The 72,089-nt window shown below is 37.6% G+C and overlaps 2 protein-coding genes and 3 long non-coding RNA genes across 9 annotated transcripts; 3 read left to right on the top strand and 2 right to left on the bottom strand.

The window, feature by feature from the left end:
- Positions 1–24,944: 24,944 nt before the first annotated feature.
- LOC143883789 (putative LRR receptor-like serine/threonine-protein kinase At1g14390) lies at positions 24,945–30,986 on the bottom strand. The gene is made up of 7 exons (XM_077387097.1): positions 28,937–30,986; positions 28,515–28,648; positions 26,543–26,786; positions 26,246–26,454; positions 26,043–26,092; positions 25,729–25,840; positions 24,945–25,345 (listed from the first exon to the last, which is right to left on the bottom strand). The coding sequence occupies exons 1-7, from the start codon at positions 30,159–30,161 to the stop codon at positions 25,112–25,114; spliced, it is 2,208 nt and encodes a 735-aa protein (XP_077243212.1). The 5' UTR covers positions 30,162–30,986; the 3' UTR covers positions 24,945–25,111.
- A 16,346-nt stretch (positions 30,987–47,332) lies between these two features.
- On the top strand, positions 47,333–52,714 carry LOC143883788 (uncharacterized). 5 transcript variants are annotated; one of them, XR_013252536.1, is made up of 8 exons: positions 47,333–47,501; positions 47,616–47,681; positions 47,798–47,938; positions 48,911–48,990; positions 49,196–50,222; positions 50,287–50,352; positions 50,544–50,689; positions 52,358–52,714. It is a non-coding gene; the product is annotated as an uncharacterized LOC143883788 (long non-coding RNA). The 5 variants fall into 5 exon arrangements; XR_013252535.1 differs by lacking the exon at positions 52,358–52,714 and adding an exon at positions 50,995–51,387 and having other exon boundaries at positions 50,544–50,862; XR_013252538.1 differs by lacking the exon at positions 50,544–50,689 and having other exon boundaries at positions 49,196–49,286; positions 52,358–52,713.
- Positions 52,715–54,520: 1,806 nt separating this feature from the next.
- LOC143885532 (uncharacterized) lies at positions 54,521–64,280 on the top strand. The gene is made up of 5 exons (XR_013253396.1): positions 54,521–54,962; positions 55,057–55,160; positions 60,299–60,419; positions 60,728–60,771; positions 63,802–64,280. It is a non-coding gene; the product is annotated as an uncharacterized LOC143885532 (long non-coding RNA).
- Positions 63,328–64,045, bottom strand: LOC143885531 (uncharacterized). Its single transcript, XR_013253395.1, has 2 exons — positions 63,889–64,045; positions 63,328–63,709 (listed from the first exon to the last, which is right to left on the bottom strand). It is a non-coding gene; the product is annotated as an uncharacterized LOC143885531 (long non-coding RNA).
- Positions 64,281–65,657: 1,377 nt separating the features above from the next.
- Positions 65,658–66,218, top strand: LOC143883266 (uncharacterized). Its single transcript, XM_077386612.1, has one exon. It carries the CDS (start codon positions 65,658–65,660, stop codon positions 66,216–66,218), a length of 561 nt encoding a protein of 186 aa, XP_077242727.1.
- The last annotated feature ends 5,871 nt before the right edge of the window (positions 66,219–72,089 follow it).

Here is a 72,089-nt window from a genome sequence, read left to right as displayed (position 1 = left end):
CCCAGTCCCCCAATTCCTCTTCTTCTTTTTCTTCTGCTATTCTTCCTCCACCGGCCTTTTCTTCATTTCTGCCCATTTCTCTCACCTCCAAGCCGGCCGATCATTGCTGGATTCTCAGATCTGAGATCTGAAATCTCAGATCTGAGATCTGAAATCTCAGATCTGAGATCGCAGATGAGAAGGGAGATGAGACAGAGAGAGAGGTCTAAAAAGACAGAAGCAGAGAGAGAGAAAGAAAGAGAGAGAGGGAGATCTGAGGAGAAAAATCTCAAGTCCTTCAAATCTTCGTTCATTTCATCATCTTCTCCGGCAAGCTTGCCGGATCTCCGGCCGAGAATTTCCCTCATTTTAAACCCCCTTCTCCATTATTTTCCCTACCTCCAAGCTCCGGCTTGCGTTGTCTTTCCATTTGCTTCTTTGTTTTCTTGTTTAAACCTCGTTCAAAACCCTCAGCCATTTTCTTTTCCGATCAGAATCCGATTGTTTCTCCGATCGCCGACAATACTCCGGCCACCTCTCCAATCAGTTTGTTTGTCTAGATCTTGATCTTCACAGTCCAGTTAGAGATCAGATTTAGCTATTTTAAATCCTCAAATCTCAGATCCATCCACTTTTTGTGTTTAAAACCCCATATCCATTTTCCCTAGCCTTGAAACCCTAGATTCAAGACCTCAAAGCTAAGATCTCTAGTTTTCTGATTTCCGATCTTCAATTTTCTTTACTCAAGCATTGGATTTGAGTGCACATAGTTCAGATCTGAGCATGTAAAAAAGCTTTGCCGTGGTGGTCATCGAATACAAGATTCTGCAGCTCAAGGGGAAGGAGATCGAAGCATTCATCATCTGCTGGTGTATTTGCTCATAAATTTTCATTCTCTATTAAGGAAAAGAGGTATTATGTCTTTTAAATTACTTTTAATTTGTTCTCTTCATTTGCTGTTCATCGTAATATATAGATCTGTTAGATTTTGAGCATTTGGATGGTTCTCATAACTTGATTGAAATATGATTGTATTTTCTGTGTGGAGCTTATAGCTATCATTTCAAGATCTGCAATAATTTTCCATTTATAACTTGCTCATGAAGTGAGAACCTGTTAGAAATTTTGGAAGCCCTGTTTAAGTGTATCAATAATTGTCCCTTTTAGGCTAGATGAGATATCATAAGATTGCATCTCCCTTGGACTTCAAGATAAATTTGTATTGCTAATGACAATCCAAGTTCTGAATTCATGTGGTAGTTACTCACTGTTAGATATGTGGATGGAATTTTGTGAGCTGCGAGATTCACTTAATATTAGTAGGCTGTAGCTCTATTTGAAAAGCTGTGAAAAGTCACTTGTAATTTGGTGAGTCCATCACTTTAAAGCACAAGTTAATGATATTATTTATTGTTGAACATGTTTGTAGTTGACTCTGAAGTGTTTAATATCATTTTTTTATTTCATTAGGCTACCCAGCGGCTGGTCTGGGCTAATTAATTTTATTTTAAATAAATTGTTTAATTGAAGAAGGAAATCAGATGATTTGCACTGTTCGATGTCCTTGACACGAATATCGTCTGATTTCAAGGCGGTTTGTAGAAATATTATACGTGTAGGAAATCGGATGATTACTTTGGCATCATCTGATTTCATTGGAGTCCCCGTATTGGGGTTTGTGGTTGGCTTTGAAGTGTTTAGTATTGTTTTACTTCATTAGGCTACCCAGCGGCTGGTCTGGGCCAATTAATGTTGTTTATCATGCTATGATTGCTATTATTATTGTTTATCTTTTTTAGCTTAACCTCAAGGAGGTTGCTTTGATTTTGATAAATGGTGTACCCATAGGAGGTATGCTTTGCCTCATTTAGAGAGCCTTTGAATCTTTCGTTTGTGTGGTGATGTTATCGGGGGAGTCTTTGACTCATTTGATCTTTATTGATGTTATTAGGGAGTCATCCGTCTTGGCTTTGTAAGTAATTAGCCTTTAGAAGGCCTGCTTGGCCTCATTTGTAGAATCCTCTCTGAGGTTGCACCTCAATTTGTACCTCTGTTAATTAGAGACCAATTTGGTCAATTAGTTATCTTAGCCTTGCTTACCCCTTGAGGGCAATGATAAGGTTGCTTAGAGCCCATCTTTGTGTGTGTTTGGAAGACCCGCCCGGTCTCATTCTCTTGCTAAACCTCCTCTTTGTGCGTCGTTTGGTTTTGGGAGAACACCCTACTCGGCTTGGCTTCATACCCCTACCCTTATGGGTATTGGGTTGCACATTTGTTGCACCCTAGGGCTAGGTAACTGTCCGGCCCGGCTAGGTGTTTTACCTTTGCCAAATATGCACAAGGTCTCTTATTCCTTTTGCTTGTAAGCTTCTCTTTATTCGATAGTCCATTCGCATAGGAGTCAACCTTGATTAGAGAATCTTTGACTCATTCGCCTTTTAGGTGGTGTTTTAGGGAGTCTCTGACTCATTTATCCTTTAGTTGGTGTTAGTAGAGTCTTTGACTCGTGTTTCCTTTTCTTTTAGAGAGTTTTTGACTCATCGATCCTTTAGTTAGTATTAGTGGAGTCTTTGACTCATGTTTCTTTTTCTTTTAAAGAGTCTTTGACTCATCTATCCTTTAGTTGGTATTAGTGGAGTTTTTGACTCGTATTTTCATTTCTTTTAGAGAGTCTTTGACTCATTTATCCTTTAGTTGGAGTCTTTGACTCGTGTTTCCATTTCTTTTAGAGAGTCCTTGACTCATTTATCTTTTTTTTCTATAGTTGTTTTTAGGAGCTTCTCCTTAGTGTTGTCGTTACTCTTGTTTGTTGGAGACTTGCCCAGTCTCATTAGAGCTTTACCTTCTGGGTCTTAGATCCTTTTGTCATCTTTGATAGTTAGCTTGCCTGGTTTAGGGGTTTCCCCTGTTTGCCCTAGGGTTTAGCCCTAGGGTTTTGCTTTGTGTGTTCCCTTAGGTCTTTGACCAAAAGGGTAAAATCAGAAATTAAAAATCTAAAAACATCATAAATTCGAAATCCAAAAACATTTGAAAAGCTTTAAAACCCAAAAACATTAGAAATTTGAAACTCAAAAACATTTGAAAAACTTTAAAAAACATCAAAAACATTAAAAAATATCAAAAATCTAAAGTGTTGAATGTTTTAGAGGTAGCAATTAGGAGAGTTCGTTTCGAACTACGTTGGCTTGATCCTCTTCCGAGGTACGTAGTGCAGCTTGGGATCCACATCCCAAGTCCAGCCAAACTTTTTGTAAATAATATTTAAACTTTCTTCAAAAACCTTTAAAATCTTATTTTTCAAAAGATCTCCCTCTAGAGTTAGGAGTTTCTCCTAGATAGAGAGTTTTAGAGTTAGGTGTTTCTTTTGATAGGTTGTTTGTTTGTTTGTTTGTTGTGTGCTTGTTTTAGAGTTAGGGGTCTGTCTTAGAGTTATAGGAGCGCCTCCGTCCGGTCAGTCGGCAATCCACATCGCCGAGTGATGACTAGAATAGGATACGCTAGTCCACCCTTTGTTTTCCTTAGGAAACACAGCCTATTTACACATAGGTTGTAGGAACCACCTACATTAGCCTAGGGCTAATCTGCATTTAGTTAGGGCATATAGGGTGTCCTAAAATCCACAATTCACTGGAATTTAAATAATCGTATAATACACTTTAATAATTGGTCCGGTCTTTTAGATTGAGTCTAGGATAGAGGGCTAGGTGTCTTAGGCATCCTAGCTTAGAATAGGAGCGAAGAACTACGTTGCCTTGATTCTCGTGGAGACGGGGATACGTAGGCTTCTTTGGATGAATACCAGACCATCCGAGGACTCGGGCTAATCATTTAGAGTCTTATGATTTGTTGTGTAGTCATCGTATGTTTTGATGTGTTTTCTTACTTTCTTGTACTGATCCTATACCTTTAGCTATAGCTTGCATGTGTTTGCACATCAGAATTTAGACACCCATTAGGCATGTCACTCATAACCTAACTATGCTTAGGTGACACATCTTTCATTTTATTTTATGTGTGCTTATTATTTTATCTTCAGGAAATGCATGCTTAGGTAGACGACTCCCGAGGATTGTTCCCATTTCACATGATTTTTACCCAAACTTCTTTGGAGTTAATAATAAATGGCATAAGAGACCAAGTGCTTGCACTCGGACGAATTGGGGGTGCTCTCAGACCTTCCCCATTCGTAACCAGGCACGAACCCATATATATTTCTGGTTATCCATTGCACAGAGGATTTGATTTTAGGGTTCCATGGCATATCCATGGATGGCGACTCTGAGTTTATTTCAGGTATGTCTTGGTTTCGAGCCTTGGCTCCGGATCGAGACATATCTCTTTCTTTTTATATCGCCACTCGTGCTATGCTATGAGGGTGGCATCCGTTTTGAGAGTTCCTTGGTAGAGCTCTCCTTCACACGTGGATGATCCAGAGGGTGTTGGGACCCGTTCCCTCGCCGCCTATCTCGGATCGGGGTCCACAACTAGTATATGGATCTTGCCCAAGGAATTGAAATTAGAAGGAAACTCAGTTTCCTAATGTAATAATGGAAATATACTATGAAAACACGACAAATATACTTAGAGATATAACTAAATATGAGCTTATTGTTGTAGTGACTACTCCTGAGATTTTTTTTTCTACAATTCACAATCCAAAAATGGGGAAACATTTCTAAAGATCGAGTGTTATTTAACTCCGTTCCAGAAGAACGCAGGCACTTTCTATCCTAGAAGGATGAAGGAATGCTCTTATACATTGAATTCTCTTGTACAACGTTCTGAATTTTATTGTACATGGAATTTTCTTATATATCTAATTGTATTGATTTGAGTGCAATATATAGGCCTCAAATTATGGCATATGGATGGTTTTAGTCTATGTGGGACTAAACATCATATAATATATATGTAAAACAGAATCCTGGACGACATGGGGGCACCACATGGCACCCCTTCTATACCCACTTTCCTTTCTCCATAGAATTCACGATTAGAAAAAAGTAGCTATTTTTTTGCCTAAATATTCTACGGGAATAAAATACATGCAAATTGGTAGGGTTTAAGAAAATAGAAACAAAAGAGTCCTCCAGCTGTGGGATTTTAGGAAATAGAAAGAAAAAAAAAATTGATGATAGTATCCAGTTTCCATAGGGGTGAACCAACCTTTTGGGTATGTGTATTGTGTAACACTCAAATTAAGGCCCCCCAATTACAAACACGTTAGTGGAGGATATTTCTTAAGATTTTCTTTAAGATTTATCTCTAAGTTGCCATCTTAGTTGGTTTAGTATAAAAGGCCCGTGCATAGCACGGGTCCGCAACTAGTTCTACCTTAATTTCGAAATTGCATAATTTTGGAAAGTTCTGCTAGAGTTTCAACCAACTTTTGAAATTTGCAGTAATTAGAGTTTCTCACATGTAAAACCAGGTGGGTTGTCCTCATTATCAAAACACTGTCGTGGAGATATCAGTCCCACCAGTTTTAAATATGTAGTTTATAAGAAGGCTATTGATTTTGTCACTACTGTGTTTTGATATTTGCACTAAGTTACCTTGTCTTTTATTTCATAATTTGCTTCTATAGCATTTTTTGAAATTCTGATAGCCATTGACAGCTGGTTGAATAGTACAAGACAATGTGAGTTAGTGAAATTATCAAAACATTTTCCCAACATAAATCTTTCTTGTATGCATGCATTACAATATGTATATGCCATCTATCTTGTTCAATCTGGACCAAATCATCATGGCCCGGTTTGGATTGCAGGAATTTTAGGAAAAATGAAAGGAAACACTTATCCAATTTTTCCTTCTTTTCCATTGTTTGATTTTATATGAAAAAAATAACTTGGACCTGTTCAATTTTTGGTGAAAAACAAACTTTCAATTTATGATGTATTTTTCTAAATAAGCCGTAACCATATCATTTTCCTCTATTTTCCTGAAAGGAAAGAATTCCTGCAATCCGAACAGAGCCTATATTCAAACAAATCCTCACGGTCACTTTTGTGGATAATCCATTGGTAGGGTTTGACGGGATTAGTATCAAACAAATCCTAACAGCTCTGTAGTTTTTCTAGCAATTTTCATATAAGTAATATAAAACTTCGAGATTTTTCCCTTGCAGCGAGAGCAATTTATTGTTTAGTAATAAATGAAATGGGTTTTGGGTTTTTATGTCTTGTTCATTTTTCTTGTAGGTTTATGTGGCTTGAAGAGACTCACGCAACTAGATCTCAGCGATAACAATCTTCACGATCAAAGTCTTCCATCATGTCTAGGCAACCTCTCCTCCCTTCAAACCCTGTTTCTATCAGAGAATAATCTGACATGCACATTTGGCATCTCAACAGGTACGGGGCAGTAGCATTTCCTCACCCAAAATGATGATGTGTGAAGTATTTTTTGGCAGGATTTTATTATTTTTCTGACATAATACTACCCGCTTTATGAAAAGTAAACTATACATTTAATAAAAAAAATGGGAAATGATATTTCCACCCCCTCTTTTAAGATCTTTGGATCTCACAAGTCAAGTCACAACACAGAGACAGTCAATACAATGTATATCATCTCCACATGTTTACAGGACTAATTATGTTATTACTTTGACTGGTCATGGTTGGGCCCAGACCGGTCTGGAGAAACTTCCTCCAGCTCCTCTAATAGCAAGGGGTGTGGAAATATCAAATCCATGTCTGAAAAAAATAAACATGGCATTGATATTTACACACCCCTTGCTATTAGAGGGGCTGAAGGAAGTTCCTCCAGACCGGTCTGGAGCCAAGTTTTGTTCCATGGTTAGGATCAAGCTTAGGGTCAACATTAAGTTCCACATGTGGTCAGGGGTGTAATCAAGACCGTTGATCAAGTGGACCATCATGAGGCAACCCATATTGTCCAAGTCTTATTCCTAACTGAGATCCCATTTTTCAGATTAAGGCCTCTAAATATCAAAGCTTTAGCTTCTTTTAGTAGGATCCTTAAAGCAAGGCTTGATTGGTTAGCATCTCCATATTTTTTTAGCATATTCCTTCACGATTGTCTCAAACATAACAGAATGTTATTTCATTTTCCTAAGAATAGGGATATTTTTGTCTTAAAAAATAATTATGACTGTAACCATACACACAAAACAGAGCATAACAAACTCCCTAAATATTTTTGTTATGTTATTCTATGTTTTCCAAGGGCGAATGCCGTTTTGTGTGGGCTACCCCATGAGGAAGTACAAGGTCAATGGTTGTATTCACATTCATGGTCATGGCCCTTTTGGATTGCAGGAATTTTCTTAAAAGGTTTGGAAAAGAAATTTTTTATAAAATTTGTTCCTTTTCCATTGATTGATTACAAAGTCTTATTTATCAGGACTTTCATATTACAATGGTACCCCTCTAAATAAACAATAACCATATGATTGCAGTCTACATTGTGAAATAAACAAAATCAAAGAAAATATTTTCTGCGAGAAATGTTTTTCTACAATGGGACCCCTAAACAAATCTCACAGGATGAATACTTGGCCAAGATCAGATACATCGCACATAGGCACAAGGTTGTGCATAACCAAGGCCCTTGTGCCTTGGTTAATTATTGACCAAGGCCCTTGTGCCTTGTTTAATTATTGAATACAAATATGAAAGCGCGCTTTAGCGGCTTTTGGTGTGAGACCTCCTAAATCAAGGCTCATGATCATCTGATCAAGATTGGGAAAATGATAAAGAGCCACTTTTGTCTAGGCAAGACAAAAGTGATCAATAGGAAAAAGTCTTGCATCATGTCTAGGCAACCTCTCGTCCCTTCAAACCCTAGATTTATCAGGGAATAATCTGACATTCACATTTGGCGCCATCTCAACAGGTACGGGGCAATAGCTTTTCCTCGCCCAAAATGATGATGTGTGGAGTATTTTTTGACAAGATTTTGTTATTTTTCTGACATAGTAGCCGCTTTAAGAAAAGTAAACTATACATTTAATAAAGAAAATGGGAAATGATATTCCCACCCCCTCTTTTAAGAACTTTAGATCTCACAAGTCACGAGACAACAAATACAATGTCTAGGCCATATCTTAAGGTGGGGTCCATTGTTTGGCTATCCAATCCATTCAACTAGATATATAAAAAATATTTTTTATGAAGATAAGCAAAAAAATGAAAAAGAGAAGAAATAGCGAATGGGACCCCACGATGGAGATTTGATGTATGAGGGCGTCATCCAGAGGAAGTTGGTGGTCTTGAGGGTCCCACCTTTGATTGATCTTATCCTTACATTTGATAGGCCTTACATTGAGTCAAGGTGTGAGAATATTATTTCCCAAAATATGACTATTTACATTTACACTAATAAATTGGAAAGAAAAGAAAAATAAAATTTTATTAGAAACTTGTTTTTTAGCGAAGAATTTTATCTTGCCTCATAATCATACAATGGCTTCCTCGTTATCATTTTGCAACATCAATCTAATTTTGTCACAATTTTCTCTCTGTCTTATTCATATTGGGATTTGCAAACTAAGGAACCTAAGTTACTTGTATCTCATGAGCAATTCAATTGAGGGTATTCATCCATGTATGGAAGGCATGCATAACCTGCGACGGCTTTTTCTCTCCGACAATCGCATTACAGGGAAGATTCCTTCATTCATTTTCAACAACCTAACGAAGATAGAGTCTATTGATCTTTCAAATAATCAGTTCACGGGTGTGTTCTCATTTTCTAGTTTTGCCAACCTCTCGAAGCTTTCAGGTGTTGACATTTCAAACAATGTCCAATTAGTGGTCGAAACCCAATACCCATATTGGGTTCCTACTTTTCAACTCCAGTGGTTGTCCTTAGAAAATTGCAACCTCAACAAACATAGCATTCGTAGCATTCCTAGCTTTCTTTCTAGCCAGGTTAAGTTATCTCAATTAAATTTGGGTCATAACTCTCTTAAAGGGATCATCCCATCTTGGCTATTGTACAATATGTCAAGTGATTCCTTATCGTTGACGGGTAACTTGTTTGAAGGTTCAATTCCTCAGTCTACCCACAACATTATATCATTTCTCATTGTTCTAGATATCTCTGAGAATAATCTAAGCGGGTCACTTCCTACAAACATCGGCACACTCTTCCCTCATTGGAATTACTTCAACTTATCCAAAAATATTTTGCAAGGTAGGATCCCCTCATCCATGCGTGAAATAGAACGCTTACCTATATTGGACCTATCTTCCAACAACTTTTCAGGAGAAATGCCACATCAACTCACCAAAAATTGCACTCAGCTGGTTTACCTCAATATATCAAGTAATAGATTGCAAGGGGACATTCTCCCAGTTGATGCTAACTTGATACGATTGCAATATTTATTTGCCAGCCACAATAACTTCACTGGAAAATTTCCATCTGGCCTGTTAAATAGTCATGACTTGATGATTCTTGATATGCGAAAAATACCCTATCCGATACTATTCCTAGTTGGTTATTCTCCCTCTCAAAATTGGTATCAATTCTTTTAGGGAATAATTTATTTCGAGGAAACATTCCAATACAACTGTGTTAACAAAGTAACCTACATATCTTTGATCTCTCCAACAATTCTTTTTTCTGGAAATATACCTTATTGTCTCAACAATATAAGTTCATGGAAGAAAACAGATCAAATCCAAATTTCCGATGTTGAATTCAATTTTACATCATTTCATCCTAGGCCTTCAACTTCTTTCACCACAAAGAGTATAACTTACTTTTACGAGGGCCTTCCTTTTAGCTTGATGACTGGAATTGATTTGTCCATGAATCAATTGGAGGGTGATATTCCATTCCAAATAGGAGACTTGGGAGAGCTTCGCTCATTAAATTTTTCCAACAACCTGCTAACTGGCTATCTTCCACAATCCTTTAAACACCTAAAAAGCTTGGAGAGTTTAGATCTTTCTCACAACAAGTTAGTTGGGAGAATCCCTTATGAATTATCACAATTGGATGCACTTGGTGCTTTCTCTGTCGCCTACAATAACCTATCAGGTAAGATCCCTTTTGAGAATCACCTTATCACGTTTGGTAACGATAGCTACGAGGGAAATCTAGATCTTTGTGGACCACCACTAGAAAGAATTTGCTCCTTGGAAATCCCTTCACAACCTCCTAGAGATGAGGGGAAAAGTTCTAGGGTTCTTGATAATCCTGTGATTTTCTACTCATTTGTGGCAATGTCATATGCTTTTGGGATTTTGGGGAGTCATCGGCTTTCTCATCCTCAACCAAAATTGGAGGCATAAATACTTCAGAGCTATGGATGCATATATTGACTGGTCGACCGAGAAGCTCTCAGAATTCTGTAGTTACTTGAAAAAATGTTGTTTCAAATAATGGTACAATTTTCCTTTAGTTGTAATGCAAAATGATTTTTGGAACTATTGACCTTGGAGGCATGTCTCACGGTTCGAAAGACCATTTTGTCATCTTCTTCTCATATAATTTTTCCTATCTTTTCATCTCCTGCAATGTGTTCGTTGCACCACCGACTACCAATGAAACCCGGAAGTGGAAGAAGAGGAGGAAATAGTAATATGTAGCCAATGGGTGCATATATCTAGTCCTAGACAATAAACAATTGACATTTAGTTTTATTGTTTTAAAGTAGAAATTTTGAAAAAATAAAATTTGATACTTTCTTTTCATAGGGCTTTATAAACCTTGTAAAAATTTCTTTTGATAGAGCTCAATTTCCTCATATAAAAAGCTTCCAAGTACGAAGAAAAGATCACTGTGTAAAATAGGGCTTTATAAACCTTGTTCTCGTCATGTTCCACAAATTGCCACATCCAATGTGGATGTTGTGTCTCAGATATATCGACTGATTATATATGGCACATCATACACACTAAAGAGAGATAATATATGGTGAAAACAAGGCCCCATGTATGATCTATCATCACACTCAAAAGTAGCTTCATATCACATAATACATATCTATAACAAACAATATGGAATACCTTGCTCAAAACATTCTACTATATAGTTAATCCATATAACACAAACTCATCAAGATATATATCATTTACCTTAGTCATTGGAATATAGAAAAGGGAGATGATAAATTCGCAAACCCTATAGGATGATTCACACCCATTTAAGGTGAATTGACGTCAAAAAAGTGTCAAAAAGCATAAACAAGAATAAGCGGTAAGCCTTTAACGCTTTTTTTACATCAATTCACGTTAAAGGGTTTGAATAATCCTACAGGGGTGCGAATTTATCATCACCCCATAGTAAATCCAAAATGGTTGAGGTCAAACTGTTAACTATCTATAGCCATCAGAATATAGTATATCCACAACTGCACAAGATAACCTAGAGGTCGGCAGTTCAATCCCAGCTTACCTACCGAAAAAAGGAAAGTAATAAGCTTTGCTTGCTTATGAAAACTTTCTAAAACTTACAGAAGACTTCAAGCTCTTGGCCGCAGACTTGAAATCCTTTAGGCCCTATTTAGATGGCAAGAATTTTAAGGAAAAGTTTGGAAAGGAAAAATATTTCAAATATTTCGTACTTGTTTTACACATGAAAAAGCTAATTGGAACCACCACTATTCAAATTTTATTAAGAGGAACTTACAATTTATAATAATATCCTTCCAAATTAACCATAATCATATCATTTCCATCTAAATTGTGGAAAGAAGAAAATTTTCCAAGAAAGTTTTTTCCATCTGAAATTTTTTCATGCAATTCAAACAAGGCCTTAAGGTAGATCTGAAAAGGAATCTTAATGACTAGCTTAATACATTCCAAAGGAGGACTTCAAGGCACCTAAAAAATACAACACTTGCTAAAGAATGGCATAAGTCTGCTAACTAATGCTGGTTGTTGAAGGGTCAGAAATGCTACACGCTCTAACACCAGACAGTATTACTGAAAGGATATTCCAAATCAAACCATATGAAACGAAGAATCCTGATCCTGGAGAGCTCATGATTAATATCGAAGGAGCTGGAATTGGTGGAATTCTTCAACACGACGAAAGAATGATTCTTGGTTTATTCTCCATTGAAGTCATGAAAGAACAAATTTTGGGACTAGAGCTCTCATCCATTTTCATGGGAGTGAAAACGGTGCAAAAATGGGGAACCCCAAATCTATAGATTAGAGCCGATTAATTATTTGCAGTAGATGTAATTACAGGGAAAATCCAAGCCCCCATGGAAAATATCCCAATGATAACCCACATTCAAAAAATCCTCAACACTTTCAGAGCCTGGTGCATAACTCACGTGTCGACGGAAGCAAACTCGGCCACAGACTTCCTCTCAAAGTGAGGTTGCCCATGCAAGGGAGAAGATATCCCTCTTCTCCTCATCCCTCCAATGCTCATGGAAATAATCCAGTCAGATAGGGAAATAAAATTGTACTCTTGTTTGTAATTTGTTCTCTAGTTTCATCTATTCTTCTTGTATTCTTTCCTTCTATTCAATGCACTGGCAGGGGTTCCGCCAAACCCTAGCTCTCCCATAAAACAAATCTAGTTACAATTCATTGCGGCTATCCATACCTTATCCAATATGGTTTTCTTTGTGTGGAGATCCACACCTAAGACATACTTTCATTGTAGTTATCCACACTAGCACATATGATAGCCATCCTCACTAGCTTAGCTTTTCTCACTGAATCCACGCACTTTATAAAATACTCAGTGTAGGTGTCCACACTATCGTAAATTTTCGGTGTGATTATCCATACTAATAAAATTTTAAGTATAACTATTCACTATAGTACATATTTTAAGTATGATTATTCACATTTATGGGGTTTTCTTTTTTAAATGTAGTTTTCTACACCTATAGTGAAAATTTTACTGCCTATAAGGTCCTACTTGTGATTGAAAATGAGCATGGGCTTTAGGATTATACTAATAAACGGCGGAAATGACATAATTGATAGCAAGAAAGTAATGTAAGAATCAAATGGTAAAGAAGTGACTTATCGACTGAGTTGATGCATGAATATGAATCTGCTATCCATAAGGCAAATATTGTCCTCATAAACAACTCGATGGTACGTATGGGATCTCCAATGAATGCCTCCAGGATACAACAACTCCACTCCAGGATTGTGCATTCACACAACTTGGACGCCTTGAGAAAATGATTATGTTTGCCATGATAAAAAAAATAGAACAGAAAAGGGACCAAACTTTACAGGGGAAGAAGGGAGAGAACAAATATATTCTAAAATAACTTTTACGTATTCTTGATCGAATATTTCAAAAAGTTAAAGAGACGTGATTAATGAAAAGTTATGTTGAAAACTGTTTTGAAATGTTTTCATAACGATAGCTTATGCTAAACTAACCTGACCCGGCTCGGAAAACTCGCCACTCAAGCTCTGGAATGATATTCCAAATCAAAGTAATTGAAAACATGCTACCCAAGCACCGTAAAACGCGCTACCCTTGGAGACAATGTGCCCCCTTCTGCACTGGGTTGATCGGCATTCGGCTCCCAAGATACAACGATCCATTGGGTCTCTTCCGGAATCGATCTGTAGGGACGCGGGTAGAACTCACGCTTAAAAGCTAGCCATTAAGGGGAGGGTGCTCATTCCCTTATAAAGTCCATCCACATCCATTACACTTCCGATGTGGGATCTTTGCTTTCACCTGGATCCCCCAACAATCTCCCCCTCCATGTGGAGACAACGTGGGAACTACGAGATCTTCCCCGAGGGATATTTTACCATTCTCGGAGGCATACCGGGGTTACTGAGATCTTCCCTGAGGTATTTTTTGTCCTCAAAGGCACACCAGAGTTACCACGGCCTGGCATTGATACCACTGGTTGTTTGACTTGGTATCGGATGCAAGGGTCCCGAGTTCAAACCTCCTTGATAACAAAAATCCATATGCAATGGCCAAATCCAAAAGAGAGGACACATGTGCCACATATTTAGGCCAACCCTAAAAGAGGGGCCACAAGTGAGGGGGGTGTTAAAGTATAAAAGATTAAATAATGCCTTCTCCAGCCGCTTAAGCTTTTGAAGCAACTAGTTGTTTGACACGATCCCTCGAACTCGTCACCACCCGTGTTACAAAAGATGATAAAAGATGTAACCAAAAATAAATCAATGGAGTTTCTGGAGAAGAAACCAGATAGCTTTTATAGAGATGAGGAGACCTCACCAGAAAGTGGTCCTTCTCCCATTTTGAGATTATCGAAAGAGAGATTTTGTAGGGAAGAATAAACATGAAACGTCTCCACCCCTCCTAAAAGCCCTCTTAACGTTTCCAATTTCCCTCATTTATAGGTTTTAATGTCTCTCACCGTTTCAACCCATAAAAAGTACATAGTAAATAAAATCTTTTGATTTCTTTAAACACTGAGAAACATTAAAACCAAAATGTCATAGAAATCTAGCATGTAAACGAAGCAGAAGTGGGTCTTGATAAATGTCTTTAAAAAAGGAGAATAAAAGGGAAATGATAAATGCACCCCTTTTCATCCCTTGGGACACTTGGCTAGAGTGTATCTATGACTGCAAAGGGGCTGATGTACTTCACATTTAGGGAATGAAGTGACCTGATTGCCACGTACAATGCAGCCGGGTGTCCCAAGCGATGGAAAAGGGCGCATTTATCATTTTCCGAATAAAAGTGTCTTTCATTTTAGCATTTTCCATTTCCATTAAGGCCTTGTTTGGATTGCAAGAGTTTTTCAGAAAAGTATGGAAAGGAAAAATATTTCAAAAAATTCCAAACTTTTTTTACACAAACCAACCCTATTCAATTTTTACTTAGGGGCCCTCAATTTCTGATAGTATCCCTCTAAATTAACCAAACAGGGTCGTAGAAAAGAAAAAAATTGAAGAAAATATTTTCATTCTGAAATATTTTTATTGCAATCCAAATAGGGTTTTAATGCTGGGCATCGTTCGCATGTGTATTTATTTACGATTGAGCAGGGTTTGCTGAAGTTTTATTTCATTTACTTACATTTGCCTCGTACTTTCCTAAATGAAGTGTTCTTTACCTACATGTATCAGAATATGTAGGTCCCACCCATATCATATAATTTGGACCATGTAACAGATCAATACACTCACAAAATCTTAACTATCTCTAAAAAGGTGGCCCACTGCACTAGGTTGCCACTATTGCTGGGTCTGTGTAGGGCTAGATGTATGCACCCTTACCCCTACTTTGTAGTGAGGCTGTTTCCGTGACTCGAACCCGTGACCACTATTGGAGCAACCTTACCGTTGGACCAAGAATCTTAACTATATCTGCAAATGTACTTTTTCATCATTATTTCTTATGTTCTTTTCTTGATCATTAATTTCTAGGATCATGACCTGATGGTTACGATGATTAGCTGTGTGTTTTCTGCATGGTTGTAGATCAAGGTGGGCCCATGATGATCTGATGAGTGATTGAGACGATGGTGTTGTATATATGAGAGATTTTCCCCACTTTTGTAGTTTCCTTTGGATCCCATGCCTGCAACATTGCCTCATGTCGGATGGGGATGAAAATGGTGGATTGGAAATGACCTTTCGTGTCCTTATATGGGGAAGTGATATATTCGCCCCCTTTTCTTCCTCGGGCCACCCCTGTAGTGTATTTATGACTACTCTTTTCAACAGGGGTGGCCAGTGAAGAAAAAGGGGCTAGATATCATTTCCCTTCAAAAAGAGAATGTGGAATACACAATTGCTAATTAGTGGGACCACCACCACGAATGTAAGGTGGGAAACTTGGTAGGTAGTGTGGTTCAGATGGTCATCTGAAGCGTATAACTCGGCATAGATATGGATAATTGAAATGGAGATTAAGAGACCTTTCATTGAAATTGTTGGCAATCTTTTGGAGTATATACGAGAAATGATACTTTTTCCATTCTTTTCTAATATTTTCACCTATTTTCGTTTATCTTTTCCTAGAAAAGATGGCATTTCCAAACTTTCTTTGATTTTTAAAGGAAACAAAAGGAAGGAAAAAAAATGGACGAAAACCGAGTAAGAAATATGCCACCAAACCAATACTCAATTCGCGGTAGAGTAGAGTAATTGTATTGTCAATATGTTTCATTTGGGCACACCACATTGTGTGACAATGGGCTATGCCCCACTAGGACATAGTGGGTGTCAACTTAGGTTGATCTAAATCGCACATTTCATGTTGTGACAAATTGTAACGGTGGATGAACAAAGTGACTCTTTAGAACAAAGAATAATAATAGGAGAGAAAGAGAGGTAGGCAAGGCACAACGAAGCTTTCTCTTACAAATTCTTTTTCTCCACTTATGAAGGTGGCTACACAGAAATAAGTCCCACGAAAATTGTTGGGGTTCCACGCAAAAGTAAAATAGTCCCACATCGGTTAAGTAAGATGGATGGGGATGGATTATAAGGGAATGGGCACCCTCCTTCTAACATCTAGCTTTTAGGGGCGAGTTCTACCAGGTTAAATTCCCTACAGATGGTTTGCTTCCGAGGGCGGGAATGTCCCTCAGAGAAGATCTCGGAAACCCCGGTTTGCCTCCGAGGGCGGGAATGTCCCTCGGGGAAGATCTCAGAAACCCCGGTGTAGTATCTTGTGGTTCCCACGTGTGGACCCCGATCCGAGATAGGCGGCGTGAGGACGGGTCCCCCACACCCTCTGGATCATCCACGTGAATGGAGAGCTCTACCAAGGAACTCTCGAAACGGATGCCACTCTCATAGCATAGCACGAGTGGCGATATAAAAAGAAAGAGATATGTCTTGATCCGGAGCCAGGGCTCGAAACCGAGACATACCTGAAATAAACTCAGAGTCGCCATCCATGGATATGCCATGGAACCCAAAAATCAAATCCTCTGTGCAATGGATAACTAGAAATATATATGGGTTCGTGCCTGGTTACGAATGGGGAAGGTCTGAGAGCACCCCCAATTCGTCCAAGTGCAAGCACTTGGTCTCTTATGCCATTTATTATCAACTCCAAAGAAGTTTGGGTAAAAAATCATGTGAAATGGGAACAATCCTCAGGAGTCGTCTACCTAAGCATGCATTTCCTGAGAATACAAATAATAAACACACATAGAATAAAATGAAAGATGTGTCACCTAAGCATAGCTAGGTTATGAGTGACATGCCTAATAGGTGTCTAAGTTCTGATGTGCAAACACATGCAAGCTACAGCTAAAGGTATAGGATCAGTACAAAAAAAAATAAGAAAACATATCAAATCATACAATAACTACACAGCAAATCCTAAGACTCTAAATTATTAGCCCGAGTCCTCGGATGGTCTGGTATTCATCCAAAGAAGCCTACGTATCCCCGCCTCCACGAGAATCAAGGCAACGTAGTTCTTCGCGCCTATTCTAAGCTAAGATGCCTAAGACACCTAGACCTCTATCCTAGACTCGATCTAAAAGACCGGACTAGTTATTAAAGTTTCTTGTACGATTATTTAAATTCCAGTGAATTGTAGATTTTAGGACACCCTATATGCCCTAACTAAATGCAAGTTAGCCCTAAGCTAATGCATGTGGTTCCTACAACCTATGTGTAACTAGGCTGTATTTCCTAAGGAAAACAAAGGGTTGGCTAACGCATCCTATTCTAGTCATCAGTCGGCGATGTGAATCGCCCACTGACCGGACGGAGGCGCTCCTATAACTCTAGGACAAACCCCTAACTCTAAAACAAACACAAACAAGCACACAACAAATCAAAGACAAACTCCTAACTCTAAAACTCTCTATCTAAGACCAAGTCTTAACTCAAAAGGAAGAGCTTTTCGAAATCAAATGCTGTTTACTCAAAAAGGTTTAAAACGCTATTTACAAAAGTTTGGCTGGACTTGGGATATACATCCCAAGCTGCACTACGTACCTCGGAAGATGATCAAGCCAACGTAGTTCGAAACGAACTCTCTAACTACACTCAGAACATTTTAAAACAATTCAAATGTTTCGATATTTTCGGATTATAGGTTTCTGATGCTTTCACCCTCTTGGTCAAAGACCGGAGGGAAAATACAAAAAAACACCCTATGGCCAAATCCTAGGGCTAAAAGGGGAAACTAGGCTCTAATAATACCATTATAAGAGCAAATGAGTCAAAGACTCTCTAATAACACCGCAAAGGACAAGTGAGTCAAAGACTCTTTGAAAGAAAAGGAATATGAGTCAAAGACTAACAAAACCAACTAAAAGGATAAATGAGTCAAGGACTCTCTAAAAGAAATGGAAACACGAGTCAAAGACTCCAATAACACCAACTAAAGGATAAATGAGTCAAAGACTCTCTAAAAGAAATGAAAACACGAGTCAAAGACTCCACTAACACCAACTAAAGAATAGACGAGTTAAAGACTCTCTAAAAGAAATGGAAACATGAGTCAAAGACTCCAATAACACCAACTAAAGAATAGACGAGTCAAAGACTCTCTAAAAGAGAAAGAAACATGAGTCAAAGACTCCACTAATACCAACTAAAGGATAGATGAGTCAAAGACTCTCTAAAAGAAAAGGAAACACGAGTCAAAGACTCCACTAACACCAACTAAAGGATAAATGAGTCAGAGACTCCCTAAAAGAAAAGGAACATGAGTCAAAGACTCCACTAACACCAACTAAAGGATAAATGAGTCAGAGACTCCCTAAAAGAAAAGGAACAAGAATTTGCACATTTGGCAGAGGTAAAACACCCAGCCGGGCCGGACAGCTGCTTAGCCCTAGGGTGCAACAAATGTGCGCCCAGTACCCCATAAGGGTAGGAGTATGAAGCCAAGCCGAGTAGGGTGTTCTCCCAAAAACCAAACGACGCACAAAGAGGAGAACTAGCGAGAGAATGAGACCGGGCGGGTCTCCCAAACACACACAAAGATGAGCTCCAAGTAACCTTATCATTGCCCTTGCAAGGGGTAAGCAAGGCTAAGACAACTAATTGACCAAATTGGTCTCTAATTAACAGAGGTACAAATTGAGGTGCAACCTCAGAGAGGATTCTACAAATGAGGCCAAGCAAGCTTTTTAAAGGCTAATTACTTATAAAGCCAAGACAGATGACTCCCTAATAACATCAATAAAGATCAAATGAGTCAAAGACTCCCCCGATAACATCACCACACAAACGAATGATTCAAAGGCTCTCTAAATGAGGCAAGGCATGCCTCCTATGGGTACACCATTTATCAAAATCAAAGCAACCTCCTTGAGGTTAAGCTAAAAATGAGGCTTGCCTCCAAAGGAGGATTTCCTAATGAGACAGAATATGCCTCCTAGTACAGGCTCTAGTATCTAAAGAAGTCTAGAAGACTGCGCTAGTCTACCAAGAGAGCAGAAAAGAGCTACTAGGCAATATCAAATTTCCATTCAATTCTTATAAAAATAAATCAAGTGCTAAGCAAAGAAGAATTTTCAATAAAAAAATACACAATCTATAGCAATCATAAAATGATAAACAACATTAATTAGTCCAGACCAGCCGTTGGATAGCCTAATAAAGTAAAAGAAAACAATATCAAACACTTCTATGCCCAACCACAAACACCACCCCAATATGGGGATGAAATCAGATGATGCTAAAGTAATCATCTGATATCATATACACATGATAATATTTCTATATCCCGCCTTGAAATCAGACAGTACTCATGTCGATAATATCGAATAGAGTAGTCATCTGATCTCCTTCTTCCTATTAAACAATTTATTTAAATAAAAAGGAATGAGTATAATAAGCTTTGAAGATAGTCTCACCTAAACAGTCCATTCATCTTCAGAACCTAACTCAAAACTTAACATAAAAGAAGAATCTTAAAGTTTCAACAAATTATACAAATGCATGCAATGATATTTCTGATTTTTATAAATTTTGGTGCATAACAGGGGGCATCAACTTGTGCAGATTCAAGTGCAAAAAACGGTGAGCCACAAAACACAAAGACGGGCTCCAAGTAACCTTATCATTGCCCTTACAATGAGAAGGGTTCTAATGCTTAAAAGGCGCCTAAAAGACTAGGCAAGTCTACTCAAAGAAAGAGAGGTGCACCCTTTTTGGACTGTGCAAGTCCCCTAAGGATAATGGGCTTGGGCTAGTGCCTTCATCGCCCAAACAAATTTTACAATTTCAATGGTAAAGAATATTTGCAAAACAAAAGAAATAATATGAATCCAAAGAGGAGCTACAGATACTTACACTATAGTATTCTCACAACAACATCACACTTGTCTTGCTATATCTTAATCAGTTCAGATATCAACTTAATCAGAAATATATTGCATTTGCAACCATTATCAAAAGAAAGTGAAACTGATTTAGAAAAATGCAAAGTAATAGAGGCATACCATAAACTTATGGTAATACAAATATTGTGTTAACTGTTAACAGTATAAGACTAAAAGGATATAAAGAGAATGCTAAAAGGAATATACAAATCCTGCAAATGAACATGCATAGCTCAATGAACTCAAGCAGATGTGCCTAACTGGATCGTGTAGTACCATTTTAAACAGCTTAAGTAATGACTAATCATGGCAACATTCATATTTATAAATCAAAATATTCTTATAGTTATTACACCATTTCAAATAATACGAAATTAGTGTACTGGATATTCTCAAATCAACCAGGTAGCACTGACATCATTCTTGAGTGAACTGTAATAAGCAAGGAAACCTTCTTAAAAAAAATATTCTCATCATGCTTTGAGGGTTACTATGCTATAATTCAAAGGCCAAGATCACTCCATAAATTACAAAGAAGAACAATTATCATGGAAATTCATATTTCTCTATATGCTGGAGAAGTACCATGAACAACTTCTATATGTATAAGCGACACAAAAGGAAAAAGGGCATTACACACAGTTCTTAGAAGCACTGCTTGATAACCACTCAGGGTCTATTTCTAAAACCCCTCTACAAGGATTACAATATATAAATAAGGTTCGAACAATAGTATTGCATTTGGTGGGTAAACCAACGAATGCAATAAACTGTCTTCATTCTTTACATATCCAAGAAATGACATATTTGAAAGTGAATACTCCTTGATTTTTAACATCATTAGGACTTTTGCTACTATTAAAACATGATAGTGCTAGGCTTAAATGAACCGAAACATTACAATAACAACAGATGACCATACTCATTTAAATACATAGGGTAACTATCACATGCAATAAATCTATAGGATTTCGGTCATGAATGAATATAAATTTGGAGCATGCCATCATCTACAGCAATTAAAAATCATTGTTTTCTTTTTTTGAAGAAATTCAAACAGGAATTTAACAAAACAAGAAATGATTTAGTGTAATACAGGGGCTGATATGTGGACTAAAACTGCGACACGGGAAACACGGCTAAACTGCAAATGACATAGGCTGAATAACTCACAATCCAAAGGCTGAAAGAAAATGAACTTATCATTACAACATGGGTGAGTAATCATCTTGAAAGCATTTGATCGTATTTACACTCAATAGTTAAAGACGCATGTCAACCTGATCCCACGAATTCACAAAATTGGAGCAAATGAAATCAAGGAAAGTAACTCCAATATGCATGGGTTCAGATCTTATTGAGGTTATGAAAACAAAACTAGAAGAAATGTAGATTCATAGCTTAACAAGTTATCATGAGCACTGTTATATACAAAATCAATGATGGAAACCCCCTTTTCTAAGTTTGCTAAGCATAAATTGTGGAGTTTCAGCAAGGGACAAAATCAATTGATGAAAATTTCAATCTTTTGGAAATCATAGCATTGGAAAATGTTAACAAGACATGAACTGAGACTGATATATGACCTGTAACATTAACAGGTTTTAATATTTTCAAGACAACCATCTCACTTTAACCCATCCTTTAACATCCAAATGATATACTCTAATGAATAACAACATGTCCATGATATCAATGACAAGCTATTATCAATAATAGAAAGACAATCTAATGAAATAACACTTAGCCAATAATTAAAGCATCCAAGAAAATATAGACAGTTTCAAATCATTAGTAAAAACATATATCAAAGAGGCGATACAATGACATACATGCAAAGCCTTATACACCATTTTCATCACACAACCAGGTTCTGCTAACTACACCACATCAGTTTGCCTTTAAATGCTCACAAGACTGATAACAGATTCGAACGGTTATTGTGAAAGGGACAATCCTCATGAAAAAGAAAACACAAACTATCATAATGCCTTCAACAAAACATAGGTGTGCTACTACTGTCATAACCTCATTATTATATATCAAAATCATCAACTAAACAGAGTAAAGCAAATTAGGACTGGTAAATTTCATTCTCTGACTCAAAATTTAACAAATATGCTCAAAAGTTCAAAAATGAAAAATCAAAACTATCTACAAGCGTGAATAAGAAAGTAGGCTTGGATCCTTGATTTGATAACATTAGTATAAAAATAAAATAAAATAAAATAAAATAAAATACCTGATGTAAGAATTTCTTTTACAGATGATGCAGGCAAGAGACAAATGATCGGAAGCTTTACTCTCAATGCTCAAATTTATACTTGGAGAGTACCAATCTGAGCTTCAAATGCACAGATCTGAGTCGGTATTGCTCAGATTTCGGTTTGAGCTCTCTTTCACTCTCAGATCGATGATGACTGTGATGTAGGGATGATCGGATCTATAAAGATCATCAGAATCCATGGAGGCTCGCCGGAGATAGATCGAAAAATTAATAGGATTGATCAGAGACGGCAGATCTTGCCGGAAAAATAGAGAAAAGGAGCAGATCTGGATTTTCTAGGGTAATGAAAGAAAAGACGATGATGAGAGAAGAAGGAAATCTAACCTATAAAGATCATCAGAATCCATGGAGGCTCGCCGGAGGTAGTGTCTGGCCGGAGAAGATTACCGGAATACGGTTTCTCTCGCTCCTTTTCTCTTTCTCTTTTTCTCTCTGTGTATGCTTCGGATCGGAACTTAGATTTCCGACGAACGATCGGAGGAAACGATTGGCGGAGGAAGAAGGCGAAGAAGAAAACCCCAAATCTCTCTCTCTCTCTCTCTCTCTCTCTCTCGCTCTCTCTTTTCTCGGTTTTGAACGAGAATGAACAGTGCTCTTCTCCTCTTGATTTTTTTTATATATCAATAAAACAATGTTGATATCCACACCCCTGATTGATAGGGCGCGCGAAAGAAGATGAGTCGCGCCCGCCATTTTTGTTTTATTTGGCCTGGGCGCGACCTTTGTAGGATAAATGCACCCCTCTTTATGCACTTCTACTACGCCTCCTTCTCGGCTCGTCCTATTTGCCAAATCAAGTTGGATTTTGCCGAAACTTTACGTGGACCCCGGTGGGACCATAAACTAGTTCAGGGTTCAATTTGGGACCCCAACTCACTGATTTGACAAGGTTTCACATCAACGCTACGAATTTGGGTCCGGTCAAAATGGGGTGTCTACACCACGTTGCCACCACGTGGAGGGGCAAGATTGTCCACCTTGATTCCGCGTGGAGGGGGAGATTGTTGGGGTTCCACGCAAAAGCAAAATAGTCCCACATCAGTTAAGTAAGATGGATGGGGATGGGTTATAAGGGAATGGGCACCCTCCTTCTAACAACTAGCTTTTAGGGGCGAGTTCTACCCTGTTAAATTCCCTACAAAATAATGCATACGCCAAGAACAAGGTCTACACGCCGAATTCCGGACAAGTATGCCCTTACATATAGGAAAAGAGCAGAGTTAAAGGGGAGAAAGTTATCTTAAAATTGAGACCACAATCCTTTTTTTTTTTGTTAATAGAAAATAAAAATGATATGAAGGCACCACGTCAAATGAAAAGTACCCTTTCATTTTAAAACAATACTTTTTCACAACCTAAAGTGTCTTCTAGTTGGAAACATCATTTCACAGAGAGAAATGTCTCTTTCAAATTTCTCATTGAAAAATCTCATTTTTCTATTTAAAAAAATAAAATATTTTAAAAATATCCAGCATTTCAAAGGCACACCAATCATGCATTATATCTTAATAATATGTGTTTATGTCTTTGACCCCTTGATCATGAGATGAATATCACAAGATAATGTGTTTTATTTTGGATTTAAAACCACTCTCTCCATCTCTTGTGTCTTGATTTGGCTAAAACCTTTGAGAGATTGGATTATGCTCAACTTGTATTATATTGTGAGAGATTTCTTCTTCATTCTTCATCGGGCAATCATCCCCTAAAATGAGGCAAACAAGATCTTTCTCTTCTTCATTCATTTTCATTGTAAAGGTGGAAGGGCACCAATATTAAACCCCTTGAATCATCAAGCTTATATGGGCTCACATACGGCCTACTAGGGAGAATAGCAATAGTAGTTTTCCTCAAGGAGCAAAACTTGAGAAGAGTGGAGTATGCCATGGTTTCAAGGTCGAACCACTATAAATTATTGATGTACATTTCTCTTTCCCTTATCTTCTTTTCTTCTCTTAGTTATGCTTATCGTGTTTATATTTTGATTCTACTTGGCTAACCACTGAACTAAAGATTAATAAGCAAAAGGGTTAGGATTAAAGATCAAAGTTTAAAGAGCTTAAAATTTTAATAGCCAACCAATTCCCACCCCCCTGTTTCGTGGTTGTCCTACTTGGGATTTACATTGATTTAAGCATATGGCTTTGGATAGATCTAAAGGCCACATCAAAACTAAGTTCTTCAAGGAGAGTATTCAACGTTCAGATAATGTGCATCATCCGCACCTTCAATTTGATCATCGTAGCAGAGGTAACGATCTATTTCCGCTTAAGGTTGATTAATTTTCTAACAAATATCATCACTAGGCTAAATAAAAATGTATAATTTAAGAAAAAAGTATAACATAAAAAATATCATTAAATTATCATGTTATTTTCACAGTGAATTATAAAAATGAAAATATCGTGATATTTCTTAAAATCTCGGCACTATTTCGGGATTTTCTCATTTTATAAGACATCTTATTCCCCCTGCTCATTTAACATATCCTCTCTTCATTATCAATCACTGTCATAAAAAATAGAAAGAACCATAGGAGAATAGGATGGATAGAAATATACAAACAAGTACCATGATCCGAATTTTTGAAATACCACCAAGTGATAAAAATAAATACAAAATGAAGGATACATTAATCTCTATGAATGTGTACTGAGGTTCTCGCTGTTCGCCCATCCATCTTGAACTTGAGCTGAGTACTGCAAGTTCCAGAGAACATCTTCTATCGATGGACGCTGACCAATATCTTCAGATAGACAGTTTATGGTGATCTCTACTGCAGTTTTTAAGGACTCATAGGCAAAAGTACCTCTAATGGAAGGATCAGTTTCCCCCCTCAGTTTTTTCGGGCCTTCTGCTAGGCCTCTCTCTATCTGTGAACCACAAAAAACATACATAAACTTTAAAAAAATTACTAAAATTTCAACATACTATTATGAACTAAAAATCTATTCATGATTCAATCTTGATGTCTAATGGCGTGTCACAACTCGCAATCATGGGTTCAAAATTTCCTAATACAAGGAATTCATTTCGTTAACATACTACCAAAACCTTCTTTCTCCAGTTATTAAAGGAGTTTTTTTTTGAATAATCGAAACACTTGGATATTTTCTGAAGAGATTTCCATGTTTTTGAAAAATTAGAAATATGTTTTACAAATCGCTGATTAATAGCTTAGAAATAGTTTTAAAAAAACATTTCAATTTCTCTCTCTAAATGCATTAATAGTAAAATGGAGGAATGGGTTGTTTACCTTAAGTTTCAAGACATCCAATTCTGTCTGAGATGTGATGGGATTTCCTGTAATAATTTCTAGTAGAATAACTCCCAGCTGATAAACATCTTCTTTATCACCATGTCCAGTACTGCAGATAAAGAAAGTACAAACCAATTCGTTCTGAATTCACCGTAACATGCTTGGTGGTCATCACTATATACACTCCCACATGTAAGAAATATAAACGCTTTTTAGGTTGACGATGATCAAACTATACTTAATTTTGATTTGGGTTTTATATAAGACACACTCCAGCTATAAGCATTATATCAAAAAAGGTGGTTGTTTACCTGTCAAGATCGCCAAGTTCTGCTCCATTGAAAGGGCTTTCAGAACCGACCTACATTATTACAGATGAAAATTAGCTGAAATTGAGACCTTTTGGTTCAAAAAAAAAAAAAGATCAATAAAATTAGAGGTGTATTAAGTAAATGTGGATACTTCATATTAACAAAAAATAAAAACTGAACTATTCACTCTAAGTGGAGCTGACCTTAGTGATCTTATTGATAAATGGTCTTGGAAGCTTATAATCACTGATTTTGGCCATGAGATTTTCATCCAACAAAATATTCTTTATCTTAAAATTATTTCTTAAAACACCAGGCACAATTCTTGTATGCAAGAATTGGATTCCTCTCGCAATTCCCGTAGCAGCAGCTAATCTTTGTGGCCATTTCAGCATCTCTTGCTTTCGCCGTTCTGCCAAATAAATTATAAGAACTGAAATCTTATGATATTTCAGATATTAATGGCTGAAAAGCCATAGGATAATGGTTATTCCCCTTACCGGTAAGATGACTCCTCAGTGTCCCATTTGAAATGTATTCGAAGACAAGAAAGATGGTATCAGTGGCATTAGGGGATTCCTCATATGGGACAAAGCAGTGTCCAAGAATGCTGACCAAATGGCGGTGTCTGAGCTCTGAAATTACTTCCATTTGCTGTTTTAAGATTTTAAGAGCATGCCTTTGCTTTAGTTTCAGACACCTCACCACGACCACTGATCCGTCACTAAGCCATCCTTTGTACAGCTAAAATTGCAAAAGAAGTCAAGATGATGTGAAATTGATTCAGATGTCAACATTGAAAGTGAAGCAGTCTGTGTCTAGTAGAGATGATGTTTTAATCATATTAATTTACAAAATTCTATCAAATTCATGGAGATATGATCATGGATCATCACCCAAAGTCAGAAAAAAACAATAACTTCTAGTTTTTCAAATATCCTATGTTGGTCCAGTAAGATACACCATAATCAGGAAAGGTTACTGCAACATATGAAAAGGGGAATGTTATCCCTATTTCTGGGACATTAAATAGAACAGTCCAAATCTTTTGTCTTTTTCATTTATTTTAATTCGTGAGTACATGTATGGCAGCTGAAATCCTCCTAAGAGATGCCCATGTCTGAAACTCTAATGACATAGACATTACAAGAAAACTGTAATTTATTGTCCTCTTGAATTACTTTAGTTCATGAGCTATAGCTCCCAAATTTGTCTTACGTAGGTAGAAAAATCACTTGGTATGTTTTATGAATTAGGTTAAAAATATAACTAGTGATTGAAAGACACCATTTAGAGAGAGATATGGTAGTGCTTAAAATCTTATCATTGCTCAAGAAGTCAACCCAAAGCAAAAGTGGGTTGAATCAGGCAGTCAATGATTTACCCAGCGAGTTGCTTGCATCGGGTGGATCAACGAGTTTTACTGACTCAGTAGATCTGAAATCAAGTTGATTTGTGCGAGTCAATGATTGACCAAGTGAAGTTTCAAACATAGAAAAAGTAAATCCAATCAACTACTTGTGGAAATATAAAACAGAGCATTGATGCATTTTGATAGAGTTGAAATTATAAAAGTGTGGAAACTCAAAATGAACTGACAATAACAAATCATACAAGTGAAAAAAAACATTTTTCGATAGAGTTGAACACTGTTACCGACTGAATTAAGCCTATAATGTATGCAAATAACCTATATTAGATATTTACCATGAGCGCGTGTGATTACTTGTTCAAATTTTGAGAAAATAAAAAATTCGGAAACCAGCTTAGTTATGTGGAATCCGTCAGACAGATTTTAACTGTAAACACCCAAAAACATTTCTTCTTTGCTCTTGATCCATTCATAACTTGGGTGTTAGGCTGCTAAGGGAATTGAGAACTGATAAGGAGGATAACTTTATATAAAATTCACTACCTTACCACTTAATAGACTGAAATTTGAGGGGATTTTTGTGTTGAACCCATGCACAAAATATTTAGTATTCAAAAGAGTTTGACACAACAGGCATAGTCCAAAAATCAACAGTTGAATTGTTCTTGGCAAATAAACAGGTGGCAACAGGGCATTTAAATTATGGTGGCAACAGGGCAAATAAACAGGACTCATTGAGGTCTACCAGATGTTAAAAATCTATCATCTAGTTTCTGTAATCAGTTTCGTTTCAATGCTCACAGGCACATACATTGGAAACATTCACTTTTATGTCATGGTTAGAGCCACAACTTGGGTAGTCCATTCAGGTCTAGGTAGAAGAAGGAAAATACAACATCATTCCCTTAACATTTCGTATATGATCTACCTATTCTGTCGCCTTCATTAATCTATGCAGTGGCTAGGGTGACACAGTCAACATTATACTGAAACATTTTATTACATGATCATTTGTCCCCAAGCATTTCGAACAAATATATAAGATTATTATTAAGAGTAGTAGGTGATATTTTCCATCCGAAATAGATTCACTCTCATACCTGACCCTGAGATCCTTCCCCCATTAAATTCGACGGCTCGAAGTTATTTGTTGCTTCTTCGAGTTCCTCCAGAGTAAAAGCATGATATGGTGGGAGCCCAAGTGCTCCTAGCCTCATTGCCTGAGACATATGCCCTGTCAAAGATAAAATTGGCTTCACATATTTTAATCATTCCTATCAAAGAAACATTGAGTGCTCCATGTAAGAATCCTTTTACAAAAGTCTATATACACTACCAAGCAGAAACATTACAAAAGAAATTCAGAAAGATTAGGCCCTTAAACCATAGACGCAAGTCTGGAAAACTTGGATACATTTCTACTGAAATTTCCAAGGATGGTAAAGTGAAAGAAATATCATTCATGGTCATTCTATATAGACAGATAGCAATGAATAATGGTGGAAGAGAAAGAACAGCTTACTAGATTCAGTACCCAGTCTTGGGGATATCCGAACTGACGTTTTTCCTATGACAGATTTCTGAGATCTAGAGTTTCTTTCATTCTTTTTCCCCAATCTCCTAACTATCATGCATATTGACATCATACATGCCACCAAGGATCCCACAATTCCCCCAACAATTCCAAGTAAGAGGCCTAACTTGGTTTTCGATATTTCCTTCTGTTTACTAGGCATAACTGCAGCCAAAGCTTCTACATGGCAAAATGAGTTTGAATGTTGATACTTTGAATCCCCAGAAGACAAACAATTCCATGAATACAACACAATTCGGTCTGAAGAATTAGAACGGACGCAGGGAGGTAAACCTCCAATCAAAAGATTATGAGAGAGATCCACAAAATTGAGTCCATTTCTGCAAGATGTATTCATTGGAAGAGCTCCACTCAAGTTATTACCAGCCAAATCCAAGTACTGAATTGAAGGTAAAGAGAACAAAAGAGATGGGATTGGCCCCACAAGTTGATTGAAAGAGATATCTAATCTCTGGAGCTGATCAAAGGACTGAAGTTCAGAATTAACACTTGAGTGGAAAGAATTGTTTCTCAATACTAGACTGACAAGCTTATTCCCCAATGAGGGAAACTCCGGTCCGAGGATATTGCAACCGAAGTCCAATTCTTCAAGAACTGTTAAGCTACTAAGATCAGGAACACTTCCATTGAACAAATTATCATGAAAAATAAGACTCTGAATGCTGGTCAAAGAATAAATTTGCAATGGGATTTTCCCATAAATAAAATTTGAACTTATATTCAGTACTTGAAGAGACGAAAATCGATTGATTTTTGCAGGTAAAGGCCCCCACAAACCCAATGACACAAGTGACAGCACCTTCAAGCTTGACAACTTAGAAAGAGTGGTGAAAAGAGAATCAATCGAAAAATTCGAAGACAGAGTTTGAGAAGAGATGGAAAAGACCTTACTGGGATAAGGGGATCCTTTGCTTCCAATGACAGTTAATTCGGTTACTCGGTTTCTCGAGCAGACGATTTTAAGAGACTGAGAAGGAGGAATGTAACAGAAATTAGTCCACCTGTTCCAGCCATTGAGAACAGATGGGTACTCCAAAATGCGTTGAAATCGGAACAAGGCCATTGTTTCAGAGGGAAGCAATTGAGCAAAAGAGAATGGAACAACAAAGAAAATGAGTATTGTAAGGAACGTAAAACCATGAGGTTTTTCCATGGTTGAGAAGAAAAGATTGGTAAATGTACAAAGAACACAGATAAAAATATTTACATTCTAATGTGGCGATTTGCCGGTTTAGACTACTAATTTATACATAACTATTAGTATCTGTAAATAATCCTAATGCAAATAGAACTAAGAAATAAACAAAAAGGAAAATAAGAAATCTAAAGAAAACAACAAACAATGGCCTACATCACATAAAGGAAAAATTCAGCAATATAAGAAAGAAGCAAATAAACAAGAACTCCAATTTTTCTATTACTGGAAACTAAAAGACTAGAAATTAGTAACAGAATTGAGTCTAAATCTCAGTTCTTTCCATTTATAGAAAGTAATTGTGGAGGGACTGAAACCCAAGATAACAAACAAAGCTGAAATTTGGTGCAAAATGGAGTGTAGAATCTACAGACTAAGAAAGATTTTACTTAAAATTTTGATCTGCAAGTGAAGAACAATGCAAAATGGTTTTGGGTGTGGAGTGAGTATGAGTTTCAGTGTTCTTTCCCAGATGGAGAAATCATTTACTAGAAGATGAAAGTTCTTGCAAATGGGTTTTGAATTTTAAGTACTGATAAGAAAAAAAAACCCAGAAAAAAAAAGAGTTAAAATTGAAGGATTTAAAGATAAACAAACCCAGATGTGTCAGGAGTTAGAGAAATAGAAAGAGAAAAGATTTTTTTTTAAAAAAAGTCCAAACATTTCAGCAATCAATGTTAAAAATAAGAGCTTCGAAAGATGGGTGTAAGATAATTTGAAGTGGGTGTAAAGAAGATGAGTTGAGAAGAAGAGAAGTGGTCTAGAATGGCAGTGAATGGAACAGAAGAGTGGAGTAGTGCAGAGCAGAGAAAGGAAGAGCCGAGCTTTGTGTAGAAAAAAGAGGGGCAAATGACAGGCTAAAAGTCCTGTAAGAAAGTGGACGTGTCGGCGGCACGTGCGTAGTGTGAGAAGGAGCGTTGGGAAGTGAGCTAAGATCTGACCCTATTTCGGTGTTTTAATTAGTGCTTGTGGGCAGACAAGAGGGCATGGATGTCAGCAAGTTTACATCTTCAGATTCCTTCATTCCTTCCATTAAGATCCAAATCAACCCAACAGGTCCAACTAATGTATTTATCATTCCATTAAAATGGTGGGGCCCACCCTATCAAAGCAAGGTGTAAAATGGTAGGCCCCACCTTATACATGAATATGAATTTGGGTGGAGATAGTGATCATTGGTATACATGTTGTAAGATGGTGGGCCTGACTCTATGTATGGACTTGGGTGGAGATAGTGAGCATTGGTATACATGGTGGGCCCCACCCTATTCAGTCCATTATTTTTCAAAAAAAATACTGTAGGACTAACTTCATAGGATGATCCCAACCGTTCATATGTTGGGCCACAACTTAAATAAGCATCTCCAGAAGATGATCTTAACCCTCTACAGATTGGGGAGTTAGGATCATCCTATCGAGATAAACAGATGAACGGTTTGGATCATCATATGAAGTGGGCCCACAGTAATTTTTGAAAAATAATGGATTTCACAGGCGCATAGATGTTGTAATTTACATCAATCATGGACATTTTTGTGTCATTTTATGTACCGTTGTGGGCAATGTGGGGTATCTTATGGTCCAATATTCAACGATAACAAAAATAAGATTAAGTGTGATTTCATCATTATAACGGCCAATAAAAATTCAAACTTGTAAATTTATTTTAGAGTCAATATTTTTGAATTAATAGGGTCATTTTTCCCACCTCAAATAATTTATTTTAGAGAAAAATATAGATTAAAATTTACAAGATTTCAGCCGATATGGCTGAAAAATCTTTACCTCCCTTAGACCATGTTTGGATTCAAGAAAAATATTTCTGACAAGGAACCTTTTTCCAGGGAACATGTTTCCATGCATCGACTTAGAGGGGAATAATATGCATGATTTTGGTTAATTTATAGGGATATCATCATAAATTGGAGGCCCTCTAAATAAAACTTGAATAGGGTCGATTCAAATTATCTTTTTTAAGTGTGTGAAGAAAGTAGGAAATTTTAGATATTTTTTTCCCTCTTTTGAACGGGGAGACTTTGACATTGTGCGTGTTTAGCGTACCGTTTAAAACACCGTTTGGCGTTTGAAACACCGTTTTGGGGCCAAACGGCCGTTTGGGTGTACAACCATCGTTTGAAACGCCGTTTGAAACACCGTTTTGAACCTTCAAAACGGCGTTTTGCAAACAGAGGGGAGGAGGTCCGTTTGCAGAACGCTGTTTTGAACGGAGTTTTTTGGCTGTGGGTTTTTAAGTGTTTGCCCTCACCAAAACTCATTTTTATGTATATGCGTGCGATTTTATGCGTTACGTCAAATACCAAAAGAGTGGGGCTGTTAATATCATTCTTGAGGACACAAATTTGTTAAATTGTTAATATTTAATTCAAAACAGGGGGCTGCTGATATCATTATATGATCTCTTAATTTTGATTTTTTTAAGACAAAAGAATTAAAAGAAACCCTAGTTTCTTACTTTCTTCATCTACTTTGCAAAGTTGCAAACCCTCTCACGTCTCACTGCCTCAGCGCCTCCACTCGTCTGTCAAATCCGGCAAATCCAGCCGTTAAGAAGAAGGACAAGAACCCCAACGGTATAGCCATTTTTTTTTTGGCAATGATGTTTAATTTTAATAGTATTTGAATGAGATCCTAATGACCTTTTAATATTGGGCCTAATGAGAGAGTAACTGAGTTACATTGAGGCCAACCAAACAATGCCTTTTTTGGTCATTTTACCACTAAAACTCCATTTTGGAGCATTTGCAACCAAACACACAATACCTCTGTTTGCCGTCTAAAAAGCCGTTTTGATCTGGCCAACCAAACATGAAAACGCCGTTTTGAACCAACATGCTGTTTTGCAAAACGGCATTTTAAACGCTATTTCAAACGGTACGCCAAACACCATTGTCGTTTGGAAGTAACCATTTTGCTTTGATCAAAAGCCATGCTAGGTGGCTTGCCCAAATATACACCCTCGAAAAGTGAACCTTTTTATTTTATTTCTTGAAAATTGCAAAGTTTACTTAAAGTTAATCCCTGCAGTCAAAGCAAACAAATGCATATGATATTTACACTCTTATGCTTTGATACGTCCACTCCTCTTTTCGCTTTACAGCAACTAAGAAAACATTATTGTAGATATTTTGTTAATTGAAAAAGGACACGGGGTCGAATCGATTCCTCATATGAGAGCAAACATACCACAATGTTCAAAGGGGATTTTGTAAAAAACAAAAAAAAAATATGTTGAAAATAAAATGAAGATGCACTACAATGCTACTTCTTGAAGATATATAGTTGGAGCCACCATGCATGCCAAGAATTTTAGCAACTCTATCTTAAAATTCAACTAAGCACTGATTTGTGTGGCCATTAGCCATTTATATTGGGACCTATATTTCTTTCCAGCATGTAAGATTGGCAAATGGCGAAGCCAATAATAAGCTAGCTAGAGCAAGAGTGTCTAAGGATGGCTTAGAGTACTTGTGTCTGTATTTGTATACTTCTTTTCTGTCTTGCATTGACCCTTGAGACCCGGATTATCCCATTATTTCCTCTTTAATAAACTTTTGTACCATTCAAAAAAATAGCATGGGGCTTGTCAATAGCCACCCAAGTTCCCCATCATATATAGTATCCAGATATATAACATAGATATGATATTTAGTTACTATAAGGACATGCATCTATAAGGTTTTAAATAATGTGGAGCTTAAGATCTAATGGGAGAGGAAAGAGACAATAAAAAGAGGTTGTTCATTGAGTGAATAAAGTGGGAAGACCCATGCATTGCCTGTCAAACAGCTAGGCTGGGTAGACATTAAGTACTTTTGGTTTCCTTTTTATACATTTTTATATGCCCGTCGTATTTCAACTCTCTTTGTTTGATTGATTTAGCTTGTCCTATTTGTTTCATTCACCTGTTTTTTAGTTTTGTCCCCATGTCCTTTGTCTACCACCTCCAAATATCCAGCATTCTCTTCCATCCTCCCTCTGCAATTTGGACTGTATGATTCTCAATGCATTGATTCAAAACTGAGAGCCATAAAAAGAGGGACTTGATATCTACACGTTAAATTTCGATAATGGCACTTCACTATTTATTTTATATTTTTGTGAATAGCTGGTACAGTTCAAAATTTACCAAAAATCTATCAAAGAGAAGTGACAAAATCAAAATAAATGCAGATGATCTCCAATCAGAAAAAAGAAGTCACTCATAGAAACCATGCAACCTTTATAACAAAAACCCATAATTTATGTTTCAAATGTATACAAAACAAAAAAATTAAATTATATCAATATAGTGCTGGCAATCACCACAAGAGTAAAACAATGCTAGACACACACAGCAATTATCACTGTTCACCACTCAAACACAAACAATTGTCCTTTCTCTTCTGCTTAAAACCTCCAAACAAGCACACAAAAGCACATGAATACATTTGTAGAATTGTAATATGTGTTTAGTTTTGACTGTCTATTATTCTACTGTCAAGCTGATCTCTTCAGGCTGTGAAGCTCCCTGCATAAAAAAAAAGATAAAAATTCAAATGAGAATAACACTGACTAAAAATAATCTAACTCAAGGCAAATGCATATGTTTACATGCAAATACTAATACTATGATAAAGAAATTTGCAAAACAGGAACAGAGCATTTAAATGACAAATTGGTGGGTATTTTTGGGGCGAAACATATAAGCACGCAAGTGTACAACTGTGAGGAACTTATTCATAATCTAAACCATTTTACCTGTTGAAGGCTGCTATCGTTGGGCCATGACCCAAAAGTGCCTCACATCAAATGTCATACTAACCTTCTGATTTGTGTACTTCAAACAGTTAGAAAATAAAACGAGAATAGCATATACATCACATGTTCTTAGTGACCTTCAATCAGATAGAAAACAAAACGAGAAGCATATGCGTTAAAAGGATGGTTAGAAAATTAAAAAGGCCATAGACCAATTTAGAAGTCAAAAAAAAATCTCAATAAACATAGGGATGAAAAGGATTTTTGGGCATGGCCAAACTGTATTGGGGCATAACACCTGATTGCCTTGGATCATGAAATAACATTTTGCACATTCATTAACTGCATAAATACCATATAACAATTTCCAATAATAACAAGGGATTTGCTAGCGTCCATTGCAAAAGGCATTTTGTGGCTGGTCTGTCGCATGTCATACCAGCCACCTCATGAATGAGGACAACAGCTTTTGTCTCCATTCAGGAAGTGGCTGGTCTGAGATGCGACAGAGCAGCCACGAAATGCTTTTGTGATGGACGCCAGCAATTCCCTAATAACAATAGGAGATGTAATCCACAAGTTCTTATTTTGATAATCATGCTCCTCTCAAGGGGTATAAGGCGTGTGAAACTGATAAATAAGATTTAGGGAGTATCCAGTATTGCCATTTCTTTTTTTTAATTTTCAGTTAAGAGTGTTTCTAATCCCTTCCTCTTGTGAGTAACATCACAGTTGGGCTAGACCCCCAAAAACATCCTTTCATGTTTAGGTTGAGGGAATGTACGAAATTAGCAGGCGTCGGTACTGAAGGAAAAAGGAAACCTTCAAAAGAACAGGATTACAGCCCCTCAATAGCTGAGTTAAAAACATGTAAGGAGTAGAGATATTTCAAGAACCACAAATGGATTACTACTAAGAAGTCAACCAACGATCAGCTTTCGATTGGTAAAGGAATTCAATTAAAAAAATAAAATCGGCTACCTGGGGATTATTGAGCTTCGAGTCAGTACAATCAACAGTACAGATCTTGACTAAAATCATATTCTAAGGTCAGTTTAGATCTCTGGATCACAATAAAGAATACAAATCAAGTGTAGTTGAATACTTGAATTAATTGCTTCGGACTAGAGGCAAAAACAACAAAATCATTAAAATATGGTTTTAATCTCTGTTTCAAAAAGAAGCCAAATCAAATCCTAGTCACTTGGAATGCCACGATCGAGTACTCAGATGAAATAGTAATAATTATGGAGTTAAAGGAGATCTTATTTGCTTTGAAAGGTGAAATGTGGATTCGGACAGGAACTCGTCCAGCACAGAAGGGAGTTGACACGACCGCGTCGACGATGATGCTGAGGTGTTTTGAAACTATGGTTGTAACGCCAGAGACCTTTCCTCAGATTAAAATCAATCAAAATAAAATGTTGATACGAGAGGACTAAAACAATAAAAAGTAGTAAGATTTATTGAACTTCTAATTAAACAGGCTCAATGCCACAAACCATCACTGCTGCTTAACAGGTGGCACCAAATCCCTCAAAACGACCAAAACACCTCTGATGACACCTGTTCTATCAAGGTAACAGGGAACACCATATATTGATATGAGAGTGCTGAAATAATGAAGACTAAAGGTTTGCAACATTGGAAGACCTCCCAATTGAGAAAGAGGTTCAACCCTGGGAACCATATTTGCTGCTGAACAAGTTGAACAAAGTCAACCTCAGAAAGACCACGAGACACACCTTTTCTATCAAGGTAACAGGTAACACCATATATTGAAACAAGGGGTTTGCTAGGGACCATCGCAGAAAGGCATTTCATGGATAGCTGTTGAATTTGAGAGCAGCCACCTCAGATGAATAAAATTAATAAAAAAAAATCTGATGAAAAGGGAGCCTGTGTGGAAGCTCTCACATGGAACAGCCAGCCATGAAATGCCCTGTGAATAGTCGCTAGCAAATCCCTTGAAGCAATATATGTACCACAACCCAATCAATGTAACCATCTACTAGACACGTAAGATATAATCTAGCTAGGCGAACCATGAATTTTCAGTAGCCTGAATCCCTCATTAGATGAACAATCTTAACTGTCTAGTCAGAAGATTTTTATCCTCGTTGAATATGAACCCGTAGTTAATTTCTCATTTTCTAGCATTTGACTATGGCACGTCGTAATAAAGTTTTCAAATGAACAATTCAAATATGGTGCCAATGTAGATTCAGTAACAGGAAGAAGTTAAGAAAAGACCTTTTCAATTCAGATATGGAAGAAGTTAAGAAAAGACCTTACAAATTCAGATATGGTGTCACTGCAGAAATGAATAGTGATACGAATAGATGTGCCCATATTACCTTTTGGTAATACAGGTTTCCAACTGTAAAAAATTGCACGCCCAATGGTGTTCATCCTCATTGATCTTGTGTGCCCAGCTAGTCTAGCACATTGCCTCCAGTCCCGAGGTGATCAAGTGATCATTTCCTAAGTGTTCAGCTTAATTATTGACATTATTTCCTGATTTTACTCTAAAATCATGTCTTTTGTCCTACAGTCATATCCTTTTATCCAGGACAAGATCATCCAATAATGATGAGAGTTGAGGTAATGGTGGCACGCCAAATCAGTGGAGCAAATGACTAAGTGTGTCACATGTATTACACGTGTGACAATAAAAACAGTAACAGCAGCCCCATCCTTCTAGCAAAACAGTCAATTGAAATTCATTTTATTGAAGAAAATATCATACAATGTTTTCATCTTGTTGTGTTTCCTCGTTGGACATAGGATTGCTTGAATCTGTAACATAAAAAAAAAGATGAGATGAGTAAGACCAACTGCTTGAATCGTTATTGACACTCGGACCCCTTTTATCTACTCTCATTTGAGACCCTATCAAAATGGTTGGTTCTTTAAGAATTTGCCCAAAAATTAGTAAATTCCATATTTCCATTTGTAGGCCATGACAAAGGTTGACATTATACATTCAGCAAGGGTTTATCCACAAAGCATTGAGTAGTAACCATGAGGTCAACTGCCCCAATAACCAAAAATGAATGCAGTGCGGTTTTCCCATGAGAAAAAAGGCCTCGAGGCAAGAAAGCACGCCATACACCTGATCATTTCTCAAAAAGAAAAAGAAAAAAATGGAGATGTGTTTTACCTTTTTCACTAGCAAACTTAGTCCCTGAATTCTTGACCTTCCCCTTCTATCTGTTGGTATCCTGCCTACTTGGCCTCTGAGATTTCTTTTGCAAATTATTCCTATTATCAATAACAGATGCCAAATTTGAAGCTTTTGCTAGCTGATGCCCTGTTCTTGACTGCAATTCTTTTTTGAACACCCTCTTTCTTAATCGCTTCTCCAACTACAGACGCTCTAATATTTTCAGAATTCAATGATTTGGGTTTCAAATTGCGAGCTCTTGCAGTAGAAGTCGAAGGACCATCTTCATCAGATGACTCAGGCACCAGAGAGTACGTCTCAGAGACCTATACCTGCTCTAAATCTTCTGGAATATTGTAGCTTCTCAGCAATTCCTTTGTGGGTTCTCCAAGTTCTAGAAGGTTATATCGAAGTACATAAGATTTCAGCTCATCGTGCAGTCGCTGAAAAGGCTGTGAATTGAAGCCACAACGCATTAGCAAATTAGAATTGTGTGGGAAAGAAAAGACATCAATACAGGCCAATGTCACAAATATCGTTCTCGGGAATTTCTAGGCAAGGGAAAATCTCGGAATATATTAAATTTCTTTTATTTTTTCCAGGTTTATATCAGGAAAAAATAATAAAAATAAAGTTATTTAAAAATATATAAATATATAAAATTTAAGAAAAATATATAATATAAAAATATCGTAAAAATGTCAGGATAATATCATGATATTATTGCTATATTTTATGATAAAAATGAAAAACATAGCTATATTTTTAAAATCTAGGGATTATTTCGGAAGTGTCATTTTATCAAAATGTCGCAATAAAAACGTGATAATTTGAAAATATTGGAGATATTTGTGACATAGAATACAAGCAGTGTGTCATTGTGAAATTGAAGAATATATGGGCCTAGATACCTCACATCCAGACTCTAAGGCAAGCTTGAAAAACCCAAGTGAAATTGAATGCTTAGCAGCAGATTCAGATATCTTAATCTGTGATATCCAATAAGAGAAAGGTGAGAGAACACTGAATTTCCACCTGTTTGTCAACTTTCACGCATCAGAGGCAGGTGTATCACAATTTCCTTGGCTGCTAGTTGATTTCTTTGTTCTAATTACTGATATTGGAGTAATGCTGCTAACCGGTCTCGGTAGTGGGCTGACAGAAGACTTGGCAAGAATTGAGAGGTGTCTGGGTGGTTTAGCAGTTTTTTCCTTGCCAGAAAGATCAAGAACACTCACACTTTTGCTTACATTTGAGACAGCCCGACCCCTGCGCAAGTATGAAATTAATCTCTTCATCTTCTTCTACAGAGGATGTTGTAAACATCTAAATTTGAAATACATAAATATAGAAAGAAATAAAATTTTATATTATAGCTAAAATCTGCCTGTACCAAAATATCTTTCTCCCTCCCCTTTTAGAAGGAAATTATATGCTGAAAGGCCGTATGAACACATAAAGGCGGTACGATAAGGGTACAATCCTTGAGATTTGATCCAACAGCAGCCCGTCAAAAAGTGAGCTGCTGTAGGATCAAATATGAAGGATGGGATGCTGAGTACGTATTCATAAGACCTTTAATCATATAATTCTCTTAGAAACAAGTCATTTCTCTTATATTTTGCTACTAGACACACCATCTCTCTACCATCTTTTCTTTACACAAACTTCAATTATACATGCTCTTTAGAAGATCTTTTTTTAATGTATTTATTTATCCCTTGATCTCATACACCAAAGAAAACAAGATTAAAAATAAATAAAAGGTTTGAAATTTTGAATGTAGTAGGAAGAGAGGACATCAAAATTTCGAATTTAAATATAACTGTGAAGTTGGATTTCTAATGAGTCATGACTAGTTCAACATGTCGAAGTGAATATGTAAAAGTTTTAACCTAAAATTTGTATAGAAGCTTTAGATATGTAATTTTATCAACAAAATGATGTATTGCAAGCAAAGATTATAATTAAATAAAATAATAACTTCAAAGAAATCTATATCAATCAAATTTGATCTGGAAATTTATAAATGATAAAGTATGCATATGATCGGTTACTATAAATTGCATAAGACAATAACCAAAAGAAAAAATTTATTTAAATAAATAAAATTTAAGAATAGCTTATGCGCAATCTGTTTATGTATGGATCTAATAAATAAACAATAGAATAATAAAAGAAGAGGATTAAATCTTTCAGGATGCTTGCAATTCGTGGGTCCAATCATTGATGGTGGATCTGTCCATGGATGGATTGAGAAGTTGGTATTCCGTAGAAGCCCTGTGTGAAAATCAAAATGAATGCCGAAGATTTGACGCGCGCATCGCCCCAATATATAAGATCGAGATTAGATAAAATGCTTTGGAAAAAAGTATAAATGGCTTGTATGGTGAAAAACACTATTGTAGAAAGTCTACATTATAGTAAAGTGTGTGCAGAGACAGAAATGACTTTTTTTAAGAGAGTTCTCCTGTAACCTTTTGAGCAATATGAGGCGAGAGAGAGAGAGAGAGAGAGAGAGAGAGAGAGAGAGAGAGAGAGAGAGAGAGAGAGTCATTGAGGAAGAGGGGGTCTTTCGAGAATTGCACCAATCGAGGGAAATATCCCCACCCCACCCCCTTCTAGGATTTTGAGGGGAAGAGAGAAATGAAAGATCCTCTTGAGAGGAGAGCCTACTGTTATTTTTTTAGAAGTAGGATAGGAGTCCATTTTTTGTCCTGCTATGAAAGAAAATGGAAGAAAAAAAAGATATTTGAGGAGTGCCTAAAATAAAAATGATTATTTTTAATTGAAATAGAGTTGTATGTCAAAGAAAGAACCTTTTCTATTGTAGGAAAGTTCGTCGAGAATTGTGTTATCTTTTCTGAAATGACACGTCAATGGTGTTTTATTCGATTTCGCGTACTGTGAGAAAGACTATAATGCCTCGTTCTTTTTTAATTGTTCCTGTTTTTTAATCTCCACCACCACCGACGACCATCGATGCAACTCGAAAAAGGTGGAAGAAGAGGAGAAAGAAGAAGATGATGAAAAAGTGTACAAATTAGATGAAGAAAAGAGTGTGAAGAAGGAAACAAAAGAATCGACGATGGAAAAAGTTGAAGACTCCAGAAAAAAAAAATTTTAAAAAGAGAGAGGAAGCGGAGCTTGGGGTCGTGTCGGTGAGAATTGCGGTTGACTTCGTGAAATGTGGCGTCACTGAGTCGACCGAAAAATCTCAAAGAGTCAACTCTAAATTTCACCAAGCTGACTTTAAAAAATACCGAGTCAATCCTAAATCTCACCGAGTCGACCCCAATTCCACCAATACGACCCCAACATTCTCTTCTTCCCCTTTTTCTTTTTTTCCGATCCATTCTTTCGAGTGTCAATTCTCCTTTTTTTCCTTCTCCCTCTTCTTTTTCATTTTTCTAGCATCTTCTATTTTTCCCGACATCGATTCTTTCTGTTTTCTTCTTCCTCCTTCAAGTTGCAGCAATGGTCAGCCATGGTGGTGGAGATTAAAAAATAGGAAAACAAAGAAGAATGAGAATAAGGCATTTTGGTCTTTTTAATCCTACAACACCAAACATACATGAAATGTCATAATGGTTCCATTCTGAAGTAATTTCTCCAACAGAACACAGTTTTCGAGAAACTTTCCCTTCTATATTTGGATGTGTGTAGTTAGAAGATTTATTAGAAAGAACAAAGATTTTAGAAATATAAGTAAGAGAAACTTTTTTGAAAAAATAAGGACTGTAGCCTTTTACTAGTTATGGTAAAAGGTAGTCTTTTATTGAAATAAAAAATAAAAGAACAATAGGTTACAATGAGAATTTATATGGTATCCGACCGTGAAAATCACAAGGGCAGAGTGTCAAAACTCTGCCCCTTGATTTTTTATCCTGGTCAAAGCCCCTTTTTTGACTTTCCACTTAGATAAAAAATCAAGGGGCAGAGATTTGACACTCTGCCCTTGTGATTTTCACGGTCGGCCACCACATAAAAACTCGGTTACAATTACCCCTCTTTTTCTTCTCTTTTCTATATAACAAGTGACAAAGAAGCAAACACATGAATAATATGTAGGTCGTAATTTAAATAGAGTAAAATTAAACTAAATAGACACCTATAGGATACCCCTCTTGTGTGCCTGATTTGAAAGTGTGGTATCCAAATAAATAAACTCAAAAATAAATGACAAAAAATAGTAAGAAAAAACTAGTGGACACAGTAAACAGATTGGGGCAACAACATACAACATCCAATGAGAACACTCTCAATGGCAGCTCGTACACGAACCTTGCTCTGAATTGTTGCCTTGAGCACATAGGACCACATAAAATGAAATTTATACAACAACCTGGCTTTGATACCAAATATGATGTGGAGCGGAAGTGAAAACCAAGTGGATTCTAAACATCGGCAGCAGAAATCATTGAAGCTTCTAAACTTATACAGTTATACTCTTTGATTTGGTATGCTCTGATACCAATCAAATGTAGAGTGGTCAGCAAAAGCAACTTTTAATCACAGCAGTAGAAACTAGTAGAAACTCTAGAATTGGTGTGCTTTGAAGCCACTACAGATTCAGTCCTCAACTTAAATCCAAAGACGTAGCAACAAATATGAAATTGAGGCGCCCACTACAAAAATCTTTACCTCCCTTAGGCCATGTTTGGATCTCAAGAAAAATATTTCCGACCGAAACTTTTTCCAGGGGAAATGTTTCCTTTCCTCGATTTAGAAGGGAATAAATTTTTGAATTAATTGGGTCATTTTTTCCATCTCAAATAATTTATTTTAGAGAAAAATAAAGATTAAAATTTGCAAGATTTCAGCCCATATAGCTGAAAAATCTTTACCTCCCTTAGGCCATGTTTGGATCTCAAGAAAAACTATGCATGGGTGTAAAAATTGTGGCCCCACCCTAATGCATAGGTTAGTCTAGATTATGGTGGGCCCCACCCTAATGCATAGGTTATTATGAATTCATGAAGGATGCTGTATATGTGGGCATCCATTGGGGTGCAGCTGTCGAGCAAAGAAGTATATTTTACAGTTTTGTTCTTTTGATATTTATGAAAACACCAAGGAACCAATAGTGACCAGGGGTTAAATGGAGAAGATTAATTGAGTTGAGAAAATGGTTTTACGATGTTGACATGAATTTTCACAATGTTAGCACTGATGGAAGCTAAATTTTGATGGCAGTAGACGAAACCTTGGCTACACTGGGTATTTTAAGTTAGGCTCCTTCATCCAGATGTACCTGTGTGTGGATCATACAAACCCAAATGATAGTATTAACTATTAAGCAATCCCAGAAAACATGAACACATGGTTGAAATCATGGCAATCCTAGAAAATTTGAAAGCTGTGACTACAATAAGATAGTACAAAGCAATATAATTATCCCAAAAACTCCTCTAATGTTAAGCTACCGTTTAGGAAAAATTGCTGATTTTAAGGGGTAGACCATAGCATAAAGGGAGTAGTTGTTCACTTGTTAAGAGCTCAAAAATGAATTGTCTAAGTACTCTTCCCTTCGGGTTTGGGTGAGTGATGATGAATATGGGCCAGTTAAAAAGAATCTCTTTTTCTTTTTTGACTCAAAAGTGAATTCTTTAATAACTCTCCCATTTCTGCTTTCTCATTTCCTATCTCCTCCTTCAATTCTACCCAAATTCACTCATTTTCTTCTCCAAGATTGTCAGTGGTTGGTCCTTCATCTGTGGTAGAAATTTCAAATGCACTTATGTCCTTCATTTGTAGTAGAAATTTTGCAAAAAAACCATTCCATAGCTTGCTGAACGACCAAGTTATTTATAAAGAAGCATCGACTAACCCACTAAGAGAGATTTGCTAGGCAATTTCACCAAAAGGCCATTTCATGACTCACTTTTTAGAGAAATAACAGCCACATAGCAGCACATTTTGTCTTATTCATTTAATTCACATGACGCATTTGTACTGTCCTGTTCAGTCTAAAATGCCAGGGCACAGTCGGTCAGTGCAAGCGTGTGTGGGGAGTGTGTATATGTGTGAGTGATGCAAGGGCATGCCAGCCAAGGAGGTATGAAATCAGAAGCTCATTTCGAGGGTTCGGCAACCGAAACGTTTCCATCCCCTGAGATTGGATTTCAGGTGATTGAGATGAAGAGGGGAACGTCGCTTCTTCCTCGGGCTCCTCTGTCTATACACAGATGGAAAGGACATTTTTAGTACATACATAATGCCAACTGAGGAGATGTCGACACGTGCAAATTGTCAACGACACGTCGACATGCGAAGAACATGAATGACTCGCGATTGTCAAGGGAAACGTCACCGAGAGCAGAACGCAAATGTCGCTATCGATTCAAGCAGAATGCAAACGACTCTCAGGGTTTACAAGCCGTTCTATTTCAACTAAATGACAAAAGAATAGAAACAAAACGCCAATGCGAGGGATAGTTGAATTAAAGGGAAGGACTCACTTGGGAAGATAAATTCATTGCATCCTTAATCCGGATAAAATCTATAGCTGGGAAAAGTATAGGTACAGTGCTTGAAAGTAAAGATAAAATGTTAAAACTTGTTTGGATTTTGGTTCTGGTACCTCTTCCTTGGAGACAAACGTCTCTTTATATACCTTTATTTGGATAACTGTAAATACCTGAATCTACCCCTCCCTTTAATATTCGTCCCCCTTGTGAATCAAGGGTAATTTTGTCATTAGAAGTTGGTTTAGAATTAGTGCTTCTTTAGAAAAGCCTATAAATACAACTTTAAGAGAGATTAAGAATCCTAAACAGTCTTTGTGGCCATAAGAGAAGATCCATGAGGAGAAAGAGAGGAAGAACATGATTCAAGAAGAGAGAACGTGAATCGAGGTAACATCTATGTTCTATATAAGGTTTAGCATGTTGAGAACACTAAAACAAGGATTAAAGTATTTAAAAGATAAGATTTGTGATCAATATGGCTTAGAATAAGAATATTTTGACTGATCTTGGATTCCTAGGGTTAGTATCGCCCTTCGACCCCCAACAAACCAAGAATTGGCAGTTCTGTCATAGAATTTTAGTTTTAGAAAGCTTAACCTAAAAGATTAGATTATTTTACAATAATTACTCGTACCAATTCGAAGCGTGAAATTGATTTAGATGGATTCCTCTCGTCGATATGAATCCAACAAATCCGACCACGAGCGCATCGGAGCTAAAACAGAAAAGTTATGGTTTGTTGAAGTTTTGGGAAAATCGGGACGAATATGGAATTTTCGCAAAAACCAGTCATGAATAGTGCTGCAGGCGTCCGATGAATAGTGTCGGGCATCCGATGAATAGTAAACTGAGAACCCAAAAGTGTGCAGAGGTGTTCGATGAATAGTGTTGGGCATCCGATAAATAGTGGTGCGGGCGTCCGATGAATAATGTCGGACTTCCGAACCCATTGAAAATTTTGAAGTATTTTTCTTAATTTTGTGAGGTTTTAACCATTGCTTTGGCCACTATCCTAGGCCTATTTATTGATATGAATGCCATTGTTTGAGATAGGTATTGTGCCTTAGAAATTGTTGAAGGAATATATATTCGACATTTGAGGTACGTAATTTCGTACTACTTTAGTGCTGCGATTTACCTTTCGAATACTATGCCATTGTTGATTGTAAATCTCAAACTCTCTGAATCTTTGGAGCCATTGATAAACTTTAGACTTGACTTGGGTCTTGCATGCTAATTCCGTTATTTTTTGAAATCTATTGAATCTTATGGCAAAGAGACTTACATTGAATGCTTTTTCCATTATATGAATCTTTTGTGAAAACCCATTTGTGATTTTTTCACACTTATGAACTTTGACCACTGTGTGACCATCTGCATTGACAACCTTATGAAAAATCTATGTGAATTACTATCTTTCAATGTCAAATGAACTCTATTGAATTTGGTTATTTGGTGCACCTACACGGTGTAATACTTTAGACTTGTGAAACCCCTTTCAATTTTTCTAATGGTATGAATCTTTGAACTATCAGACATCCTCTACTATATGAATCCACTTTGGAACTAATGTAAAACAATCACTTTGAACTTTGAATACCTATATATATATATGGGAATTGCTAGCGTCCTTCGCAAAAGGCATTTCCCGGGTGGTTTGTCGTACGTCAGACCAGCCACCTCGGTCGAGATTTTCGACCCAAGATTCCCACGAAGACTCTCTCTGTCTCTCTCTCTCTCTCTCCAAAATCTCGACCCAAGATTTTCGACCCAAGATTCCCATGAAGTTTTATTATGATGAATTATGCTCTGATTCTTTTCTCAGTTTTTTCCCCTGTATTTTCAGAGGAATGACCATGCCAACTGTTTGTCAGAATCTTCGATGGAGAATTCCATCTTCAATCTTATTAGAATTCATGAAAGTAATTTTTCCTGACCTAAACATTTTTAAAACTTTTATAAATGATTAAGACACCTTCTGTTGCCATCTGCTGCTAAGTTTTTAGGGGAGAAAATCGGAATCGCTCTCTTTACTGGCGAGTTCTTAGGGGAGAAAATCGTGCAAAAAGAGATGGTGTGAATCTCTCTTCCACGAATTCCCATCGCCCTTCACCCTTTCCATCCCTTCGGCATGTCCTGGTTTTTTAAAGATTCGATGGATTTTGGGGCTCAACAATCGATCTGGAGATTCTTTTCCCAATCTGCGACTGATTATTCAAGCTCTGCTGTTGGTTTTGGAATTCCTTTCTTCCTTCCTTCCTTTTTTTTTTTTTGCTGTTGATTCGATTCCTTTCTCCTTCCAGGAGTAGGCTTTTGGGCGTCAAACATTTAAGACACCTTCTGTTGCCATCTGCTGCTAAGTTTGGGTTCCAGACTTTAATTTCACCTCTCTAGCCTTTTTTTGATGCTCTATATTTTGGTTGAGTGAAAATAAGGTTTATCAAAATTTGGGGATGCTAAAAAACTCAAAGAGTGTAATCAAACAAACCTACAACTATAGGAAGTTTGTACTTCTGGATTGAAATGAAAAATCCATGAGGTTTCTTTGTTGAATCAATGGATATTTACGGCAGATGGACTGTTACAGCCTTGGTGCGTCATTGCGGACGATGGTACTTTTAGTGAGAAGGTGGTGATGAGCAGTTGTATTAATTTTTTTCTACTTAAAGAATGTTTTTTTGAGGGTTTTATCTATTTTGATTATGATCTTACTCTTTCTATTGTATGGCAGGTATACCATTAAAAAAAATTGTATTGCAGGTATAAACAAATCTCGCGAGATTTTCGCAAAGGAAAAATCTCGCGAGATTTTCTCCTTCCCTCACCTGCAATATCTTCATGTCATTGAAGCTGGGGGACGATTTGGGTTTGGAACAGTTGGTTACTTGCTCGAGGGTTTGTAAGGTTTGTATTTGGATTTGGTGGTTGTCGTTTCGATATTTTCATGCTTCTCTTAGCCGATTAGGGTTTTTCTGATATGGAATTTCACTCCCAACTGAATGCGGGGAGAAAATTCAGGTTTGTCAAAGTGGCTTCAATCAACTCGAGGCTTAGATTTCCTTGGGAGAATTTTAGCAACTGAAGGTGAGAGAGATGGGGTCGATCGAGAAAGTAGTATACTTGCGGTCTTCTATGTAAACAGGTTGTATGCACCCTTTTCCAATCAATTAATTAATATTATACTTGCGGCATAAATCCAGGCTTTTGCTGATTTGATGGCGATGCAAGGGTGGTGGTAGTGCAAGGGATGGTGAGAGAGATGGGGTCGATCGAGAGAGAAAGACGGCGAGATTTTGGGTTAGCAGTGCCGTCGTCCTTGGAGAGAGAGAGAGACTGAGCTTGTGAGATATGACGAGCATTGCCACAAGAAAATTTAGATTCCTCTTTTGTTTCCTCTTAGTAGTTCCTTGAATTGTTCCGCATTTGGATTCCTCTTAGTAGTTCCTTTTTTGAATTGTTCCTTTTTTTATTCCTCTCTATTTCTGATTTTTTGGTCCACAACAAAGCATTACTTAGTAGATCTGAAAGAAATTGGCACGGTAAGGGTATTTGTTATGACCCAGAAATTGGATTTTCCAGATCTCTGTAATGAGAAGAGAAACAGAGTAAGTTGAGGAGAAGAAAGGAAGGAGGAGAAGAAGAATTTCAGAAAGTAGTATTTTTCTATGCCCTTCTCATCTCATGATGCCTCTGTTATATAGGCCTTTCCTAACAGACTTGATACTCTGACATACAATCGTAACTAACTCAGCCTTGCTGGCCTTTCAAATTACAAGAAAAGTATAAATGGTAACAACCTAGTTTAACAATCTTTAACCAATCAACTTCTGTTAATCTAATTACGGACATAATCCTTCATCCACATGGGTGTTCTCATCATTCTACTGCTTCTTTTTCTTTTGTCGTGACATGGCTGACTTTCCACTTGCTTTTCACCGTCATCAATCTCCTCCTGTTCTTCATCTTCTTTCTCACTTATATCCTGTTTTCTATCAGTATTTCCCATTTTTTAATATATCCTTTCAACTGACCCATTTCCTAACAGCGAGCATGTGGTCCTTGGTTGCTTAATCATGTTTTTTCGAGGCTTATATTGAATTTTTTACGGTGTTTTGCTGAGCCTATCAGTCTTCTTTTGGGGTTGGTTTTGAATCTTTCCATTTTCATATGCTTGGCGTTGACGTGGAAATTGGGTTGTTTTTCCCATTTTCCATGTTTGTATTCTACTGTTCGGCCTCTAAAGGATGTTGTTTCTTGAACGATGACTCTTCTTTTTTCCCCTGTTTGTTCATTGAGATTTCTTCCGTTCACAGATTTATTGCAAGTGATGTGCTGGAAAAGATCAGAGGTGGCGAATTGTCTCTGTCGATGATTCACTTGGGAGGAATCAATGGTAGTCACCCTCATTTCTCAGACTTATTCTCTTGGGAGGAATCAATGGGAGTCACTCTCATTTATCATGGAATTTGTTACTAGCCAACGTAACAAATCTCAGATATCAAACCCTGACAATTTCCTTATGAAGTTAAACAACCAATATACCTCCTATCTCTGTTTCTATGCACATGCATTCTAATTTTCTACTAAACTGCTATTAGGACAAGGAGTTTGACTCCCTATTGGGATGCAAGATGTTGATAAGTGAGCCTTTTTAGTCTGCCAAAACACCTTCCATTCACTAATAACAAGGTACTTCTGGATCGAAAATAGTGAGACCTTCTAACTCAACCTATTTCTTAGCTTTTTGGTTTCCTTTGGTTTGACCATGTGATCCAATTTGATGATTGTTCGGAATGTATTGTTTAGTGGTGAGTAGAGAAGTGCACTACTTTAGAGAAGAAATCCACGAGACAACTAGATTGTTACAACCATGTTAATGAAGCACTATCACCTGATTTGTTTTTGTGTTTCTCATTTTATGGTCTGTATGTGAGTAATTTTGACTGCAAAGTGCATATTACTTCTGTTGTTGGGTTCCTATGGCAATTGTGTTTGTTTGATAGCTTGGATCATATGCAAGTAGCCTTAGGATTTCTGGGGTTGCCTTTGTTTCTTACTTTCCCCATTTTCCGAAATTGAACATGTGTGGTGTGGGAGTTCTTAAAACGAGGTATGGGTGATAAATAAACTGCCCTAATTTACCATCTTTTTTATTATTTCCTACTATAGACCAACGCGATTCGGAATTACTGAGTCCTAAACTGACTATTGAATTCCAATAGTTTGACTCCCAATCCCTCTCAAAATCCAAAACAAACAGGGCCTAAGGTATGTTTCAATTTATGGAATGCAATGAACTAACTGTTTGGTGTTGTTTAACCACTTATAGCCATCTAATGTGTTTTTCCCTTTTACTTTGTACATAATCATTTGAGAAGGTCCCGGGCAACGATAGTTACCTTCTCTAAATCTTACAATCCATTCTCTTTTTATTTGTTTTTCTGCAATGTTTTTAACTAATCTATTTGGATTTGTGGATAGATGTTGTGAACTTCAATTGCATTTTGTGTTATTTTCCTTTTATCTATCATGCTACATCATTCTGTTTAATTTCAAAAAAAGGTTTTCTACTTTCAGGGTTTCCCCTTCGATCGAGATCGTAATGGGTTTTCTGTAAAATTGCAGGTCAATTTCAGATTACCTACTTTTCTTTTCTTTTTTGTTGTAAATATTGACCTTTAAAATGCAGGGTCATTGGAGATTCCATCATCCATCACCTTTCTACCAGATATTTTCAGCAGGTCTAGATCTTGAGGTAAATTGATATGGATATTTTTATAAATTAGCATATATATTTGATGAGTAAAAATTGGAAGGTGGATTTTGTTCTTCTCTTCTACTTTTCTCCCATTCCTGCTATTCGATTCAGATACTAGAGTTTCATAAATTTATGTTGTTTCCTCATATCTCTATTTACTTTAGTTTCTAATTATTTTTTCCATTTAGTTTGTAGCTGATGGACTTTTTCCCGGAGCTGAAGGAGGTCTTGACCAGAGAACTTGGAGAGGAGGAATACTCCGTCCTTGAGGTTGGGATTAGGCCAATGCTCACGGAGATCATCACGCAGGCTACTTGAACTTAGAACGTCCTTGGTAATTTACATTAAAATTATGGTTTGATGCCTTCTTTTGCTATTTGCATTCTACAGAATAGGCTTCCAATGTGCATATATTTTTGTGTCTTACATCAATTACGCTTTACAGTTCATAGTTATGAGAATGTGCGGATATTGCTTTTGCTAGAAGCTTCTCAATTATGTTTCATGGTACATTATACTTTTCAGATTTTTTCCGTTGCTTTTGCTTTTAATTTGATTTTATTTCAGTTTACATCTTTTCATCTTCTTTCTTCATTCTTTTATTCCTAAAATGAGATTATGCTTACTTTTGAAAATCAGGTTGTTTGCAAATATGCATGTGAGCTAGAACCCACATGGATTTAGTCGAGCTTATGCAAGTAAAAATTAGTTGCTAATGTTGGACAGAGAAACATATTCAGTATTGATCTAATCTTCTCAGATTTTTTTCTCATGGGGTATGAAGTGTTAGTCCCAAAGTTGTTCAATTTAAGGCTGTAAATTCCTTAAGTTTGAGCGAGGACTGCATTTTTCTTTCAGCTGAAGGTGCGCTCTTTCTTTCAGCTGAAACTGAAAGAGTTGAATATGAAGAATACTTTCAAATCTGAGGCAGTTATGAATACGAGGCATTTATTCATATTATTGAAACATAATTTATTCAAGGATTAGGTGCAAATTCCAGGCATTCCTCCCCCCTATACCTGTTTTATTTTTCCCTAGGCATTGTTAGTTTTCGATTCTGAGAACTTAAACTTTCCTCTAGTTGGAAGGAACTATTAACCTGCTCTTCTCATCATCTCTAGTATAAAATCGCTCGAGTAAAACTCATATCGGCAGATGCCTTCACCCTCAGGCCAACTCCATTACAATCTCACTCCCTTTCTTGATGTGTTATTTGCGCCATCCTTTGAAGTAAAAAATGTGTGTATCCTGAATTCCGAGACAAAAAATAAAAAAAAATTGCATTTGTGTACCGCAGGATCAATGTTTCTTTCCTGATAATTTTTCTGTGTCTCTCTTTTATAATCTCAAAAAAGGAAAAAGTGTATATCCTGGGTACCGAACAATCCAAGCATTGTATTCCCTTGCTACCTTGCAACCATTTTGTTTGTTTTCTATGGAATTTGCATTGCAATACAACACAACAACTGGCTCTCACTGCCTGTGATAGGGTACTGGTTATTCTATGATTTTTGTGAGAGGTTATTATAAGAAGTGTTAAGGCCAGCAAGTAGCTTATTTCAAAAGGAGCTCTCCCAAGAACATTTCATTCATTTGTTATCTCCACTCCTTACTGCAGATCTCTTTTTACAACTGATTTACTTGATTATGCAATTCTACAAGTTGTAAACCCACTGCTAAATGTTGTTTACTTTTTCTTTGTCGCCCCATACATGATGCACAGGTGAAAGTAGAAAACAAAAAAAACTTCTTTATTCCTTTTCTTTTGCTTTTTATTCTTTCTTACTCTTGCTTTTCTGCTTTAGTGTGCAATCTTTTGGGATTTTCTCTAATATGTGATGGCATTTTTGGATTGTTGTACATTTCTTCTTCAGTAGGTCTCATGGGTTTATATTTGTTTTGTTCTTGATGGGATTAGTTTCTCATATGTGATTTTGGTTTCTGTCCTTATGTGCATTCTTTCTTAGATAAAATTTAGATTTTTCTTAGATAAACGTTGTAGGTGATTTTTCCTAAATATCATATGGTTTTTTGCTGCAATGAGACTTCTATCCTCCTTGGTGCAACCAAAAGGAAGAGAAAATTAAGAAGGATTAGAGCTTCAGACATTATTCTACCCTACGAGGAGATTGAGGTGATGAGAAGTAATGCTCGCGAAAATTTTGTCTTTGTGTGCTTCAAATTTAAGAAATATCTATTTCTATTTCCTTTCTGGCTGTTTAATTAATAGCTGGAAAACTATTTCCTTTCTCTTGGATCTCTTTCCTTTCTTTAGACTCTTGATGTGGTATTTTCAATTGAATGTCTATAGACTTGATTTATATATATGTGCAGGTAGGTGGAGTGGTTCAAGTGTGTTCCTGATTTATACTCAGTTTTTTGGTTCCTTCATTTATACAGTTTTTTTTTCTTCACCCCTGTGCGTTGCATGGGGTGTCTTACTAGTATATATATATATATATATATATATATATATATATATACTAGCAAAAAACCCCGTGCGATGCACGGGCCGACAAAGAATTGTACAGACCACATCATAGGTTGATCTAAACTGTCCATGTGATGGAACACAACATAAATAGGTTGTACCCGTAAAATAATTTCCATAGATCCTAGCCCTCCAATCTATAGAGGTTTCCATAATTGTTGTTCCTCTTAAGGTGCCCAGGATTCGTCAATATTTTTACAGGTGTCCTACATTCGTAATATCAAACTTTTTGTAATTTGACCTACACATAGTGGATAAGGAAAAGTCGTTTTTTCGTCATCGTTAGGGGTGCAACTTGGGTCTCAACCCGACCCAACCCGAGGAACCCATGTTTTCCAACCCAACCCGACCCAACCCAATTTTCAGCCTGACTGGGTTCAACCCGACCCAACCCGATTTCCAATTCGGGTCGGGTTGGGTCGGGTTTCCCGATTTGATATGGTACCAATTGTTGACCACCTCAACTCAAGCTGGGTTGTTTTAGATTTTGAGAACCAATAGTGAGTCACCAATAATCAGTTTTTAACTCACAATTGGTTCTCAAAACCCAAACCAAACAGAGACTAACAATTAACAAAGGGAAATGTTATCCGCACTACTATATTTTGATGTTCACACTCCTCACTTTATTGAAGTAAGGTATGGCCCGCACCATAGGATTATCCAAATCTTCCATTGTGGACTGTGGAGGCTATTTCAATGTTGAAAAAGAAAAAGAAATATACAGAACTTCTTCAGATGGAACCCAAATTCGGGTTTTGGGTCGGGTCGGGTTGCCCGACAACCCAACCCGACCCGATTTCCAATTCGGGTTGATTTTTCCCAACCCAACCCAACCCAACCCAAATTCGGGTTGAACCTGTTGGGTTCGGGTTGAAATCGACCCGCGTGGGAACATCGAAGTAACAACGATGGTTTCAAATTATATATAGTGCTAATGTCCTCACTACCATATTTTATAATGGCACTACTTACCGTATTCTGATGATCGCACTCCCCACTTTATTAAAATATACAGTATGGCCCGTACCATAGGATGATCCAGACCGTCCATTAGATTGGCCACTGCCTACATAGGTTGTGCCCCAAAAATAATTTTCCTAGATTGATCCGAACCGTCCGATCTATAGAGGGTTATTGGTTGATCCAAACCGTACAACATCAATCGGTTGTGCCCGTAAAATCATTTCCATAGGTTGATCCTAGCCCTCCAATCGATATAGGCTGATCCTAGCTCTCCAATCGATAGAGGTTTCCATAATTGTTGTTCCTCTTTAGGTGCCCGGAATCCGTCAATATTTTGCAAGTGTCCTGCATGTGTAATATAAAGTAGTTCTTTCATCATTGTCATATGTCTTTACCTCTTGGTATTTTTTTTCCGTAATTGTCATAGACAGGTACCCTGTGTTGGTACTTTTCGTATGTAGATTATGATTTTTCCCTCAAATAATTTCTCATAGAGATAGATGTTAGATATCAGCAAAGGGGTTAATGGTAAAAGAGTAATGCTGACGTGTAAATCCCAGATAAAAAGGAAACAAATTTCTTTTTCCTCCCGCTAGATTGTAGTATGTATATATATATATATACTAGTTAAAAACCCCGTGCATCCGGACCGACAAAGAACTGTAAGGACCGGCCTCTCCTTTCGTCTTACCGTATATTTGTACGATTTTAAAAGACTTTGCTTACGTGTCAACCTCCTATTTCGTCTCACCTGAGAGAAAACCTCCGCCCGATATTTTAGAGATTTTCTCTCGATATTTTCTCACCCTTTTAGTTAGCGAGAGAAAATCTCCGCCCGATAGTTTCAAGATTTTCTCTCCATATTTTCTCTTTCTCTTTCTGTCTCGAGATTTCCGTGCGTCCACATCATGTAACGTGAGACGTGTCCTCCTCCCGATGTTTCTCTTCCCACATCCCTCCATCTATCCAACCGAGCAAAACCCTAAATCGTTACTTCCAACCTTGAGAGGGTTTCTTCATCTCCCAAAAATCATCATCTCCAATTCATCTCCATCACTCCATGGCTGCCCAGATCTTTCCTTTGGCTAAGCATCCCGTCAACTGATTCTCGATCAGATTGGTGAGGATTACAGGGCCTTCTGCAAAAATGGTGTGTAAGTTGGAATTTTCCTTATAACTTAAAAATTCTTCTATATTTTTACGAGTATTTGTTCTGTAATTTTATCTTTTTATGTTCTATATAGGGGCATTTCTAGGGCTTCTATAGGCTTTTGCTCTGATAATGGGAGGGGATTTTTTACAAAGAAGCAGCACAAACCTCTTCATCTCTGCTCAAAGACCACCGAAGGTCAGACGCGTTTACTAATTCTAATTGTGAAATCTCTATTTCTATTTTATCTCCTTTTTTTAATTTTTTCCATATATGTTCGTCATTTTATTCTTTACTTTGTTATCTACTTTACTCTTACTGCCTTGAGCTTGAATTTTCTGATAGTGAGATTAGATCCTTCACCTTTTATTTAAGGAATTATCTGCTTTTATGTCGCCCTTTATTGAAGCTGAGAACAATTTGTATTTCTCTTTTAAATGGTTTACTTTTTTGCAATATCAGTAATGGATCAGTTGAAGTGAGGTCCTGCAAGGATCACGAAATGCAGTTAGGTTGAGTCAGACTCTGATGCATAGGTTCAATTGTTTTTTGTACTAGAGATTTTTGGATTCTGAAGGTGATGGAAAATCAGATAATTTTAGGTTCTCTTCTATAGGCTGTACATTTCTTTCCTTTCATTTTCTTAGTATTTCACATACTAGGTTTCTCATCCGCTTCAAGGCTATAGAATATTGCCCTCCCTCCCTCCCTCCCTCAAAAGAAGAAACCAAAAAAGGGATAGGAGCACCAATTACCTTCCTCAAATAATTGTGATTGATATAAGTGGCAAAAAACAAAATTAATAACAAAATTTTATGTTTTTTCTCTTTCACCCACAAACACATTCTTCCAATTAATGGCACTACTCACCGTATTTTGATGATCGCACTCCTCACTTTATTAAAATGTACGGTATGGCCCGTACCATAGGATGATCCAAACCGTCCATTAGATGAGCCACTGTCTACATAGGTTGTGCCCTAAAAATAATTTTCATAGGTTGATCCGAACCCTCCGATCTATAGAGGGTTATAGGTTGATCCAAACCGTCCATGTGATGGAACACAACATCAATTGGTTGTGCCCGTAAAATCATTTCCATAGGTTGATCCTAGCCCTCCAATCGATATAGGCTGATCCTAGCCCTCCAATCGATAGAGGTTTCCATAATTGTTGTTCCTCTTCAGGTGCCCGAAATCCGTCAATATTTTGCAAGTTTCCTCCATGAGTAACATAAAGTAGTTCTTTCGTCATTGTCATATGTTTTTACCTCTTCTTGGTAGTTTTTTCCGTAATTGTCATAGACAGGTACCCTGTGTCGGTACTTTTCATATGTAGATTACGATTTTACCCTCAAACAATTTCTCATAGAGATAGATGTTAGATATTAGCAAAGGGGTTAATGGTAAAAGAGTAATGCTGACGTGTAAATCTCAGATAAAAAGAAAAGAAATTCCTTTTTTTCTCTACCTACATAGGATGATCCAAACCGTCCATTAGATGGGCCGCTGCCTACATGGGTTGTGCCCCAAAAATAATTTTCATAGGTTGATCCAAACCCTCCGATATATAGAGGGTTATAGGTTGATCCAAACCGTCCATGTGATGGAACACGACATCAATCGGTTGTGCCCGTAAAATCATTTCCATAGGTTGATCCTAGACCTCCAATCGATATAGGCTGATCATAGCTCTCCAATCGATAGAGGTTTCCATATTTGTTGTTCCTCTTCAGGTGCTCAGAATCCGTCAATATTTTGCAAGTGTCCTGCATGAGTAATATAGGATTTCTTACTTAAAATCCAAGATTCTAAAGAGAAGCGAAATAGATGGTCTCCTTCTCTTGTCTCCCATCTACAATTTTGAAGAAATCCAAGATTCTAAAATCCGTGTATCCAAGTGATTTTAGAATCTTGGATTTCTTACAAATTGTAGATGGGAGACAAGAGGCAGCCTTCTATCCAGGTTTTAGCTTGAAAACAATGTAAAAGAGGGTTCATGATCAAGCTGTTGTATGCTGTCTTGCTAGCGTTTCTTTGATTTTAAGTGAGAAATCCAGGTTTTAGAAATCTCTCCCAGAAATCTCCCATCTTGAGATTTCTACAAGGGATTTTTGCTGATTAGTCCCTACATGGCAAAATAATTGCTTATTAGTCCCTAAGAAAAGCATATTTGCTTAACGGTCCTACTTTTAGAAAATATTTGCTAAAAGGTCCCTAAAACTCATGAACTTCAATTTTCTCCGTTAAAAATTTTTAAATGGCAAATTTACCCCCCAACCCATTTAATCATTTTTAGCATTTTTGGATTTCCCCTCCAATTTTTTAGGAAAAAAACTAGGAAATAAGCAACAATATTCTCTTCCAATATTTACTTTCCCTTTGAAATTCTCCCTTCTTCTTCTCCTAAAATTAGAAGCCAAAACCTAGTTCTTATTCCCAAAACAAAACTAAAAGCCTATCATATTGCGATCGGTGGCAGTGATCAAGAACACCGAGACCTCCAACTGTTTGAAACTGCAGCTCTTTCCTAGCAAGATGGATTAGTGCTTCTCTTACAAAATGCCTTCTACTTAGGCCCTGTTGGATTGTAGGAATTTTATTGGAAAAGTTAGGACAGGAAAAAAAACCTAAAATTTCGTATTACACATAAAAAAAAAGATAAAGTAAACCAACCCTATTCAATTTTTCAGTTAGGGACCTTTGGTTTATGATGTTATCCCTCTAAATTAATGAGACATAATTCCTCAATGAAAAAATTTCCATAGAAATAATTTTCCATTAGAGATATTTTCTTGCAATCCAACCAAGATAGGAATTTCTTAGAAAAATTAGAAACGAAAAATATTCATAAAATTTCTTACTTTATTTATCTATGAAGAAAAGATAACTCAAACTGACCCTATTTAATTTATTTTAGAGGGATTTTCAATTTTTTTTAATTCCTAAAACTATTTTTTTGTTGGAGGTTTTTTGGCAAGAATATTGGAAGAGATAATATTGTCGCCTATTTCCTAGTTTTTTTCCTAAAAAATTGGAGGGGAAATCCAAAAACGCTAAAAACGATTAAATGGGTTGGGGGGTAAATTTGCCATTTTAAAAATTTTAACGGAGAAAATTGAAGTTCGTGAGTTTTAGGGACCTTTTAGCAAATATTTTCTAAAAGTAGGACCGTTAAGCAAATATGCTTTTCTTAAGGACTAATAAGCAATTATTTTGCCATGTAGGGACTAATCAGCAAAAATCCCTTTCTAAAACCTGGAAATGGGACGATCTCCTGCTCTCTGGCTCGACGGAAAGAAGGGCGTCAAATCTGAAAACGACAGACGGTCTCCTTCTTCTCTCATCTTCCATCCAGGATTTTGAGAAAATCCAAGATTCTAAAATCCGCATATCCAAACGGCCCCTTGGTGTTTGTTCCGAACCTCGTAGTGGGAGGGGTTGTCATTACCAATATAGAAAACGAAGAGGGAGAGACAAGAAAGGAAGAGCATCATTCTCCAAGTCAAATTCTATGAGTTTGGTAACTGAACACTACTTATCACTATTCTACAAGGTAAATTCGAAGTAAATCAAATGTGTCTCTCCTCCCTATAGACTACTTATACCACTAATTATCAAGGTAACTACCTGCAGCCAAACAAAGCCACATCATCAAAATCCTATTGTAAAGATACGAGATTCCAACTGGGGAGGAGCCATCTTCTCCCATTTGTATTGATAGAGAGCACGTGTCTCCCTTCATCTGTTTTCTTTTCATCTTCATTTTTCAAAATTGGAGAAAAAGGCTCTAGCCTCTCAAATTTTACACTATTCGCCACCCATAATAGTTGTAGGACCTAAATTAACTCTATAGAGATCGTCCTACACTTGGAAATGGGCTCCCGGACAGGTTATGGAATCAAACGGCATCGGCTCTGCATGATTTTATGAATTAGTCTCTACTTGAAAATATGGCTTCCATGAATAAACTTCAAAATTAAAAAACTATTTATTCATCCTCGTGGCTTCGTCATGAATTTTTCCTCGTATATATGATGATGTATAGTGATGCAAGCATCCATACCAAATTGTTCTGATGCCATTTGTGATTGCATGATCGTATGCGATCATGAATAGCTCAAAGATTGTTATCCTGAATCATCAAAATCCGGACTCAGATCCGTTTGCATGGATTTGATCTCCATGTTTCTGAAATTCATAATGCAACAAATATATAGCTCTAGAATGCTTTCATTCTTTATTTAATTAAAGTCTAATCGAATAAAACTGACCAAATAGACATGTAATTGAACATAGAAAACCCATCATTGTACCCACCATTCTATCTATCCAATGTGAATTATATCAATTTTTTTTTGGCTATGTTGTATAAGGCTATTCTATTGAGGAAGACCTATTTGACATTTTCACGAAACCTTGAACTCAAACATGTCCCCTGTGATTCAAACCTGAATTCCTATGATCTAGAGCTTAGCCTCAATAATATCCAACTCTAGAATTGGAAGGATAAGGAAGAAGGAAAGGGGAAAAAATCTCAACTAATATGGATCTTTCCCAAGGAATTGAGATTAGAAGGAAACTCAGTTTCCTAATGTAATAATGGAAATTTACTATGAAAACGCAGCAAATATACTTAGAAATATAACTAGAAATGGGCTTGTTGTTGCAGTGACTACTCCTAAGATCTTTTTTTTTTCTACCAGTCACAATCCAAAAATGGGGAAACATATCTAAAGATCGAGTGTTATTTAACTCTGTTCCAGAAGAACTCGGGCACATTCTCTCCTGGAAGGATGAAGGAAGGCTCTTATACATTGAATTCTCTTGTACAACGTTCTGAGTTTTATTGTACATGGAATTTTCTTATATATCTAAGGGCCTGTTTGGATGCCGAAAAGATTTTGATTTTGATTTCTCACATTTGCAGCCCCTTTTGCATTGTAATTTGGATCGGATCAAATTCTTGGATTTCTAATTCAGCATCTGACAGTGAAAAAATCAGATTTCTAAATTTTTTGTGGAAATAAGAAATTGGAAATCCACAAATCTGGCAGTTTCCTTCACCCTCTTTGCTCCTCAACCTCTCTCCTCCACTTGGGAGTACCCCCTTCTCTCTCTCTCTCACTCTCTCTCTCTCTCTCTCTCAACATCACTTGCCGGATCTATTCATTTTGTAGTCAAAACTCAATTCCAAATCCAAATACAATATATGAGGTATCCAAACAGGCCCTAATTGTATTGATTTGAGTGCGATATATAGTCCTCAAATTATGGGATATGGATGGTTTTAGTCGATGTGGTACTAAACATTCTACCTTAATTTTAAAATTGCAGAATTTTGGAAAGTTTTGCTAGAGTTTCAACCAACTTTTGAAATTACAATTTCAGTGGTTAGAGTTTCTCACATGCAAAAGCCAGCCGCGAAATGACTTTCCCCGAAATTGCCTATCCAAAAGTATACTTTTGTCAACTAAATATGGATCTTTGCTTCCTTTTCTTTTGGGAAGTGATAGTTACGCCTCTCTTGATCACCAGGGACACCCAGCGTCAGTGTATCAATGGCAAAAAGGGGGCTAATTTACTTTACATCAGAAAAATTCAGTGGCTTTGATTGCAAAGTACACTAGCAAATGGGTGTCCCTGGTGATAAAAGGAGTGTAAATATCATTTCCCTTTCTTTTTTATGATCATCCATCTGTACGGTCTTAATCAGATGTTTACGTTTATTGGCTCTATCATCTATGTGGTTTTGGATGGTTACAGGCCAAGGTGACCTATGACAATGTGACCGTCTAGATTGACCAAAGGTGAGTTTTAATGTTAAGGGTAAAACTATCCAAATCCTTCGGTGGTTCTCATCCCTTCTTTATTTGGCACAGGATCCCATTTTGAAGTGTTTTCTAAGAGTGATTGAGATTGTCACGTGGAGTGTATGGCACGCCATACAGAGATTATCTTGAGTCTCTTGGTTTCTAGATCCCACATGGACCTCTGAATTGTTAGAAGATGGATAAGTAAAATACATTTCTAGCATACATGCAACTTTATCTAATTCTTTAGATAATTCAAAAATGCTAATTAGTGTAACTATTTTCTATGAGGGTATGTTTTGCGTGGCATGGACTAGAGAGTACATAAGCCATGTTTTGTGTGGATGTACATAAGCCATAACATCTCTGATACGGTGATAGCAAGAGCCTTGTACTCAGCTTTGGCACTTGAGCGAGCAACAATGAGTTTTTTCTTTGAGCCCCATGAGAGAAGATTGGAGCCAAGAACTACACTATCCGGTGGTGGAGCGAAGACTAGTGGGGTAACCGGCCCAATCAGCATTAGAAAAGGATACCATAAGCGATAGAGGTCCAGGTCGAAGAGTGAGGCCAAGCCCCAATGTTCCTTTGAGATAGCGAAAAATACGCTTAACGGCTTGTTCATGAATTGTTGTCGGCTTGTGCATAAACTGACAAACTTGATTAACAGCATAACAAATATTTGGTTTGGTAAGAGTAAGATATTGTAATACTCCAACAATACTGCGGTATTCATGAGGGTCTGGAAGAAGAGATCCTTCAGATATAAACATTTTAGAACCAATAGTAATAGGTGTGGAGCATGGCTTGCAGCCCATCATTCCTGTGCGGCTATGAATATCCAATGTATACTTGGTTTAAGTGAAAAGAAGGCCTGATGAAGAGCGTTTGACCTCAACACCCAAAAAATAGTGAAGATCACCAAGATCTTTCATAGCAAAATTTTCCCCAAATGGCGAATAAAGGTAGAAATAAGTGTTGTATTGTTACCAGTGAGGATAATATCATCGACATAGAGTAAGAGATCAATAGTGCCAACAGAGCAAGGAAAAACGAACATGGAAGTATCTGCCATACTATGACGAAATCCAATAGTAAGAAGAAATGCGCTAATCGTTGAACCCATGCACGTGGGGCCTGACAATATCCAAAGATGGCATTATGTAACTTGCAAACATATTTAGGATGAGTAGCATCAATGAAGCTAGGAGGCTGGTCCATGTAAACCTCTTCTTCAAGAAGACCATGAAGGAAGGCATTCTTAAGATCAAGTTAGCGAATAGACCAACCGTTAGAGAGAGCAACAGTTAGAATGGTTCTAATGGTGGCAGGTTTGACAACGGGGCTGAATGTTTCCGAGAAATCTTCTATGCCAGGCTGTTGGTGAAATCCTTTAGTAACGATTCATGCTTTGTACCTCTCAATTGTATCATTACTGCAATGTTTAATTCTATAGACCCAACAACAACCAACAACATTCATAGTTGGATGAGGAGGAACAAGGGTCCACATGTTGTTCTCATGAAGGGAATTGTATTCTTCAGACACTGCAGCTACCTACTTAGGATCATGATGTGTTGTTTGTAGGTGGATGGGTCAAGGGAATTGGACTCAAGGATGGCTACATAGGCTGATTGAAGAGGATGTTCCGTGGCAAAGTACACTTTGAGCTTTCGAGTACTGTCTTGAAGATGTGTAACCATGGGATGCCGTGGTGGGGGAGGGGGTGTGAAGGTGGGGATATTCGATCAACCAAATGAGGGGACTTGGGTGGTGGTGAAGATGGGGATATGGGATCAGCCAAATGAGGTAGTTGCCGTGGTGAAGGAGGAGCCAACTGAGAGGAGTCGGTGGGTAATGTTGGTAGATCCACAATAGGGATAGGAATTGAGGTGGTAGCAGATTTCGCTGTAGAGGGAGATTGAGACACAACATGCGAGATAGCAAATGAAAAAATGTCCTCATTAAAGACAACTCTCGAGATATAAACACGTCTTGATGTGGGTTCATAACAGCGATATCCCTTTTGAGTGTCATTGTAGCCCAGGAAAATACATGAGAGTGACTTTGGACTTAGTTTGTCACGCTGATATGGCCTAAGATAGGGAAAACACTGACAGCCAAACACGCGAAGTAGCCATAGTCTGGACTTTGTCCATAAAGAGTTTCATGAGGAAATTTTCCATGTAGTACAGGTGTAGGCAGCTGATTAATTAAATAAACCGCAGCATAGAAAGTCTCAAGCCAGAAACATCTAGGCATGGAAGCCTGAAATAGAAGAGTGGTACCCATCTTACTATTATGTCTAATCTTGCGCTCAACTACCCCATTTTGTTTAGGGGTATGGGGACAAGATATCCGCAAAACAATACCACATATATCTAAAAAATTTAAAGTCCCCTTTAGTTAACTCATAGGCAATATCACTTTGAAAGCACTTAATAGTAGTAGAGATGAGATTTTCAACCATCAACTTAAAGTGTCTAAAGCACTCAATGCTAGAAGACTTAACAACCAGAGGATAAATCTAAGCATAGCGACTAAAGTCATCAATAAACAAAATATAGTACTTGAAACCACTAGCAGAATTAACTGGTGCAGGTCCCCAAATGTCACAATAGACAAGTTGCAATGGAGCAGTAGACTGCCTACTAGATGAAGAGAATGAAAGTTCCCTACTTTTACCCATCTAACAAGAGTCACAAATAGTATTAATAGATAAGAAGTCTGAAAATTCTAGAGTTCTACTCATCTTAAAATCAGAAAGTATCCTTGCGACAGGATATCCATGTCGCCTATGCCGGATGCGTGCTGGAGCTTTGGTCCCATAATACACGATGAACAGCTTAGTAACTGCATCTTGACATCGTATTGGGATAGGATAGAGGTTGTCCTTAACGGGGCCCGTTAGCACCGGTATCTTGGTCCGCAGATCCTTAATAGAAAAGCCCCATTGAAAAAAATCAATAGAACAATTATTATCCTTTGTGAGTTGTGCAACTGATAACAAGTTTTGTGTAATGCCAGGTACCAGAAGAACATTTCCATGTGCCAATTTAGATTGCAGAGTGGAAATAAATGAGTGGCCAATATTCTTAGTAGGTAGTGCCTTACCATCACCAATGAAGACTTGATCCGATCCATCTTAAGCCTGTGATTGCTGAAGGAGTGATGGGTCAAAGCTCATATGACTGGTCGCTCCTGAATCGAGAATCCATTGCAAATTGCGGGGAGTATTTTGTTGTCCTTGATTTCGAGGAGTAAGATGTAAGCCTGCAAAATCATGAGATAGCCCACTATTGCTGTAAGATCCATAATGAAAAATAAAACTTATCTGCCTCATGACCTATTTTTTTGCATATTTGACACCGATTTGGACCATCATATGATTTGGAGTTGGATTGGTTGGTATTGGAGTTGCGAGGCTCATTGTTGCTGCTAGAGTCAATTTGACAAGGACCAGATCCATAACCATAAGAAAAGCCACGATTCCAAGAGTTGTTATTCCGTCTATTGGAGTTGTTACGCTGTCGATTCTTGTGATTTTGGCTAGAGTAAAGTGTTGATTGGTTACCTAAGTCAGCGATGGCAACATGGATGCTGGTGAGTCGTTGTTCATGACTCAAAAGACGAGCATGCAGCTTATTGAAACCTGGTGCATTCGATCTACTCTCCATGGCAATGACAAAGGAATAATACTCCGGACCTAATCCATTAAGATTCGATGTGACAAGGTTGTTATCTTATAAATGGCATCATTGGCAGCCAAGGAGTCAGAAATTGATCTGATGGTTTGAAGATATTCGGTGATGGGTTTTTACCCTTTTTTGAGTTCAACGAGTTCATTTCGAAGGAAAGAACGTCTTGCTTGTGATTGTTAGATGAAGAGTTCATATAGTGTATCCCATATTTCTTTTGAGGTTGGAATACCAAGTATTTGTGCAGACAATCCTTCGGTTAGAGCTGCCAACTCTTGACATAATGGTCGGTTTTATGCCATTTTGTGTATTCCGGGTTAGCAATGGTATTGGTTCCAAAGGTATTTTTCAATTGTTTTTGGTTGGGCCTCAATGGAACCGTAAACATGGCCCAAAAGTTCAGAGGAGATTAGATGGAATTCATTTCATCTTCCCATAGTAGGTAGTTGGATCCGTCAAGTTTTACGGAAACAAAGTTAGTGATGTTTGGAAAGGGAAAGGACGATGATGTTAAATTTTAAAGTGTATTTTTGGGTAGCTTTTATTTTGAGAGATGTAGTGAGGAGAAATATGTATTTTGTGTCCATGGGCATTTTGGTCTTTTGTTGGCCAAGCTTGCACATGTGTGAGCCACACATGTTTGGTCCATCTTTTCCCACTACTCACCTATTTCAAATTCAAACCCTACTTGAAACTCTAAACCCACCACTTCCCTAAGCAATAATGACACCACTTTCCCATACCTACTACCACTTACCTAAGCTATTTTGTCTTTACTTTCCATTGACTAAGCCTATTCTCATTAACTTCATTTTGGTAGAGATTCTCCACTATCTACCTAGACCTCCATTGAAGCTATTGAAGCTTTGTTGTGTTCAAGCTTAGGTTTGAAGCAAAGACCAACTTTCCATATTTTCTCTATGTGTTGAAGCTTTCCTTTTGAAGCTTTCTACTTGTAGTTTTGTTCTTCTCTCATAAATATTGGATTACATCTTGTGGTGATTGTTCTTCTTCTCTTTTGGTTATTGTTCTTGGGCTAGTGTAAACCTCGGTTGCATTATTTGAGAAGCGGATATTCCGGTCTTGTGAAATCTGTCTTTCTCCATATGTTATCAAAGCCACAAGGGTGGTAGTTGCTGCTTGTCTAGATTTCCTTGGTGAAGAAGTTTCATTGGTGCTTTGAAGATGGATATGAGTGGAAGGGTTAGTGGACTCAATATTGAGTTGCTAAATCGATCAAATTACAAGATATGGAGAACATGTATGGAGTCTTATCTTGTGGAAGAAGATTTATGGGAGGTTGTTTGTTGCAATGCCGTTGTAGTTTCGAAAGATACACAAGAGAATGCTGATGTATTGAAGGCGTGGATGATGAAGAATGCCAAGGCCGGATTTCTTTTGAAGAGGTCTATTTCACATTACTTGTTTGAGCACGTCATTGGGTGTAAATCGGCGAGTGAGATTTGGATTACCCTTAATGGATTGCTCAACAAGAAAAATATAGCTCGTTTACAAATGTTGGAGAATGAGTTGGCAAATACTATACAAGATAGTCTCTCTATTTCTCAATTCTTTTTTAAGATCAAGAATCTTTGTTCTGAGATTTCTTTATTGGATCCGGAAGAGCCCATTTCAGAGGCACGAATGAAGCGGCATATTATTCGTGGGTTGCTTTACAAGAGAGGAGTTGATTTTGTGTTGAATGGATTTACCGATGCCGATTATGGACGGGACTTGGATGATTGAAGATCTACTTCCGGTCATGTGTTTTTGTGTGGATCGACAGGTGTTTCTTGGTGTAGTAAGAAACAAGACTCTGTGTTTCTTTCAACAACGGAAGCGGAATATAAAGCCGCAACTCTTGCGTCTCAAGAATGCGTTTGGTTGCAGCTGTTGATTGAAGATGTTCATTTACCTATTCACAAGGCAACAACTATTTTTTGTGACAACCAAAGTGCACGCAAACTTACTACAAATCCGGTTTGTCATGCAAGAACAAAGCATATTGAGATCAAGCATCATTTCATTCTTAAAAAGGTGTTAGATGGTATAATTGGTGTAGCGGAAGTGAGGAGCAGATCGAATTATTGAGATTTTCAAAGTAAAGAGTGATCTTTTTCTGGGCAGATCGAATTTATTAAATCACTAACATTATTGGGTCATGGGGAGGTGGTGGGCCCCACCTATCAAAACATGAAGTGTTAAATGGTGGGCCCAACGTGCTATAACAACCATTGTCTGCCCCTAGAGTAAATTCCTGGCTCCGCCCCAGCATATGGAGTATATGGCACGACATAGACATTTAGTGGGGTGTTCTTTTCATAAGAGGAATATACATGGACACTGAGAAAAAAAAAGTAGATGGGTGAGAGAGAGAGAGAGAGAGAGAGAGAGAGAGAGAGAGAGAGAGAGAGAGACTGACTGACTTTAGTGGGCAACCCATGTTGTTTGCAATTGAGAAAAGATGATATTAAAAAGTCTCCTACCTCCAATTGCTAAGTGGCCTAAAAAGCAAATTGGAAGGTAAACAAAATGACTATACCTCTTCATCATTCTCAAAATATCTCTTGGATTTTAGATCCCGTGGAGATAGACCTGGCAAACGGGTGGGTCGGGCCGGTTTTGACTCGGCTTGTACGGATCCAGGTCAAAATGACCTGGGAAATTTTACGGGTGTGGATCCCGTCCCAGAGGGTAGTGGCCCACAAGGGTGTGTGTTTTTGTGATGATGGCGCTTTTGACCATTGGATTTCAATATGGTTGCTTTTTTCATAAATTTAGGATGAAAATCCTAACTTCACGAAAGAAGCAACTGGCCAGAGTCGCCACCTAGATTAGGGATCTAGGACCCATGATTAACTCTGTATATTTGGTCTACGATTTAAATTCTGGGTAAGTTATCTGGTTACGAGATCGGAAGGTGTACCGCACGAAGTGTACAGCAACGATCTTGCCTGACGAAAGTCAGACTTTACCTTTTAAATGCTTTAGTTGTTTAAGTTTTAACTAAAAGGGGGTGAATGTGAGTTTTATTTGGGAAATCTAAATATTACTAATGATTTGACCGTGCACAGTTTAGACTCATGCGGGCCAGGAGTGCATCTTACATGCAACTACATGCCTACTTTTTTTGATATTTTATTGAGATTGATGAGATTTGGTTTGAGTTGGATTATATTGTGAGAATTACGTTACATGCACCTAAGACTAATGCAATGGATTTTAGTTGCACTTTTAGTATATTTGTGAATTTTGGATTCCAAGAATTCTATTTTAGGGAACCTGGAGTGTGATTTCTAAGTCTAGAACCTTACAACTTTATGTCTTGGATGTTTCAATTTAAGTGATTACGAGTTCTTAGATTCTTTAAGATTTTTGAATTCTTTTGAGTTCCAAATCTAACAAACACCACTAATCATACAAAATAACTAATATGCAAAGTAACAAAGCAAAATAACTAACAAGCATATGATACTGAAGAAATCTAAACATGTAATTAATCAGGCAACCAGACGAAAAGAAACATCTACCATGCAAAAAAGGTTTAAGAAAAAGAAAATGGTGCAAAAGGGAATGGAAGAGATGAAGAAGGGTGTGGGGGAATGAGAATGAAGGAGAAAGGTGCGACTGAACTTGGGAGTGCCAAGTTGCCTACGTACCCCGTAGTGGGGATCAAGCCACACGTAGTTCCATAGGGAGGTTGCTTGGATTTTGGTTGGGTGCGGTTCATTGGCAGAGTGGGCCATGGTTTGAGTGCAAGTACTGTTCCATTAATATATTGTTTATGAGGTCCATTGCATAGAGAGTGGGTCAGATGGGTTATGGGTACATGGGATGGCATAGGATAAGTAGGCTAATGGGCATGGGTTGGGTGCATGGACTAATGGATGTAGGTGGCATGTTATGGGTGACATGAATGGGGTCCATAAGGAGGTTGGATGTGCCTAATGAGTAGATATAGTTACTGATATGGTAGAATAATGGGAGTAGGCATGATACATGTACTTTGGGTAAGATAGATGATGGGCTATGGGGTGTGGTGATAGGAGAGGCATGTTGATCGGATGGAGCATGGGATGGGATATGAATTAGGTGGGGATTGAATAAGGATAACGGGTGCTCGGTTGGGATTGAGATCAAGTTGGGTTGGGGCTGAACCGGGTTGGTTCTGGTTGGCTTGGGCTGGACCGGGTTGGGTTGGGTTGAACCGGTTAGACCAAGTGGGGACTGAACCGGGTTGAACAAGGTTGGGTCCGAGTTGGACCGGATTACGTCGGATTGGACCGGGTTGGTCCGATTGGGTGGGTTCCTTGGCTAGGCCGAGTAGTGTGGGTTCCTACGGTAGGCTGAATAGGCCGGTTGAGGGTGGCCGTAGGTTTGGGTAAGGGCTGACTTGGGGTTGGACCGATCGGATTAAGCGGGACCGGGTTTGTCCGGGTTGACTTGGATTAACTTGGATTCGTCCAGGTTGGGTCCGGGTTGGACCGATCCAAGTTGGCTTGGGTGTCATGGCTCGGTTGGTTTAGGTGGGCAGGCTGGATGGAGTTAAATATGAAGAGAAGTGGATATGAGGCATGGGTGTTGAGGCATGGGACATGATGGCCATGGGGATTGAAGATGATGAATGTGCTTGGGCAGGGGTGTGGGTGCTCAGTTATGGGATGTAGGTTAAGCTAGGAGAGATGAGACATGGGATTAAGCTAGGTGGCTAAGATTTATTGGATAGCAATTATTTGGAATAACCACGGGTCAATGGAATTAATTGGGATGTCTGATGGAGTGAGTATTTAAATGGGTGATGAGGGATGAGTTGGGATGGCTGAGAGATGATGGCATGGTAGTTATAAGATGAAGGGTATGTCTGATTGGAATGATGAAGCTATGAGATGGTTGCATGGGGTAATGGTCATGAAATAAAATAGTTGGCTGATGGCCTCATGGGACATGGGGATGGAGGATGGGAGTATGTGTGTGTGGATATAGGGATGGGGGTAATGACCATGGGGTGATGAGATGTGAGGCTTATGGCTATGGGTGAGTATGAATTTTGACCGTGAGCTTATTGTGGTGGGGTCAGCTACTGGTGAATGGGGCATGTGGTTTGTGCATAAGTATGATGGGTAGGTTACCTACGTTACACTACATGAGTTAGGCTACATGGGTTGCGCTACATGGGTCGAGTTAGTTCTATAGGTGAGCCGAAGTGGCTGAGTTCTAAGACATGGCTGAGTAGGGTCTAGGTTAGGGATGCGGCTCGGACCGGGTTGAGCTTGACGGGGTTAGGTTGAGTCAAGGCAGGTTGGGTTAGGTAGGGTTGACTTGGGGTGGACCCGAGTGGATCCAGTTAAGTTGAAGAGGCTTGCACAACACTTATAATCAGTGCACAATGTATGGTCTTAATTATTATTTTTGATGTGCATTACTCATACGCATGTCATAGGGCTTGGAGATATGTTCGTGTATAGCCCTTGAAGTGCACTCGGTGTATATAGAATTGGCACAGTGCACATTGAAAAGAATTTGGGCGATTCAAATACATGTACATCTCATAAGAAAATCTTTGTAATGCACACAGTGCATGGATTTTGAAAGGACTAGCATCGTTTCCATTTTTATGGTGCAATTATCAAAAATCCGAATTCTTTTAGATGGCCTAACTCTTCCGGGACGGTTGATACAAATCCTCTTTTATGTGCTCCCGTCGATTGCTGCAGAATGATTGGTATCGCCTTGAATGGGTGCCGTAATCGAAATAGATGAGAGCCACATGCTTTCCCCAAGATTAACAAGACGGGTGGACTGTTGGGTTATAGCTATGGTCAAATAGGGTCTGTTGGGACTGAAATATGGACGGGGGGAGGTGTACTTCTATGGAGATGGAATATTGGATGTAGTATAAGAGCATGGGTTGTATGGAGTGTGTGGTTATGAAGATTTGGGCATGTTGATGATGAAATCTGTTAGGGATGTTGGGCTATGGATGTATGAATTTGGGTTTCATACATGGGAAGAATCGGATGATAAATTGATTATGGGATTAAAAGAGGGTGAGCTTGGACGAACTCTATGGGAATGGGAGATTGATTCTTTGGAGAGGGAAGCAAGGAGCTATCTGTCTCTTGAATGGTAGGGAGGGTAGGGTATTTATAGATGACCAAGAGGCAAAAGTTGCCAAATTGAGAGGACTCAATCGATCTGAATTGAAGGGCTGAGATTAATCACTTATTATAGGTAATATTTTGATGGAGATTTAATGCCCAAAAGTGTGTGATATGAGAAAAAAGCAACCTTTTGGAGGGTGGAGATGATTACACATATCTTTTGATTAGAAGGAAGATTAGCAACAATCTTTTTGAAAGTGGAAACGACCCAAAACGTGTAAAGGAGAGGGGATTTAATAATTCTTCATTTTGGAAAGTCTTAAGAAGGTGTATTTATAATCTTTTGTTGCCATTCCTGTTGCTTCTAAAACATGCTATTTATCTTACGAGATGTAGTAAAAAAAGTATTCGTTTATTAAATGTAGAAGCTTTCCCCAATTTATTTCCATGAGCAAGCTTTGCTTTCACTTTTTAAAGCCACAACATTTTGAAAACAATAAAATAATATCTCCAAGGATCTCTTCCTTTTTCAAAAAAATTATTTCTAAGATGAAAAGGTTAAATAAGAAACGTTCTTTTCCTTCTCTCTTTTTTAGAGATGATAAGCTTATCTTTCCCAAAGTGGACCCTACCTATATTGACCAAATTTCACACACAATTTAAATACGAGTGGGGTTCCTTTCCAAAATGGCCCTACTTTTAAAAAAATAAAATTCAAAATTTAATGCGGATGGGCCCTTCCTAATGTGATTGAATTCCAAGGATTAAAATGATAAAGGGCCCAACTACAAGTTGGGTGAATTCTCTATTTGCCACAAAATATGATTTTTCAAGACAAAGGCGGGTTCCACAATAAAATCTTAAGATTTAAAATGATACTTGAATCCATTAGTGGATCCCACCATAGTAGGCCGAATATCCTTGGAATTTAAATTTTAAAATGATAGGCCTCCCATAAAATTTGGCATTTTTAACAATAACGGCCCCACTAAAAATCAAAATTTAAAATGGTAGTCCCCACTAGACATTGGCCGAATTGATATTTCCTTTAAATTCGAATTATTCTTTTTCACTTTCCTCAAAGTTGGTTGGCCCCAAAAAAAAATAAGCCAAATTCTACCCTCTTTAGAATTCCAATTTTCCATGAAAAAATCCTTAAGAAAATGACAGATAATAGATGGAGACGAACGGAAAAGGGATGCATAGCTAGGGAAAACACCAAGAACCTAACTCTAAAATGTGGGAAAAAAAAGAAGAAAGCCTTTGTTGGCTAAAATGGAACTGTAAGCCCAATGGTTCCCACCTTGGCATTCTCATCTTCTTTTGATGATTCCAATACACAAGTGATTTTATATCACTAATGTGTTTGAATGTCTAAGTTGTAGATCATGATTGTATTAAGACAAGATTGCTTGGATTGAGGCCAAGAAACTTTCATTGGACCGCTTATGAAGGCCAAAGACATCGGAGATCCAAGACGAGTGAAGACTTGAAGAATCACATTGAAGATCAAAGT

The sequence above is a fragment of the Tasmannia lanceolata genome, unplaced genomic scaffold (genome assembly GCF_043159265.1).
Source record: "Tasmannia lanceolata isolate RefF3 unplaced genomic scaffold, GAP_Taslan_0.1 ptg000008l, whole genome shotgun sequence".
NCBI classification, from domain to species: Eukaryota; Viridiplantae; Streptophyta; class Magnoliopsida; order Canellales; family Winteraceae; genus Tasmannia; species Tasmannia lanceolata.
Note: the sequence above shows the minus strand (reverse complement) of the source record. Positions and strands in the feature narration are given on the sequence as shown.

What these genes read in the sequence shown, in the direction of transcription:
- LOC143883266 (XM_077386612.1), top strand. Translation starts at nt 65,658, where the DNA reads ATGGATATGAGTGGAAGGGTTAGTGGACTCAATATTGAGTTGCTAAAT.
- LOC143883789 (XM_077387097.1), bottom strand. Translation starts at nt 30,161, where the DNA reads ATGGAAAAACCTCATGGTTTTACGTTCCTTACAATACTCATTTTCTTT. An exon ending in AAGACTGGGTACTGAATCTA is followed by an intron (nt 28,649 to 28,936) that starts GTAAGCTGTTCT and finishes TATCTTTGACAG; the next exon opens with GGCATATGTCTCAGGCAATG. An exon ending in GGGAAGGATCTCAGGGTCAG is followed by an intron (nt 26,787 to 28,514) that starts GTATGAGAGTGA and finishes TTGCAATTTTAG; the next exon opens with CTGTACAAAGGATGGCTTAG.